At 41.5% G+C, this 63152-nt stretch overlaps 4 protein-coding genes across 7 annotated transcripts; 1 reads left to right on the top strand and 3 right to left on the bottom strand.

Moving 5' to 3' along the window:
• Nucleotides 1-3163: 3163 nt before the first annotated feature.
• asxl2 (ASXL transcriptional regulator 2) lies at nt 3164-17503 on the bottom strand. Of its 2 annotated transcripts, XM_080480372.1 has the most exons (12): nt 17217-17503; nt 15376-15458; nt 14398-14506; nt 13956-14097; nt 11703-11821; nt 9912-10032; nt 9489-9548; nt 8438-8598; nt 8112-8208; nt 7901-8006; nt 6782-7502; nt 3164-6432 (listed from the first exon to the last, which is right to left on the bottom strand). In XM_080480372.1, the coding sequence occupies exons 1-12, from the start codon at nt 17271-17273 to the stop codon at nt 4672-4674; spliced, it is 3537 nt and encodes a 1178-aa protein (XP_080336498.1). In that variant the 5' UTR covers nt 17274-17503; the 3' UTR covers nt 3164-4671. The 2 variants fall into 2 exon arrangements, with proteins under 2 accessions (XP_080336498.1, XP_080336499.1); XM_080480373.1 differs by lacking the exons at nt 13956-14097; nt 14398-14506; nt 15376-15458; nt 17217-17503 and adding an exon at nt 12544-12689.
• A 1310-nt stretch (nt 17504-18813) lies between these two features.
• Nucleotides 18814-26214, bottom strand: LOC308119464 (kinesin-like protein KIF3B). The gene is made up of 8 exons (XM_080479479.1): nt 24561-26214; nt 24372-24473; nt 24070-24192; nt 23654-23772; nt 22984-23100; nt 22250-22370; nt 19849-20027; nt 18814-19627 (listed from the first exon to the last, which is right to left on the bottom strand). Exons 1-8 carry the CDS (start codon nt 25932-25934, stop codon nt 19477-19479), a joined length of 2286 nt encoding a protein of 761 aa, XP_080335605.1. The 5' UTR covers nt 25935-26214; the 3' UTR covers nt 18814-19476.
• A 147-nt stretch (nt 26215-26361) lies between these two features.
• On the bottom strand, nt 26362-34042 carry hadhab (hydroxyacyl-CoA dehydrogenase trifunctional multienzyme complex subunit alpha b). The gene is made up of 20 exons (XM_080480490.1): nt 33900-34042; nt 33172-33213; nt 33006-33076; nt 32788-32921; nt 32502-32640; nt 32288-32407; nt 31781-31883; nt 31522-31644; nt 31319-31437; nt 30769-30825; nt 30568-30677; nt 30345-30479; nt 30022-30193; nt 29782-29868; nt 29158-29298; nt 28912-28980; nt 27901-28096; nt 27696-27810; nt 27437-27582; nt 26362-27230 (listed from the first exon to the last, which is right to left on the bottom strand). The coding sequence occupies exons 1-20, from the start codon at nt 33964-33966 to the stop codon at nt 27085-27087; spliced, it is 2292 nt and encodes a 763-aa protein (XP_080336616.1). The 5' UTR covers nt 33967-34042; the 3' UTR covers nt 26362-27084.
• Nucleotides 34043-36377: 2335 nt separating this feature from the next.
• rps6ka5 (ribosomal protein S6 kinase, polypeptide 5) lies at nt 36378-53531 on the top strand. 3 transcript variants are annotated; one of them, XM_080479767.1, is made up of 17 exons: nt 36378-36656; nt 40789-40860; nt 41048-41266; nt 41424-41539; nt 41627-41728; nt 41925-42008; nt 42159-42262; nt 42358-42508; nt 42738-42899; nt 44184-44309; nt 45533-45666; nt 46927-47020; nt 48037-48207; nt 48530-48721; nt 50840-50999; nt 51656-51819; nt 52460-53531. In XM_080479767.1, the coding sequence occupies exons 1-17, from the start codon at nt 36587-36589 to the stop codon at nt 52763-52765; spliced, it is 2427 nt and encodes an 808-aa protein (XP_080335893.1). In that variant the 5' UTR covers nt 36378-36586; the 3' UTR covers nt 52766-53531. The 3 variants fall into 3 exon arrangements, with proteins under 3 accessions (XP_080335893.1, XP_080335894.1, XP_080335895.1); XM_080479768.1 differs by having other exon boundaries at nt 36381-36656; nt 48647-48721; XM_080479769.1 differs by lacking the exons at nt 50840-50999; nt 51656-51819; nt 52460-53531 and having other exon boundaries at nt 36381-36656; nt 48609-48705.
• Nucleotides 53532-63152: the final 9621 nt, after the last annotated feature.

Genomic DNA, 63152 nt, shown 5'->3' with positions numbered 1-63152 from the left:
TGTTTTTGTTTTTAAGTTCGAAGGACTCAGAGGAGACAGACCCGATGAAGACAAAAGGTCATAGCTGATGTCACGGTTTCATCACTTTTACTGGCTGGAATAAAATAAAATAAAAATCCCAGAAGCCTACATTTCCCACAATGCAAGTGAACAGCCTCACGTGAGAGCCCTGCAGGTATGATGTAGGTTTGTAGGGCAGTCCTAAACTTAGCATCAGGGATTTGGCAGTTTGTTTTCTTCAAAGATGAGCAACGCATTAAAACACCGACAGTACTGTAAATGAGAAGCATTTTTAGTTATTTGCCATTTTATCAGTATTTGTTCCTTGTCTGTAATTTTACTCATTCCTGAGTACAAATTACACCATGTGTGATATACAAGCAACTAAGCAATTTCAACGAATAAAAACCCATCGATCAGCAATTTTGGAGGTTTAAAGCTGTTAAAAAGCGAAACAAAATCCAGCTTTCAATCTGAAATTTTGTTTACTATAGTGTCAGTCCTGTAAATTTTAGTTTGTGTGCAAAGTGGGTTTTGGATTTTTTCATAATATGTTGGTGCATTTTAGGATACCTAAGGCCACCGACTGGTGTAGTAAATAAAGACAACTTAAAGTTAGGTTTTGGTGGACCAGGGAAAGGAAGAGGCTTATGAAGGAAGGGGACAATCATTTGTCATCAATTGACATTCCAAAAATAATCCAATGAGCATGTCTTTTGGATTGTGGGAAGAAGGTGGGAAATCCTGGAGGGTATCTATTCTGCCACAGCAAAAACATGCACATTCCAATAGAAAATGGCCTCGTTGGAAGGGAATCTGGTCCTTGATGCTAAATACTGTTTTCAACTGTGGTTCTGTTGGTAGTATAAGATGATCATCCTTGAAAACCACTGTAGCTTTTGCCTGCAGCAAAAAAAACAAAGGTCCACTGAGCTTGTATTGACCATAGACTTCCTATTCACATGTATTGAAGCTCAGTCCATTCACAAAACCAAGGACAACAGGAGTGCAAAAGCAAACAGGCTTACGTAGTATCAGGGATTCATGACTCATTCTTGCAGTTCCCTTTTGTGTATTCCCTCTCAAACTTTAACCCCTGGAGCACCATTCTGTCATAATTCTCTTTTAGGCCACATGTAAGCTCTTCGGGGATCTGTCTACCTTTAACAACACCAGTCATCAACGAAATATTATGTGATCAAAGGAAATACATGCAAGAATACTTTGCTTCAAGGATGAGAAGTAGACAAATGTTTTGTCCTTAAGGATTAAATACAAATCTTAATGAAGAATCTTAACAAGACCCCTTTAAGCCTTTGAAGGGAGACTCATCAAAATACCTACAAATGGAAGATTTGAAGCCCAGAGCGTGATTGAGGGATATTGCAAAATCTTAAAAGTTGAACAAAATGTGTGACTAAGCACCCGAATGTGCTTTTCATTTTTAATCAAACAGAGTCTGCTAATCAGCATTGAACCACCAGAATTAACATAAAATGTCCCTCATCTGGATAAATTTCTGACTGGATTCCAGTAAAAGGTTAGCTCCACTACTCTGTGATGCATAATTTGCATATAAAAAAACCCCAAGTATGACTACTGAGCGACATTGGCTCTATGTTTGTAAGGGAAAATAGTTTTAAGGGCTCAAACTCGGTTTCCTTTCTTTCATATTTTCAAATTGAATACATCAATCAAGTGCCATGACAGAGAGAAAGCCACACTTTCGTGATAAAGGGTTAATAATGGAACGCAATGCAAAGAGCCTGTAAGATTTTCACTGCTACTTTGACTTTAACACGCAGGCTTAGAAATTGTGCTGCTATTTCTATCCAACTTAAGTATTTATGAAAACCACCCACTAAAGCTGCATAAAGCAGTTCCCCTAACAGTGTAGGTTTCATTGTGCTGCTTCAATAGTGCAATTAAACATACCCCATCTGTGATTGTAAAAAAAAAAAAAAAAAAAAGGCGCATGCTTTCATTCCTTTGCATTATTTATTCATAATAGTCTATAACGTCTGATAAAATACACTTTGTTTACAAGTGTTGATTACTATATTACATTCACTCAGAGTTTAAATGGAGACAGAATGACACAGACATATTAAACAAATACACCCAGTGCCAAATATGACATTTAAAAAAAAAGAAAAAAAAGAAACGGTGGTGACTGCCCATGAGACCCGTCCTCCCTCCCCGAGACAAGCCTCGATGAACTGCTCTTCTAAACACACACACACGAAGAGGCAACTTTAGTATAAAATGAATGGGGACCGCTGACTGTGTTACAGTTGGCTTTAACAAAGACTTCAGCTGCCCTTTGGGTTGTTTGCAATTCAATGTTGTTGTTTTTTTCTTTTTTGCTTGTCTCTTTATTCATTTATTTATAGTGCAATCTAGTCCCCAGCTATACGTGAGTAAATACAGCATCCTAACATCACATTCAAACAAACAAAACCTAAATGTTTAGAGGGGAATAACAATATTTGTGCTAACAAAATCAAGACGCTGGTGAGCGAGTTTCAGTGAAATTTCTATACTAAATATGTGGACACCCGTTTATATTCTATCTCTTCGGTCTTAAAACCCAAAATTTCCCCCCCCAATTCATGAACAAATACACTGAAGAACGAACTTGGAAGAAGCCACCCGTTTAGAAATGGTGCTTTTCAAATCATTAGTTTGTCTGTATAAAGTAATGACACAAAATCCTGACATCTAATGGGATATACAGACAATATCTTCATGGAAAAATATAGGATGACTAGTTGTATGGAGAACCTGGTCCATACAGAATATCAGATACCTGGGCAGCTTCAATTAAAAAGTCAAGTTATTCCGTATGGTGGTCTGCCCAGTCTACCCAAAAATTATAGGAAAAATGGACCGCCAATATATTATTATAGTAAATACCCTGTTGATTTGTCAAAACAATTAGCAAATAGACATTTTATATTAAAATATATTAATTAAAATATATTACTTTGATTAACTAGTCAAGACAATAAAAACAACTTTTGATTATTTTTGTTTTCTTTAAGGTGACTTTGGCATATTTACCTTGGAAATTAATTGCTATAAAACAGGCCTATTCTGCACCTTCAGGAGAATCTAAAATATATTTGCTATATCTTTTTTTTTCATTCATTTTTTTGTAACCAGCAATAAACAATAAGTTAGTTGATGCAACACTCCAAACTGGCCTTCGTCTGCGTAACGTGTGGTAAACGCTCCCATTATAGAATACGTCATAAAAGGTGTAACAAGTGTGCTGTGCATCGTATACATACTGCACATTAATGCACATACCAAGCTATTCTCATACCACAGTAATAAAGAAGCACATCTTTCATTTTGCCGGAGTGAAGTGTTGCACTCATCCTGGTGACATTTGTACCCGCTAATAATTTTTGCGTGCTGTGCTACATCCATCTATGATTAGCTTAGCATTTCTTAAAGTTTCTCTCGAGTTCCTTTCCACAATAAAACATATTTTGTAATAGACCAGATATGCTCAAGCAAGATGTGCTGCACAAATAAGATCACAAAAACGTCTACATCTAGGCAAATACCATAAATGAGCGAATATGTACAGTGAGAAATGAATCATTTTCTCCATCTGCCTCGAGTGTTTTTTTTTTTTTTTTAAAACTGCTTTCCACTGCTGGTCTATCTATACACAGAGAAACACGAAATCCGTCACTTCCCCCGGAGGTCCGATATCTACAAACCAGCTTGTTGAGGACGAAAGCGCAGGTTTACACAGTAGGAAGTGGCAGGATCTTCAATGTCAAAGATCTGCTGAAGAGAACATAAAGGCCTTTTATATAAAGATTCTTCTTTTCTCAAATGTATAAATTTAAGTGCTGTACACAGTCACAACCTCATATCCAGATGGTTTTCAAGTGTTTCCTCTCATAGCGATGTGATGTGCAATCCTCAGGAGTAGATTTTTAAATTTCTTTTTTTTAAATAAAGTTGTCATTCAAAAAAATCGTATATGTTTTACTAAAACTATACAGCTTCTTTCTAGTTAATAAATCTGAGTGTAGTCAGTAATAAATGTACAGTTTTATATAAAATAGTTATGGTAAGTTGTACTTCCCTGCCACGTGAGCATAAAAGCCAAACAGGAGGTACTCTACAACCAATGATTATCATCAGCACCCCCTTCTTTTTTTTTTTTGCCTTGAAACCATAACTGATTAGGCCCAATGATAAAAACTGTCAGTCTAAAGCACAACAGTCATTAGGTTCTAAAAAAAATAACATTCATTTCCCTCCTTTTTTTTTTTTTTTTTTTTTTAAAAACTACACACGCACGCACGCACACACACACACGTTTAAATGTTTAAAAAAATATATCACACTAAATCTAACTGAGTGCAAACTTTGCCAGATTTGAGATTCCTCGCCTATCTGACAGACCACTTGTTTGATTGAAAAAGGATTGGCGTTTCTTTCACACAATTGCACAGAACGGCTTCTCTCGAATGTTGGTAGAAAAACAAGCGCGTCCAGTGAAAAGTCTTGCTTTTCCCAACCTGATAGCGTTTGTTAAGCCTGGAGCACGACTGATAAGTCATCTTGTGCCGAGTCGAAAAAACCTGCGCCTGATTTGTGCCTCGAAGAAACAAGTCAAAAGGAGTTACAGTCATTACTTTCATATCATCGTACCACTAAACATGACACGCACAGTTTTGAGGGACCGATACAGTCATCGTGGCAAAAGGCTCCACACCCTTTGCACATGATCATGGCCTTGAGCCGGCAGTAGCATTTTGACTGGACGTCCTCCATGTTGGAGCCCTCCATGAATGACTGTTCGGGCGAGGGCTCTCCCTGGCCGCTGTGGTCCAACGTGTGACCGGCAGGTATGGTGGTGACGGTCACCGAGAAAGACATGACGCTTCCATGGACGCTGCTGGTATGGGCCTCTGTTGAGGACGTGGAAGAGCCGGTGACGGCAGTGCTGCGGTTCAAAGTCTGAGGTACGGACATGCTGATGGTGCCGCCGTAGCACGGCGCCGCCACGGGCTCCTGATTATCGAGCGTCCTCTGGCTTAGAAAGGCAGCCGACCGCTGCTGACCGGGGTCCGCGTGGCTAAGATATGGCTCGGAGTTTCCTTGATTACTATTGCAGAGTTCGAGGTGCCTGCGGTGTGGCTGGGAAGTAGAGCTGGTGTCTTTTGCTGCATTATCCTCTGATCCAGACTCGGTCTTAATACCAGAGCAATTCTGAAAGCTCGCCGTTTCTTCAGTCTTTGTTATCGAGTGTCCTTGATGCTCCGTTTTCACTGCAGATGAAAAAACTTTCCGGGTTGCGTCTTCTTCGTTAGCCATCTCCTCTCCCTCGGTGCTTTCTGTTTTTAAACTGGATGTGTTCGGGATGAGGGACAGATGCAGTCTTCTGCTCTCCGGTCCTCGACCGTACGTGGAAACATTGAGCAGGTAATGTCCCGTCATGGCAGGCCTGGGCATCCTCTTCCTACCCAAAAAGCCAACGGATATCCTAGATTGGTCCTGACATTCCTCTGAATGCAACAGCTGATGCACTTTGTACTGAGGCGGTTGAGGCCTGACACATCCATAAGGCTGGCTCTGTTGGGCTTTCCTCTGCATGAGGGCCTGAAGGATTTGTTCCTGACTCTCCTTGTCAGGAAGTTCCCTGTGATGTTTTGTGTACTCAGAGAGAGCGGCGAGTCGCCCTGCTGCAGTAACTTGCTGTGGCGTCTGCTTATCGGCTCTGTGCTCGCTAGAATGGGATGTCTTCCCCTTATAACTGGAGGGCACGGTTGACGTCTTGACTTCTACCTTGGAGAGCGGTTTTGGGAGGATCTGCTCCAGCGGGACCTCTTTGCCCTGCAGGAGCTGAGTGACCAGCGGGTTGTTTGCAGGGATGCAGGAGCTAGTTCTGCTGGATGATCCAGCAGTCGATGGGGTTTCCTGTTCATTTGGAGCAGGCGTGGATGAAAGTTGAATTGAACCATTGGGACTCTTTTCAATGCCAAGAAATTCAGCTGGATGACCTCTCTGTTTGTCCTCAGCTTTGCTCATGTTACATGTTTGAGACTGGTTGGGGCTAAGGTGACCAAGAGAACCCACCGAGGATGGAGCAGGCGTACTGCTGTTACTGCTGGTGGCTGGTATCCTACCTAAGGACTGAGGGGATGTCGAGTTGGAACTGGGAGAGGGAGTCTGCTCCCTGCTGCCTCCCCCTGGCCCGGGGCCTGCCACGGCCCCTTTCAATGTGGACGATATTGCCGCCGCTGCAGCTCGCTGTGCCCGAGCAAACTGGGCTTTGGCTTTGATGTCAGCCAGTGTGCGAGCGCCAGTGCGGCCCGGACTGCTGAGAGGGCTCGGGAGGGGAGTCCTCGGTGAGACTTGACTCGGTGATACGGGAATGGGAAGAATTCGTGACACTGGGATCTGCAAAGTGAACAAAAACATGTTGAAAATTATTCCCAGACATGTACATGTCAAAAAATGTATTGAGTATTTTTTTCCAACACAGCTTACCATCTATGTATCATCCTCATAGCTACAACTCATTACTGTATGAAATTCAAGTATTTACTAGGGAAGTTTAGATAAAGAAATAAGCATGGACTGAAGTGCATGACTAAATGCAACTATTTTATTTTTCACATAATTTGTGCCATAACTCTGACTTGCAATCTCTCAAACTGCTGTAGCTTCAACCAGACCAGTTTTCTGCAAAGCTGCAAATGTATAAGATAAATCAAAAGATACATCCAGTGAAAATATGTAGCCTTACCTTGAGCGGTGGAACCCTCTGATTCGCTGTTGGACTTGGTGTTGCAGGGCTGGAGATGGATGAAGGTGAGGGCGATACAGAGGAGACAGACGACACAGAGGACACCGAGGACATGCGGGGTCTTTTCTCTGGGGTGAGTTCGCCCTCGGTCTCACTGAGAGACTTCCTTTTCAGCGGCTCTGAAGGTCCACTGGGCTCAGCGATGACGTCTTCATTCTCCACAGCAGGTTTAGCCACAGACATCGGCTGGTCCTCCTTCGGATCGGAACCAGTCTTTGGTGGAGGGCTGCTTTCCTTCACGGGCAAAGAGGGAAGTTCAGTTTTATCCTCCTTCACCTGCTCTTTTTGCTCCTTTTCAGGCAGGGGACACACTGAAGCTTTATCGGTGCGTCGCTCAACTTCTGGTGTTCTTCCTGCAGGTGTGTGTCCAGACTGGGCCATTATGCTCAACTTGCGATCCTCAGCGTACTGAGCGCGCCGCGTCTTCATGGGCTCTGTGGCGGGGCCAGGCAGTGCCTTCGGAGGCTGCTGTGACGATGTCTGTGTTGTCTTCGTGTCTTTAGCGACCACGTCAGTCTGGCGGCTGTCCTTGTTACACTTGGTTTCCTCTGGCGCTTGAGCGACAGGCCCCATGTGATGACGGGGGGACTGGGGCCGGGCAGACTCCTGATTCACATCAGCCTTTGTCAGCTCCTTGGATTCCTCATAGCTGATCCCCGAACTGTGCAGGAAGAAAGGAGAGCAGGGGCAAAGACAAAGAAATAAGTCCATAAATCAAAGGTTTTCTGATAGTGATTCATTTTTCACTCGCTTTCAGAGTAAAAATATACTGTGTTGGTTAGTTTCATTCATTTTTAATAATTTTTTGGGAAATCATCAACATTCATATTGATATAGGCAATACCTTTTTTTATGAATGAGTTATATTATACATGCATAAAACTCCTGTATTTATTGTCATGTCATCTTATTACTCTCAGTCATGAATCCAAACTCTCCAAATTGCAGTTATAAAATTAAATAATCTATACTGCCGTTTAAAAAAAAATTTCATTTATAACTGAATCACAGTAGTACATGCATACATTATCTGAAATTGAATCAGACGTTAGAACCTACTTTTCCCCATAATAGTTTTCAAAGAAAGCCTCCTTCCAGAGCTCAACTTTCTTTTCCTTTTCGATTTCTTGACGCATTCGAAGCTGCAGCTCAGGAGTAAATTCTCCTGTGGGGTAAGAAGGCACACATTTTTAATAACTGAAAATAAACCCTTGTATTAACTCTTATTAGGGGATGAATGCCGTTATCATGGAGAAACTGTTGAACTGACCCTCAGCCAGTCTCTCCTTCCACGACTGAGCTGCTGATGTGAAGAACTCGTTGTTTAAGGCAGAGCTAGTGACCTTCAGAAGGCCGTCCAAGCAAGCCTGGGGAGGGAAGCCACAATGTTATGACTAACGTCCTGACAATCACCATCACTGCATCAGTGCATTGACGTCTGGTTTGCATTCTTTATGTAAAATGTACAGGAGTACACCGAGAACGAGTAGAGAAAGAAATACTGTCTGCAGAAAATGAGAAATAGCTCATCCTACTAAATGATCAGTGAAATAACATTTTTTTCCCCAAATTATATAACCATAAATTCTATATCACCTGGCGGTCGACCTCAGGCAGAAGTTTGAGCAGCCTCTGTTGGCACTCAGGAGGCAACACAGAGAAGGTGTGCTTGTTGATGAGGGCTCTCAGGTTGGTGTTAACCAGAATAGAGTCCGGTGTCTCCACATCGATTTTACACTTGGTTCTCTTTATCTGCCCTGCAACGCCAAACATTGGAATCGTTGAGGTTTGAGGAACATCAGCTGAATAAATGTAGCAACTTTGTACAAATGAGTAAGATATAAAATCAACAAAAGATGGGGCCATCTAACCTTTTTCTTTAACAACACAATTGTGAACAATTTAAAGTCAGCAATTAACCAATCTTAATAGGTATGTTCAGTGGAAGGAAACAGGCTATTTGTGTGTGGCCACACAGTGTTGGTCAGTGTGTGAAATAATTTTACTTAAAAAAAACAACTACAATACAAGCATCATTGCCATTTGAAACTTTACTTAAGAATAAATTGAAGATTTGTTTGGGATCATTTTGAGCGGGGGCTTTTTAATTTAAACATTAAAAGTTTTGGCTGCGTCCTTCCAGGGTCACCCCAGCAGATTGCAGGTTTTATGCTGGATGACAGAAGCCGAGCCGTTGGGGGTATAAGGGAGGCCTAGTTCAGGGACACACAGGGACCCATAAAAACAGCGATGAACATTTAACAGCCCGTGTGAGTCTGATTTAAAATAAACTGAGACATGTTGTTATATATTCTGTGCACCAATAAAAGTTTACTCCAAAAAAGAACACGCTAAACCAATCTCTTAAACTATCTGCCTTCACACCCACAATGCATGAGTTCTGTGGTCTTTTAAAAGCACTGGAAGACTTGATTTGAACTGTCCCCCTTAAGCCCATGTTTAGTGAAGTTATCGTTTGTGTTCATATCGTTCATTTATCCATCCTTGACCTCATCTTCTCGGTTATCTTTTGCATTTAGTCTTATAAAAACATTTTCTTCTCTTTCTATATGCTGCGTTAATCTTCTCTGTGTAATTTATACTCACTTATATAAATTACATAAACTGAAGTACCTGTCTGACTTACCTGCACTGAGCCGACTTGACCTCTGGGAAACCTTCCTGGGTACGACCGGGTGGCATAAATCTATTCAAACAGACAAAGAAGAGCTGAAGGGAAAACTGGATAAATGCAGGACCGACATCTGACTGCTGCAGTTTCCATGTTAATGCTGCCAATTACATGAGTCACATTTGGCTGGTGAAGATACAAATCCTTTTTTGTTCTCGAGCTACAAGAGCCCAAGAATAACTGAACAATACTGGAGGACCGCATCAATAAGAGTCATTTAGTAATACAATGCAGTGTGTAATGTGATGCGATGAACCCTTGTAGACCATCCAAACAGAACAAAATCAGGTCTCGCTTCTCTGAGCTAAAAACAGATAAACTGTATAAAGCAGCACATAACACCGAGGACTGATTCATCGTGTAATAGTTGCCACCTACCAGTTTTTGTTGTAATGTTATCTGCCATATCTTTGATGGTCTTCAGAAGCAGTCTCGGGCTGGAGGCTGTTGGCATCCCCCCTTGTCTGCGCTGGTTTCTCTGCTGCTGTTGCTTCAAGGCCTTAAAGACAAGCGAAATAAGGAGGGAACAATGCCATGAGAAAAAGAGAGAGTGAATATGCGTAACCCTCTGTTTGCCTGCGACCGCTCCTCTGGGACCACTTGCATGGTTAAATAACAGTGCAGCAATGTAACATAGATTGCATAACACAAGCATAAAATCAACTCTATGTTCACCTCAAACACAATGTCAAAAAAAATGATCTAAGAGAATAGTGCAGGAAATCCCCACAGTGTTATGCTGTGTAAGTAAAATACATAAAAACTCTTTCTAGTTATAATATTTCAACATTTGAGTAAAATCGCTATGCGGTAGTGTTCCTAAATTACAAATTGGTGCTTTGGAGCTGAGAATTCCTCACCAGCACAGATGGAGTGAATAACAATCTGTGCAATCAAATCAAATAAAACACAAAGGAGGCAAAGCAGCCAAATGAAAAATACTAAATTGGTGTATTATGAGAACATTAATACTTTAAAACAAGAAAGAAAGAAAGAAAGAAAGAAAGAAAGAAAAAAAGAAAGAAAAAGAGTGCCTGCTGAAACACCAGCAGAGGTTTGGTAGTTTCCGTAGTGTGCAATGCATTCTGGGTAGTAAACGAACAAAGCGAACCGCGCAAATCAGAAGAAGCAGACGCAGAAAGAAAAGATGGAAAATATCTTGCGAGCAAACATGGAGTAGTGAAGAAGAAGTAATGAAAAAAGGCGCTCTTTAATATCTGGTCTGAAGACTATATATATATATATATATATATCTATTGCAGATGTTTGTGGCTTCCGATTAGCCACAAGCTAACTAGCCAAGCCACGCGGTTTGGTCCTGTCTCAGGCCCTGTTTACACGACAACGTTTCACGTGACAACACCTAATCCGCTAAAAAAAAGGAGTGCATTTACACTGCAGCAGCAGACACAGAGACAACGATGTAGTTAGTATGCCGGGCCACTGGAGGGCGCTGTTGCTTGACTTTGTAATGAAACTACACAAACGTGTGCAGAGAACAATACGCTATAAATGTGAAGAAAATGGAGAGCACCTGACATCCGCATGGACTGATGATGCATCGGATGCTTTCAGGGGTGAGTCTCAACTATTAAACCACTGATCTGGACGATAAAACTAGAATATGGACCTCGAGTCGTACCACTACGCGGCCGCCATGTTTGTTTACAACTGAATGAGCAGGAGGGAGGGGGAGAGATGTGCATGCGCAGTAACAGGCTCTGTAGCCTCCGGCAGTCTCGGCAGGAGGGATTTGCGCCGTGAAAGAATCTTTCCACCTTGGGAGCCGGATTAAAAACTTTGCGGATACTGTGCATCCGCAAACTGGTGCCGTGTAAACAGACCCCCCAAAAGTGAAGAAAGTTTTGCGGATACACTCGAATTCGTTGTCGCGTAAACGGGGCCTCAAAGAGCCACCTGAACCAAAGCAAGGTGTGAAAATTCTCGCCTCCCCTCCCTCCCAAGTGAACCGAGTCCCGGTCTTGCATCCTTATGCTGCAGGTCGAGTAGGACAGGATTTTTACAGCATTATCCAAGCACGAGGGTGTGGCAGGAGCTCGTGTTGCATCCAAGATGAATCCTCGTACAAACAGTGATGCCTCAACTGCGCGTCTAATATAATGCATGGAAATTTAAGACATGAGGAAATAGAGAGATTGTTTCCAGTACCTGTTTCAGTGCTTTCTTGCTGTGTTTCTGTGAGGGAGAGATGATCTTACTGGTGGGGACAGACGGCGACGAGCATCGGGGCTGAGGAGACGACGGCTGTGATTGCAGCTTGGAGGGAACTACGAGATACAGAAGCAAAACAGATGTTTCAATATACATTTCCTGAGGGCGGTGTGCAGAGTTTAGAACACTGAGCTATTGTTTTGATGAAACTGAAACCAATTTCACACACAAAAGAACAGATTACATTACCCGGCTAAAATATTATATTACTGGAAAGCCTGTTCGGAGCCACTCATCTTTTTCTCTCTCTGACACCCATTTCTAATGAAACAGCTTCTCCAGATAATGTAGCCGTTTTATTTGTTTCTCCCTCAGTAACATCTCATTTGCATTTGACTTTGTGCTTCTTTGCATTGATTATTTCAGAAATAAACTACATCCAAGTCCTCCTACTCAGCTGTGCACCAAGGTTATTTCCTTGGCAGTTTCTAACTTGTGCATAATAAGGAAGTAGTCACGGGTCACAATGAGAAAATACAGTTTCCTGTTTAAACAGTCACTTCAAATCTGCAAGTGAGAAAGAGAAATAATTAAGAGTCCGCTTGAGACCAGTCAGAGGAAAAACACGACAATTGGCGCTTGATGAAAAGCTCATTCTTTGAAATTTGCAATCAGGCACAATCAGGTGTGTGTTATTCACAATAAAGCAGAACTTTAACCCCGTGGATAAACACAAAAGAGCGAGGGCTGCTGTGATGTGACCGCGATGTGCCGCCTGCAGCCTTTCTATTGACAGTTACTGGGAGACACAGAATTTTGCTTGACGATAGAAACCCACCTTTTGCTATGACCATGTTTGTCGCTCAGTGCATCCCAGGTAAAAAGGCAATGATGAGATGTTTTAATCTTTACGCTTGTGGTTAAGCCACTCTCTCTGAGCTTCACTTGTTTACAGCTACTTCGACTGGCTTCCTGTGTTTCTGCAGCAACTTGCAACAGCTGAGAAAGGGCGTTTACTCATTTTGACATAATACGACCAATCAGCGTAAGTCGGGCAAAAAATGAACCAAGCATTTTTTTCTTGTTTAATCATTTAACTGAATAATACAGCGAAAAAGGGTCATGTGAGCTGCAAGACTTCCTTTAAAACTTATATATTCTTTTTGGTAATCACTTAATGCAAGCCACAAGAGAATTAACAGAGAAAATGTCCATATTTGTTGTGACCGTTTGATTTCAGTGCAGCATTAGTTCATCTCAGTACATTTGCCGTTTCTGAAGCAACCGTCGGAGGTTTTCTGAGAACACAGATCCTTAATATGTCATAATCATAATCACTCAGGAGATTGCAAAGATAACACTGATCTGTAGCATGTCATTCAACAGACGAGGTGAAAATCATTAAACGTTATGAATCGATTTGCCGCTTTTCATGATTAATGCAGAACTGGCTGTGTGGCAGATTACATGCAAACAGTAAGGAAGTGTGAAGGAGTCCGTGTTTCCAGTCAACTAGTTGTCACGGTAACCGTTGACCGTCTTCAAACAACATTAATGTTTGATATTCATCACAACATGTTAAAAACACAGAAAAGTGTAGCAGTCCTCGGAAATGACAGCCGATGGGTTTATGAAGATTTGATGGCTTGTAGATTCTCGCTGAGTGAACAAAGTGTCACAAAAAAAAAAAAAAACACAGATTGTACGGAAAACGCTTGTACGTAAACGAAGACAGACTTGACTATGTTAAGATCAAAGCTCTGTGGCCACCGCGCCATCAATTCAAGGGCTTCTTGTTCTTCTTTACGTTGAAGGTTGTCCTTATTAACCACCGGCTATATGTTTGGAGTTGTTTTCCTCTGCTCCAGAATAGTTTGGGAGTCAATCAGTTTAACTTACACTTAAAACTTACATGTTTGACAGGAAGCATTAGATTACACCAGCCCAAATGCAAGTAGTGTCACCAAGTTTAGGTTTAAAAGTCACATTGATTGAACATAAGCCACACACGCACAGAACTATGATGAAGCAAAGTAGATGCAGATATTACAAATACTTTCCCGATAGTGACACTTCACAGTGTATGCAGTGACTTGTGCTTTTTGATAGAAACCGAGCAAAAATAATCCAAGAGAACAACACAAGCACATCCGTCTACTGCGATCGATGAACCTTGCCTGAGGAGGCCACATTGAGTTATGTGGTCAACGACTAACTGGTTTTATTAAAGCTGCATTCTGTGCAAAATACCTCTCCGCATCCATCTCCCTCTCCTGCCCTCTGGAGTGATGGCACCACCGTTGTTTTCTGAGCTTCGGGAGTCAGAAAGATTATCACTGCTCTCCTCAGAGTCCTCTTCCGATAGCTCTTTCACCACATCCGAGATGCCCTTCTGCAGGAAAAAGAGCACACAATATATATTACAGAGTAGAAGTAGCCAAACAGAGATAAATCAAAAAAATAACTCCCTGTGCCGTATTCAACCACATCACACACAAACACCTTTTACTCACAGCAGGCATAAGGTGCTGAAACACTTTTCTCTTTTGTGAACCTGGCATATAAACTCTGAGTATCTACCTATTCAATTATGTCCACATGTCAAAAAAACTCACAGCTTTTATTTTCTATTGAAGTTAGTGCATTTCATCTCTTTGATTACAGGCTAGGTAATGCATTCTGTCAAACTAACCTTTAATGTATAGACTCCCATCCTGCCTGGAACTTTATAAAAGATCCCCTCCTCACCACGGGAATTTGTGTGCAGCATCGCATTCAGACATGCCAGCGGCGAGGTTCCACTGGATCACGAGAGAAAAACGTAAATTACACATCTGCTCTCTAATAAATCAGACAGCTGGAGGGAAAATAAACAATAGTAAAAGACACAGGAGGGGCAAAGGCTGGTCCGATAACTGGAGAGACACTGCACACATGCATCAGGAAGACGTACGTGAGTTTAGGTCAGATTCACACCTGCGTGGGGTCAGAAGGAAATATACTTTTTGTTGAATTAGTTGCATAACTTTAACCTAAAACTTCTCTGATCGTCGTCAGTGATTCTCAGACTGCACTAATGGCCTGGTGCATAAAATTCATCGCATGCAAAAACAAAATCCGGCTGTGAGCAAAAATAATTATTTCTTCTGCGTGTGTATTGGACCCAGTTTGCTCACTCTAACATGCACCTGAGGCAAATTGTGAGCAATGAAACTCACCAAGTTAAAGCAATAATCGGGTGACACATGTTCATTCGTTCCACTGGTCTCAGGAGTTCACACCGATGGTGTAATACTAGTAAATTGTAATTTTCTTGTAGATATATATATAGGAGACGACAGGAACTTTTATGCAACTGAAACTAGGACATGTTATTGTTAATAACATGCAAAAGGTGGTTCCAAAATAGCAGTGCAGTGAGTTGGTTAAAATAAAGGGTGGGGAGGCTAGCTTTTCCTTACCTTCTGGATGAGAACAGAGACAATGAAACGAAAAGAAATGAAACAATCATTATCAATTGATTCAAATATTTGTGACTATATAAGCAGAAGCGTACGCGGCGTGAGCAGCTGAGAACTGAGGAGGAAAGGCCGTGTTGTTGCCTCTCTCTCATTAAATGTCTCCTATGGGAAAAGACTTGTAAAACTTACGATGCCACAAACATGCTTACCTTATTTCCTTAAGCCTTTCTCTTTGGATGACCTGCAAGATTTCTTTATGGCTCATCGGTGTATTAGGATACTTCTCCAAAACCTAGAACAATAAAATAAAGGTTATTGAAAAAGTGCTCTGTGAAACTTAACATAAAAGTGTTATCTCCACAACCTCATGCCGAGAGGCAATTTTAGAGTCGCAGATTAACCTTGAATGCATGTTTTTGTACTGTCTACTGTTGCAGGAAACTGTACAAAACCCATGCATGCACAGAACATACAAACTGAACAATAAGGCACTTAACTTGGTAACAGAACTGGGGATTCTTGTTGCATTGTAGACAATGTAGTGAACAATTAACCTAGAAAGCCTGTTAAAGAGTACATGTTTTTTTGACATAACTGGGTGGATTCATGTTGTGTTCAATAGAGCCAGCCAGCATGTGGAGCATTTTATGAGTGGGAAGGTTTCAGTTTGTAACAAAGTGGTAAGGGGAGGAAAACGTTTTGTCTTCAGCTTACACCTTTCCATTGAATCCTGTTGTCTCATTTCACTTGACGCCATATGTTATTTTCTCTTCATTCTTTGGTTATTTTCAAGTGTTTCCCTTTTGCTGATTTGTTTTTCCTCTCTCTGGTTGGCTAAAATAAACAAACCCAGTAAGATTCCATACCCGCCTGAGATGACTGTGCTAACCACTGCTCCACATTGCTGTCCAATGTGACAAATGACTGCGAAATTATACTTTACAGGAGTTCTCAACATGTGTAGCTCCCCCATAACTGCATGAATTAGCTCAAATATCGGCACTGACTGCCTACAATCATGCTGGTAATAAATACCAGGTGGTTCACTCCAGAGGTCTAACTTTCACATGTGGTTGGGGTAATGTCATTCTAAGCAGCCCTGCCATATGTTATGACACGAACAGGGAATGTTGTGAGATCTCACACACTTTACATGCTCATGGCCCCTAAATGAAAAACATATATATACACAAGTATAATAATATAAGAAATAAATAACAGTGTTGTCATAAAAAAAGAGCAGTGTTTTGCTTTCATTTTAATTCGACATTGTATAGATTCCTTTAGCCTCTGTTGCATTTTAACCGGCATCTAAGAGAAATGTAACTTCACAGTTTATAAACTTATAAATTATTATATATGCATCCAGTTAGCCACGTCATGTCAGCAAACTGAGGACAATGAGTGATTTGGTCAAACTAGTGCGTCACTTGACAACAGATGTCCATGCGGGCAACAGATTAAGACCATTATGAGGCTGTTCGTGGGGGTTTTGACATATTGTACACACTAGCATGCTACGACAGACGGCTAGCTCTCGTGCTACATGCTAACTTTCTACTATCCTGTCGCCTCGAGCTGGCACGCCGCGGATTAGCTTTGTCATCTCATTTCTTATCCACGCAACATGAGTGCGCATCAGTTTATCGTGTGCTTGGGACGTTTCGTTGCGTTTCGCTTGCCGCAAAAAAACAAACTTGTTGACGGGCTGAGTTGCGTTTGCCGCGGCGAGCTAATGCTAACCAACATGACCGCTTCTCGGCGACTTCACGGGACTTCAGACCGTCCACGCGCAGCGGGCGTGTTTGGGCTGCAACATAGCTGGCATTGTGTAATTCCTGCATTTATAAGCTGGGGAGAAGGAGAAGGGAGAGCTCCGCGGCTAAAGTGACAGCTTCCAAACCGCGAACGCAAAGGCCTCTGCGCGCTGTACGCAACATCTTCCCCAGCAGGTCATGAACTCATAAACACAGTTGTACAAGTGGGAGCGTTCAAGGAAAACAACCACAACAAACGGCAGGTTGGGGGAAAAAAACACACACTGGAGTACCGTTTTGGCGGCTTCGGCCCACGTCCTCCCCTTCTTCTTCTTCTGTCGCTCCCTCATTGTGGACGTCCTGTCTGAGGAGTAGTGTTAAACGTGTCCGCTGCAGTTGAAATATTGCATTTAGTTACCGCGTAAGATCCACTCCGTCTGCCATGTTGGACTTACTGTAAAGAGTCATGTGACTGGAGGGGGGGTGGGGGGGGGGGGGGGACGTCATCTCACTGTATATAAATACCTGTCAGGTCCCGTCTGCGGCTCTCCGCGCGTGTGTTTACACCACGGTGTCAACTGCGATCACGATCAAGAGTTTTCGAGTGTGTTCGTTTATTTCCATATGTAAGCAAATGGCCTTTGCACAAGTTCACGACTATGAAGAAAATAAGGCAGCTAATCAAGAGAGCACTGCAAGCGTTCTTCACATTGTTTTTTTGGCTCACAATTACAATTGGCAAGAAATCGAAGCAACAATTCATCAAGCATACAGGATAAACCAGTGCAGAACAATCCCCCCCCCCCTCACACACACACACACACACACACACACACACACTGTTTTGGCAAGAAAAGGCATTGTAAAGTCTTTTTGCATGAAAGACATGTTGCCACTGAGTCAAAAGAGTTTAAAATAAAATGCGTTAGGCACGACTTATATAGATATTTTGGCCACATTAAAGGAAAATTATTATGCAGTGGGTCAAACATAAAGTGATAATGTGGAGAATAAAGTTGTAAAAACACTTTAAGAATTTATATTATAGATAATAACAGTCTGCCTTGTGGGAAAATGCTCAGGAATATGTCTCGACTTTCTGATGTTTCTATGCGGAGTTTGCATGTTCTCTCTGTGCATGTCTGCGTTATCTCGTGAAACTCAAGTTTCCACCCACAGTCCAAAAAAAACCCCCATAAGTTTTAGGTTGACTGATGATTCTAAATCAGGGGTGTCAAACACGTTTTAATTCACGGGCCACATACAACCCAATCTCATCTTGAGTGGGACGGACCAGTAAAATAGTGCTATATTCACCTTTAAATTTGAACTTTTCTTTGTCGTGGCACTGGGTATATGTGATAAAAATGGCTATACTTTGGTGAACACCAAACAATTACGACCGAAAATTAATACAATCCCAATATAAATCCAATTTCAATGAAGCCTTCTTGTGCAAACTCCAGTGAAATGTCCAAAAATGTATGTTTTGCGAGCTGGTTTTGGCCTACATGCCTCATATTTGACACTCCTGTTCCAAATTGAATGTAAATTACCCAAATACTGTGTGGTTTCGGTCAGTTGGGTAGCAACTTAGAGTTTGTGACCTCTTTGGATGGATGCAGTTGATCACATTTGGGGGATCGAGGTCTTTCAAAAAAGGAAATTTGCAAATTTCAAAGGAAACAATAATAAAACACTTCGTAGAATCTGATTTGGTATGTTGGAAAGAGTGACTTGGTGAGACAGCATTTGGCTTTGCTGTACTGCTTTGGCAGTTAGGGATATGTGGCGAGTCTACATTGTTTTTTTAAACAGGCAATCTGGAGGCACCTCAGAGAAAACAACTGGTTTAAACTACAGGGATCATTTTTCCATTTTTTTTTTTTTAAATGTATGAACTCAAACAGGAAAAGTACCTATGCAAACAACTCCACTACATTCATTTCCCTTCTTAATGTGACTCTAATACGCAATTATACTAATATTATTAATCATATTTTGGAAACCTGAAAGTTTTGTCTGTGCTTTTCGGGTACGACAGTGCAAGGAGCAACAAATCAAATATCCTCAAATCAAAATGAAAGATCAGTGTAATTACCTTAGAAACACTGAATAAGATTATAAAGGCAGCATGTAAAAGACTTAGCTCTTTTAAATGTTTTTTAATGAATATGATTTTCTATTTCTTTTTTTTAAAGCTGTGTCAGAATAATGGGCGTTTCACTCCAGACTTGACAGGTGAGGTGATTTTGAAGATAGATTTACATTCGCGAGTTCATTAAAATATGACAAAATAAATATTTACATGCTGCATTTACCGCTTTCAGTGTACATTCAATTCTTAACTCTACTTAAAATTTTGTGCAAGTCAGGTAAACACACTTCAAAGTGACCGCTTTTTCGAAAACAAAAATAAAATCTATTAAAGAACAAGTCATACACTTCACTTCCCCGCCCAACTCCAACCCACAGCTCTTAACTAAACAGGAGTCACTGGTGCCACTTTGAACTACAGCCAGCAGCCGGACAGCAGAGGTGCATTAGGACATATCAAGGGCTTGGGTGAACGGGATCTCCCAGTGGAAGGTAGGCAGCTGAGGATGGTCTTTGTCTCTGAGAGGAACAGAGGCTCTGTGGTCCTGATGGCAGAGTGGTGGATGATGCAGATGATGTGACGGATGCAGCTTGTGGCGCTTCATACCTGCATGACATCAGCATGACATCAGCAAAAATGTTTTACAGCTGCATATCACACATTTATTTATCTGATGGATTTTTGCTTATACATGTGTGCAGGCATATTTGTTCATACAGCATTGCAGCGACACGTCACATGCTTATAATTTTACCTAATTTCAAAGGAAATGTTTATGCCAGGACAAGGTGATGCTTCCAAAAGTTTGTCAAAACTGCCTCTCTTACCAGGACTGGGATTTCCTGACCCGTGAAGATCCAGCGGTCCTCTCTCTAAAGGGAACAGTCGCCAGGAGATCGCACAGCACTCGGGGAGAAAAGGCCCTCTCCAGGTGGGAGCCATTAAGGTTCAAGGTAAACATGGTTGGTGGAGACATATCCAACTCCAAAAGCATAATGTTCTCCGCCTGTATGAACAGATGACAGTGGAATCATGGTCATTACAGCATAAAAACATGATAAAATATTAATTTAGTTTTTAATGACATCTTAAAACTCCTCTCACACTTTTACTTATATTACAGTAGTCAGTAAAATACTTGTAAAATTAAAAATTTCAAATTGTAAGCTGTTGAAATTTACCTTGAAACTCGATTAATAAACATGATTATACGCCATTTCTATATGATAGAATCAGTTGGAAATTGCAAAACTCAATAAAATTACACTAGTTTCAGAATTTCTCATTGTAAAATCTGGATCTCTGGTTTGACAAGTCAGTATTACACAAATAAGACTATCCTACAACATGACTTATTGGCACAAAAATGGTCTACCATGAATATGACTTTATATTTCATGGATGGTTCAACTTTTATCGTTGTGAGGGCCACAGGAGTGTCATCCTCAATTCAAGTAGGCCAAATAGTGACTGAGCACTTCTACCACAAGGATGCATCGGAATCATGGTGAGTAATTGTATTTAGTATTGATTACGGTATTTAATGATTATCTAGAATTGGAATGAGAGTAAAATGTGGCTTAAACAACTTTCCTATATTAATGAGCCATGAAACTAATAATGGGATGATTTCTGGAATTTGGCGTGGAGGCTGTGAAAGAGGTTTGTTTGATCAAAGGGCCACGACTTACCCATGTCTACTAGATCCAGTGGGCATAGTTTAAAAAATAAATGAACAGGCTCACTCTTGCACTAGTTTTGTGAAAAATGTATATGGAAAGTTTTGGTATTTTCTCATATTCTTAAGAGAAATGTATCAACTGTGCATTGAAACTAATTAATAGATACTCGACCAAAGTAAACACAACAGTATTTGTGATATTATGAGAGGCGTAATTGTGACGGACAAGTCCACACAGTAAAGGCTGAAGGTGACGCCATTCCCACTCGCCTCACTTGTTTTGCAGACAGCCACACCCCCAAACATTTCATGTCCACGCCACACATTTGATTTATTCATTTTATTTAAAATCTATTTTCCCTAGTCTTACACTGTTTAAATGGAGTGCACACATTGTCACACTGAAGGACTATCATCACCACATTTCAGTTGTACTGATTATGTTTTTCTATTTTGAGTTCCCGTGCTGGTGGGAGGTGTCATCCTGCAGTGGCAAAAGGCGGCGCAACAGATTGGAGACTCTTTTATGCTGGCCTGAGCAATCAGCTAAACCATCTCTTGCCATTACAGAGGTTTTTTTTTTTTTTTTAGTTTAGGTAGTTTCCCCATCATTACTTATGTGTAATTTGTGTTTCCCCTTGTGTGTTTCACCTCAGTTTGTTAGTCATTTAAGTTTTATTTGTTGACCTCCTTTAATTGTCAGAGAAACTTAAGTTTGTACCTTCTTGTATTTTTGGGGGGTAAACAAAACCCCCTTTTTCAAAAATAAGGTTTTCCTCGTTGCTTAACTGCTTGGTCCCTGACAGTAACGTATGAATTGTCACGCTTCATCGTAATGTCAATAACTGCAGAAATCCAACACAAGTAATACTGATCGTTATGATTGGCATGTTCATCCTTTGACTATTATTAGATTGCGATAAACAATAAGAAATACATAAAGTGACCAAACATGGTCACTTAAGAGTTAAAAACATCATGTCAGTTTAATTCATTTAAGGCCTGGGTGGTGTGTGTAAATCGCAAAGAAAACATAATGAAATGATAGCTAACTCTCATAACAGAAGACAATATAAGTCATACAAAATATATCAGATATTTATATCAGATATATTTGGACTCCATGAACATCATCAGGTCATTATGATTTTGATGGTAGCGACACAATTTTAAAAATGACATAATAAACAATCTTCAGAATTGTTCCCCAAACAATGATAAAGTATTAATAGTGTGATTACTGAAAACATTTTTACATTACTGACAATAATGCCTTGTATAATGGAGCATGCAGCTTTGTGTGTAATATTTGAGTTGTGATTTTTATTTGAAAGCAACACACAGAATCTGCACTGTAACTTTACACTGACGATTCAGTGACACATGCTGGTCAAACTTCTGAACCGTTTCTATGGCGACAAGGGGCCTGACATCCTTTCGTGAAGAAGATTGACAGCACTGATGGGCACGGGACAAATTCACCACCACCTCACTTGATTTCTGTCTGCTGTTTCTGCCAACTGGCCTTGTGAAAGTCAACCACTGACCTGGTATCTAAATGAAGTCCCGGTACACGTCGCTGTGGCAACAGCCATCTGCGCATGCTGGCTGATTGGCCTCTTGTATCCCACAGCTGAGAGAGGCCTTCTCTTGCCCTGAGTGGGCACACTGGAGGAAAAAAAAAATAATGCATGGCTACATATTCAGTGAAATAATTCTTCACCTGGTAATAGTGGTTGAAATGCAAACTTCTGGAAGCTCAATATATAACAACTTCACATATTCAGGGAGTAATTCAGGAAAGGTCTCCAGCTTGAGTCTTGGTGGAAATGTAATACCAGACAAATATGACTAAATTGAAATGACAGTGGCTTACAAGAGCTACAATATAGACTTAATTCATTCAATTCAAGTACGCCCTCCTCTTAGTTTTCCCTCAACATGACTCCTATAAGTGACATCATATTTGTATATCTGCTTCCGACTCCCATTTCCAAGAATGCTATAAGTGCTAGCTCATATGTGAATCTGCAGGTGTGGCAGGTGTATGATGATTACATACAGAAACCCACCACTTACACCCTTTATTTCCAGCCCTACAGATGGCATTATCCTCTATTCAGGCAACCGATGGTTAGGAAACAGGTATTTTACTGCGTCGGTGAAGCATTTCATGCAGGCGGCTGTTCATAGGACCTACAGCGTGTGATTCGGTGTGGTTTGTTTCTGAGAAAAGAGGGTGAAGTAACTGAATATGTCTATAATGAGTCCATTGACCGACCTCTCCGATGGAAGGACAGGCTGCAGTCTCCACTGGTCCTCCTCGCCGTCAAACTGGAGTCTGTTCATAATCTTGTTCTTCTCTTCGGGAGGTATGAAATTCTCTATCAAGAGATACCTGCCAATGTGCAACGAAAGGCAACAACATTGATGTGATACATAATCCTGGAATATTTCTATGCTTGTGGAGCCAGTGGCTCCCGACCAGCCTCAGGTTGCCTCCAAGGAAGGCTGTGGATCCTTTCTCTAGAACAATAAGTGAAGCCACCACCTGGCAGGCACACCCAGCCCAAGTGGACACACTCCAAATAAGAAACGATGGACATGTTCAAAGCTCAGACGTCTGCACAAGATCCTAGAAAGTGTGTTGTTGCGATTTTCTCTGATGTGCAAATCGGGATTTTTGAACATACACTAAACAGAAAATTGTTGCTGTAAAACACATTTTGCAGTATATACAAGAGCGAGGTTTTAATCTCTGTGTGGTGTCGTCGCACCAGTGATTTATTGAGTTTTGAGAGCTTTTTTTTTTTAAGTTATATGCCAGGAACAGCAGGTGAACATACAGTGTGAGTGTGAATGAAAGCAAGCCGATTGCACTTTAACGTAATTTGACTGAAACCGAATACTTCAAACAAAGAACAGGATGATAATCTCCATGTTTGACTTACTTGTACTTGAGCTCTCTGGTAAGTTCGTTCTGTGTCTGTTCAAGCTCCTGTCTGGTTGTCACGTGTTCATCGAAGATGTCTTTCATCTCTCCCTTCAGCAGCTGCAGTTTGGCATAAAACTACACGGAGAGGAAGTGGAAATACTTGTTTTATTAGTTGCCAGATGACCGGATAGTTTCACAGAGTTACACCAGTTAAACTTGACTTTGGGAGGCAGAAAAGTCAACAGAATCTGAAAAGTAGCCTCTTAAAACACCACAAAAAATCTAAATTCTGTCCAGAGAAGCCTGAATGCACTGATGGGGCTTCTCCTCACATCTCTCGAGGATGCGGGATTCTTCACTGCAAATGAGATTAAACGATCAAATAATGTGTAATTGCTTTTGCGAAATTCGCACGGATGAGTCATCTCTCACCCGCTTCAGCTTCTTTGTCTTATGTTCGACCTCCTGCTGCATCGAGGAGAAAGTCTCTTTCATTTCTAAGGTTTCCTCCTCTTGCAGCATCATCAGCTGCTGGATCTCTCTCTCTCTTCTTATCTGCAGATCAGAACAAATGGGGTGAAATCAGAAATGTCATTGTTAACTGTGAAGACTTCGCCGTGAGAGTTCAGACCACTCAGAAATATTTCTGCATTTTAGTAAATATCACACAAATGTAGAATTCCATCACAAGCACTATACTGTTAAATATCACTCGAATGTTGTTTGTTAATTACTTGTTCTGCAATTTCTTGTCTCTTCAGTTCCAGCATTTTCTGTTGTTCATTAGTGTGATCAATTATGGTCTTTCCCCCGACTAACAGTTTGCTCTCCATAGCCTGTGAACAAAGACATGATAAATCATTCATGCAAATTTCTTTTGTTCCACACCGCCTCATTTAGCAGACACCATAGTGAGAATGTACCTTATATTTTTCAATGATTTTCTCCAAAGCATCCTGATCCCACTGCATTTCCTCCAAACTTTTTCTGTTTTCATTCACATGCTTTAACTTTGGGATGCCGCCGCTGTCTCTCATGCGAAGCTTCACATCTGGCTCTTCCACAACTGTCTTCCACACATCTGCATCCTTCTCTCTGAGGAGCTCCTCTTCCATACCAGCCATGCATTTACTCAGCCTCTTGCTATTCCTCTTCCTCCTCCTCTCTTTTGCAAGCATCAAGCGCTCCTCAAGCTGAGCTTTCAAGCGTGCAATCTCCTCCTGGAACTCCCTCAGCAGGGCATCTTTGGGGTCTTCATTAATCCGAGGTTTGTTCTTTATTTTCTTGGTCCTGCTGGCATACCTCAGGGTGGCCAAGGACTCCTCAAAGTTCTTGTGAGAAGGCCCCACTGTGGCGATCATGACCGTCTTGGCGTTGCCACCGAGGGAGTCCTGAAGCAGGCGCGTCAGTTTGGAGTCTCTGTAGGGTACATGGGTGCTTTTCCCATTCACCAGAGCTGAAATGACATTTCCCAGCGCTGACAGGGACAGATTGATTTTGGCAGCTTCCTTCAGACGCTTGCCTTTAGCGCCTGTCTTGCTCTGACGCTCACTGCCAGCCAGGTCAACCATGTTAAGCTTCCCAACACGGATGTGGTCCTCACCATCTGGCCCCACTTCGCTGCACTCGACGGTGACGACAAAAATGGCATGAGACCTGGAGCTCTTCTCGTTCATGTTGGTGAACCCCACAGACCTGGACTGGTTGCCTATGTTCATCACATGTTCAATCTCAGTGGTGTTCTTCGTCACCACAGAAGACAGGTCTTTGACGTAGACGCCAAAGTCTGGACTTTCTTTAAGTTCCAGCTTCCTGTTGTTGTCCTTGCACAGAAGATCCCTGATTTCCTCCTGGTAGATCTCCAGGTAGGAGGATCGAACCAGGTACTTTTGATTCTGAGTTCTGGATATTTGTGTGAAAATATGCTGAAAAGAGTGTGGTATCACCCCTCTCCTCTCTGGGTCGCTTGAGCCACCTTGCATGGTGTATGTTTTACCTGTCCCCGTCTGTCCATAGGCGAATATAGTCCCGTTGAAGCCGTGGAGCACGGACTCGACCAGGGGTCTCACGGCATCCTCGTAAATATCGCCTTGTTTCGAGTCCCAGCCGTACACGGAGTCGAACGTGAAGACTTTCATAGGCTCATCAGGTGGTGCCTTCGGGTTCCTGATGGTGATCTGCCCCAGCTTGTCATCAATCTCCAGAATGTTTTGACACTCGGATGTCTCCTCTCTGCTGCTGAAGGGCCGGCAGCGGACCACCACCCTCACCGCCTCGCACGTTTTGCTTTTAGACATTTCGCTTTTAAAAGATCGGCTTAAAAAAATAAAAAAATAAAAATTACCCTCGCCACGTTAAACACCCATCACCTCGGGCTGTGTCCACAATCTTTCTCGAGCGTCAGTTTAAGAAAAGCAGCCGAAATGGGTGGGACGCGCCTCCTCGAGCCTCTGTCGTCATCCCGGTGAGCGCAGCGTCTCCCGCATCCGGAGCATCTCATGTAAAGGAGGCGAGGTCCCAGGATATTGAAAAGAAAAACACACGCCACCATCCAGCCGACCTGACCCAGCCCACACTGTCTCCCCGCTGCACACACCCTGCTCTGCGGACAATGGAAACCAGACATGTGACCCACACGACGAATACGATTGGAGGACATCCTCCCCGGTGCGCCTCTCTGGACCAATTCTGTTACGGTGATTGATTACACTCCACCAAGCATGTCAACACACTTCTGCTTTCATTCAATACCAAAGTTTTATTTAAGCTTCCACATTTACATCGTTTAGATTCAAGCCAGTGGCTTTAATGTACAAAAAAAACAAAAACCGAGAAGACACTGGCTGAACCATAGGTAGACATTCATTAATAATTAACAATCCAATCACCAGCAGGAACATGTTGTCTACACTGATCTCACTAAGGCATTGTTTCAATAATTAACCTCCATGTCTCTTGATCCATACACCAAGTAAGTATAGTTTCAACTTATATTAGATGCCATTTCCAATTTATTAATTACCCCAGCCTGAAATGAAAAGCATCTTGCTTGCATTGTCCCAAGTGTTTTTGAAAAGTTGTACATAAGTGCAGATTGAACTTTATGATTAATTGAAATGCTTTTGTGCACAGTTTTGATAGGTGGCTAGATAGTAAGTACACACAGGTGCACACAATGGAAAAAACATGCACTGCATACTATTTAATAATCATAAAGTTAAATCAAAACCTCTCCGAATCAATGTCAGCAAAGACTGATAATCTCCTGTGATGGCTGGTGTCATCATATAACCTGCATGATAATCATTTTAGGCTGGGTGCACCCAATAAACTGTCTGTGGGGTGTTTCATTCAGCATGTTTGCCCCTATAAATGATATGTTAGGCACATTCTAGTGGCAAACTGGAGTTTTATTATTACGCTCTACTGGCACACGCGGCGAGCCGGTCACTTGTGAAATTTCTTGCTGGAATCTGTAGCGTGATCCAGTAGGAGTTGGCACGGTGTGAACTGATTCCCATAGACTGCCTCATATTGCCTCATCTTCTCCACCAGCTTGTCAGCACCGAAGGTGTCCACAAACCGGAAAGGTCCTAGAAGCAGGAAGAGATTGTTAGGATGGAACAGCTCAAGGTAGGACCTTTTCTGCCAAGACATGGGGAAATATTCAGCTGTTCATAAAATAGCTATACAGGTGAACTTTCCAACATTCCATTGTAAAAGTCTTTGCCACTGCTGTTGATGGGTTGTCAAAGTGAAAGAACAAGTCCTCTACGAAAGATGTCGGTTTGAATCTGACCTCCAAGGCAGGGTGGGAATCCCAGCCCAAACACAGCTCCGATGTCTCCTTCCAACGGGTTGTTCAAAATGCCCTCTTGCAAACACAGCACAGCTTCGTTCACAAATCGAGAAACCAGCCTGTACTGCACATCAGAGTCTGTTGATCTGTGAAATTAAAAATAAAATATTTAAAAAGCAAGAACGTAGTTATCGTCTAAACTTTGAGACTTCTAATGTTAACTGATGGGACTCGAATTCTTGTGCTGTTGCAAACTTACACAGCAGGGTTTGGGGTCATCTTGAATTTTTGCAGAATGTCTCCAATTTCTGGGTTGACGTCCTTGACTTTGGTTCCTGGCCGGTAGACGTAGCAACCCTTGCCTGACTTGCGACCTAGGCGATGACAAAACATTACAAATGAATTACACTTTAATTAATCCAAACGAAGGACTTGATCAAATGAAATTGTGTGAAATTATTGACCCTTGAATCCGGAGTCCACCATGGTCTTCAGGACCTCCACATTTCCACCGCCAAAGCGGGAGCCGAAGGCTTTGCCGAGGTCTTCGGCCACATGAGCCGCAACGTCGATGCCGACTTCATCGGCCAGTGTTGCTGCGCCCACGGGGAAGCCAAAGCTGGTGGTGAGAGAATCCAGCTTCTTGGGGTCAACTCCTTCCTACAAGAGGGCATTAATTAATGAACAAATGCATTGATCAGCCAAAACACTATGGCAACCTGCGTATTATTGCTGAGCTCCACCGTTTGTCTTTAAAACAGATTTTAATCTCAAGATATTCCTCCCAATATTCCATCTTAGAGGACAAACATCTCACTTACTGCATAATATATCTCTCCTACAGACCAATGGCCTGATAAGAAAATGTACATTGTCTGCATCATTTTCTTGCCAACTGCCTGACTGGGAAGGCAGTGATACACTTGTAATATTGACCAATTCAAATGGAAGATTAGTGATCACAGCAATTAGATTTTAATGTGATTTAAAATATGTTTTTTTTTTCTGCCTTAGAAAAGAAAAAAAGATCCAGGGACTTTTGATGCAGGGTTTTGGCTTTAATCAATGATCATTGTCACGGTCATGTGACCAGACAGCCTGAAATAATGTGAAATTAAACGACCAATACAAATACATCAGGAAATGATCCAAGAAAGCGGTCCTGCAACATAATAATAGTTTCCTAAAGAGGTAAAAGTCTGGACAGTGTTCACATTCTCCATCTATACCGACCTTTATCACCCAACAGAAATGCCACTACAACAACCACTCAATCTTTGTTCCATTCATTTACCTACGTAAAGCATTGGCAGCAAACACAGATGTACAGGATAATGTTATTTTTGTGTAATAAGTATATTGTAGTGGTTGTCCCCTTGATAAAACCAGTCTGTATCAGCCTTTACACTCTTTCAGAACAACAGTAATAACAGTGATTTGCAGAAATGTCATTTCTGGATTTTAACGCGACCAACCTGAAGAACTCTGACTGCTTCAGCCAACATGGGAGCCAGACACCTTGTAGTGTAGAAGCCAGGGCCATCCTGCAAAGGAATATACACAGTATGTTTTTATGTTTTAAATGACACATCTCCCATCAGGGGAATGTTGTTGGTTCTCATTAAGTGAATCACTTTCACGTTAAACAACTGCAAATTTATCACTGTCGGTCATTTGCTTTTTTTGTTACACATTTCGCAATGAAAAAATTAAATAGTCACCCCAACAACGATGATGACTTTGCCTTGCTTCAGACCAACGGCCACAGCGGAGGCTGTAGTGTCCTTTGATGTTTGATTGGTGGTTATAATCTCAAGAAGCTGCATCTTGTCCACTGGAGAGAAGTAGTGCATCCCAACCACCTAAAGACACAGGATAATATCATTTAATAAAGACATAAACAAGTATATCCAGGATGCAATCACACTTGTCCTAAATACGAACTCGGGTGGGAGTTCAGGTGAATGTCTCAATCAAGTGTCAAGCAACGTCCAAGCAGGTAAATATAAAGCTGCACACTGGCATGCAAAATATAGATTATATAATTGCACAATAAAAGGTCTGTTGACTCTTTAAGCTGATTTTAAACACCAAACAAATTGTAACGTAACGGTTACAAATCTAACTGCAATTGGAAATAAAGTTCAAGTTTGGCCATTTATTATCAATGTGCGAGTGAAGAGTGAGTTTATTGTGGGAAGTTACAGCATCGACACGTGATTCTAAATTGCATTCATGTTATACAAGTTGCACGCCTATTGTTAAAATTAAAAATGTAGTAAATCCTTTCTACACAAGTAGAAGTGTGTACAGATTCTCGCACTGCTCGTTTCCTGCATACAAACCTTATCAGGTCTCTTGCTGGCAGCAGCAATGTCCTTGATCGGCAGAGCGGATGTGTTGCTGGCAAAAATGCAGTGAGGGGACACCACCTGCAGACAAATGTGAGTAAAAATGCTGCTTTACATTGTAAAATAACCAATTCACATCGATAACGTTCTGAAGTCAGTGCTAGAATAGATAAAGGCTGATGATTGCAACAAAATTACTGCAATTCACAAAAGAAAATAAGAAATCTCACTTACAGCCTCCACCTCCTTCAGGACGGCGTGTTTGATGTTAATATCTTCAAACACGGCTTCAATAACCATGTCTGCCTTCTCAAAACCGCTGTAATCCAGCTGAGTGGTCAGGTTGGACATAATGGAGTCCCTCTCAAAGGATGTGATACTCCTCTTCTTCGTCTTGTCATTGAGTCTTCAGAAAATACACAAAAAAAAATGACACCAACATAGCTTCAAAATGAAAAATATAATTTTACCAGGGTTTTTAATTTTACAAAGTTAATGTATTAAAACACATGTACAGCAACAACCTTAATTGAATGCTTTCAGACTCATCAACCCACCCTTTGAAAACCTGCTGATGTCCCCTGGCTAGTCCTGGCTCTGTGGTGTCCTTCAAGATTGTGTTCACGCCTTTGTCCACAGACACTTGTGCAATACCGGCTCCCATCAGACCTGCTCCCAAGATGGCAAGAGTCCTGGCGAAGAAAAACAAAAGCCATTTACCTACCGACAAAAATGATGGCTTTAGAAAGGCAGACTCTCCAGAACATCCTTTATGCTTACTTTACGTCTCTCTGAGGAGTTCCAAAGCGGTTTTTCTTGCATACTACTTGACCGTGGTAAAGACCGGTGAGGGCTCCAGACTCTGGGGTTTTTGCCAATTGGCCAAAATTCTGAGAGAAAAACAAAAGTCGATGATCACGACAAGTTTGTTCCTCTCCGTACATATCTAATGTGGTAATGACATTAGATTATAAGCCTTACCTGAGACTCGGCCAAGTATCCAGCAACAGGCCCCTGCTCAACCCCGGTTTTGACGCACTGAGAAGACAAAACCATGGAAAGGAAATTATTCCTCCTTCAACACAAGTTTAACAAAGTGCTTCAAATATCAAAGGCGAAACTTGAATTACAGTTAATATAATTTAAATATAGAAGGCTGCAGAGTAACAAAGTGGTCAGCAGTTTTGCCTCACAGCAAGAATGTCAACAGTTCAAATCAGAGGGTCTTTCTGTGTGCAATATACGTGATCGCCCTGCTGTACAGGCATGCATTGTCATTGAAAAATAAGAAATTAAAGAAATCGTGCATTTGAGATTTATTACTTGATAAATTTACTGTAGGTTTGAATAAGTGCGACTATTTTTGCTGTGTGATGGACTGGCCACTTGCTATGGGTGTAATCTGCTTTAATTGGCTCAAGCACCCTGCAAACATGAGTTTGGTGTGGGAGATGTGAATTTATCCTGCCCAAACACATCAACAGTAAAGTAGACAATCTACTTAAATGCCAAGAAGAAACTTTGAACTTACTTCGATAATTTTCAGGGGTGCTGGGTAAAGTCCCTTGCTCTGCTTCATGACTTTACCATGGACGGTTTTGTATATTTGATTCCGCACCAGCTCGAAGCTCATAATATAGTCTTGAATTTCTGTGGAATGGACACCATTATTTTGACTTAGAATAAATAGAAGCGACTGTGATGAAACAGACGTGCTGAGATATTCCAGCTTACGCTGCATCATGCCCTTCTCCTTGTGAAGGGGAATCTTCTTACTGGCGATCCCTCTGGCACAGTCAACGGCAATTTCCTCGAGGTATTCGATTGTTCTCTCCTCTGGACTCTTCAGTCCAGGTCCTAAAAAGCAATTTTCCCCCTAATTATGTTAATTCTGATATGTACTAAAGCACAGAACAAAGTCCACCGATTATAGCTCATGTCAAGACATATCTGAAGATCAGTTGACTTAACAAGACTTAATATAAGGTTTTACCAAGAGGGTCTACGAGTTGGTGGACAAGCCCCATCTTTTTGGCTTTGTCTGCTCGGATATTTCTTCCTGTCAACATCATGTCAAAGGCACTGGGTAGACCAACCTGCCAATGAAAGTACATGAACCAATTAGTTAGTGCAGTTAAAAGCATATTATAAAAATCATAAAAAAAAAAAAAAAAAAAAGGTGTACTACAGCTAAATTTGATGAGGTCATAAAGTAATCTTGAACCTTGTACAGCGTAAACGAGACACAGTGGGTGGGGCCGGCACTGATGACTGACAGGGTCTCAGAGGACCACGTAAACATTGTAAACCAATTATGAGCATTAACCAGATTATTTAGCATTGCACTGCTGCCATTTCTGGTCTTGTCCAGCCACGACTATAATGGGATTCTTTCACATGCTGTTCTCTTCCTTCCTACACATTTAACTATATATATATATATATATTCTTCTGTACTTAATAAAATATGTTTGATTCACTTTTGATTAACAGTACTTACCATTTTAGGGAGTCTCTGAGTTCCACCAGCTCCAGGTAAAAGACCAAGCATTACCTCAGGAGTACCAAGAACTGTCTTCTTGCTCTTTGTTGCTATTCTGTACTGACACGCAATGGCAAACTGAAGAAAAAAAGGAAAAAAGAAAAGCCGATTACACGTTGGCGTTATTTCAAATCAAATGTGGGTTTCCTTAGTAAAATACACATTTGCTTACCTCCAAGCCTCCTCCCAAGCAGGATCCATTGATGGCAGCAACAATAGGCTTGGGAGATTTTTCAATGAGCTCAAACATTTTCTGGCCTCCTTGAGAAAGTGCACTGACCTCTTCTGCAGATTTACATGCCTGGATCATACTGTAGCAGAGGACAAAAGAGGAATCCCACAAGATCCAAGATAAGAGATCACAATTTAGACATTCAGAGATAACCGACACACAATCCCTTAGAATAGTGATTTTTGCCACATTTAAATAACTCATGATTGTGTGAGGTCTTTCTTACTTAATATCAGCTCCTGCAATGAAGCATCCCGGCTTTGAAGAGATGAGGACAGCACTCTGAACTGCATTGTTTTCCCAGACTTCATTCATCACCTCTGACATCTCCTTTTGCATCTGAACCGACAGTGTGTTAACCTAGAGGGGGTGGGGGGCACTGCCATTAGATTCATATTCCATTCAGACAATTCATCATAAAAATCAGTTTTGCTGAGCTCTCACCTTTGAGTTTGGGTCATTGATTCGTACAACAGCGACATCGCCCTTGATTTCATAGTTCACATGGGTTCGGGCTAAAAATAGAAAGATAAGAGAGTGTGATTGTGTCTGGGAACAGTATAAACTATTTGTGAAAATATTCCAGATTTAGAATGATTTATGTATTTACCCAACATAGCAGGAGCTACTGAGAAGGTGCGAGAAGTTCTACCTGTAGAATGAGAGATAATATGAAATTAAGCTGGGTAGAGTCTTGCAAGTCATCCAGCCTGCTACCTAAGCAATGCAGTTCATTAGAATTCGAAACTAAATCTACACTTTGACTGCAGTAGCACAATCAACGAATTAAAATGTGTATGCGACGTTCCCATAGACTGTTGACCTCAGACTGGGACGAGCTGCGCAACTCAGTAGAAAACGACCCTTCACCTACATTCTCCGCCGGCCAGTGACACAGAAATAGTGGCCATCACAATAGCGAATGAATGGCAACATATATCAAAACTTACTTTCCGTTGCCTGAACCTAAAGACTTTTAGCAGGAACACAACGTCAGTAACAATGTAATTCAAAACTTTTCCTGGACGGCAGCGACTCCATAGCAGCACTGCTAGCCTAGCACCAGCAGCGTCATAAGTTTGCTCGCGAAGACAGAAAAGAATTATACAGGCTGTACTTGGTAATGACGTCTTCTCACACTTTCACAATTCCATTTGTATGTATTATTGGGGAAAAAAACACGAAATGACCGTGTCGCAAAGAGCACAACCCACCGAGCTAACAAGCTAATCAAAGAGCTAATTAGCTCTGTGCTGCAGTTAGCCGCATAGTTTGGCATTGCCATCCACGAGTCTTCATTTTCAGTACAAATTCCAAATCACACGTCGCTAAACTTACCGGTGAGGAGAGCGTATCTCCTTGCTGACAGTCTGGAAAGAACACCAAGGGCTCGAACACCAGCCATCTTGGGAGGGGAGGTCAGTGAGCGGTGGAGGAATGAAGCTAGCTACCTATCTCGCTGTCAGTACTTTCATCCAACTGCTGCTACTTCCTGAAAAAGGGCGCTCTGCTAGAAGCTGATTGGCTAGTATATAAAAGCTAACATATGATTGGATGTCAGAAAAGAACTCTGAGCTGATTGGATGTTCAATGACTACAAAACGCCTCTTTTATTCCTGACAAGTTACAGACATTAAATGAACAATAATTCATTTGTTTTGAATTCAATAATAAAGTGATTTTATAATTGTAATTATATTATCCAGAAAACTTGAACATAGTGTGTTTTATTTTCTTTAATTAGGTGTATACGTCAAATATAGATGGTCTGATTTGAATTAACGCAATGGCAACATGTTACCACAGGGCGGAGGCAGAAAACTGTTTACTCCAAAGTGGATACGAACATGACCTCCCCATCAAATTATCTGCCTTTCACAGGTATTACAATACCAGAAAATGATCTTTAAACACAATTTTAGTTCCCATTCCACTTGGTCTTGGATGCATCTTTCGATAATACTTGTAAGATTATGCCCTTTTATGATTTCTGTTCCAAATTTAACAGAGATATACAGAGACAATACAGTATTGTTTCAAGATATCCCCCGAGGACCAATGTATGTTATAATTTACTTCAAAATACACTCACTCCCGCTTGTTTTGGAGACATTTTATATACCTGTTATATTATTGTGATGCACAATTAATTAATTATAATGTAATAGTAATATTGCTAAGTGCAATACTCTGTGGACTATTAACTGAACTACATTACATTGGCATCTTTCCAAGAAAATTTAGCTTATTAGACACGTCAGGCAGAAATAACAAAAGCCTGGCAATCTCTTCACAAATTGCACTTCATGAGAATTCTGACAGGTTTTTTTTTGTTTATTAATGGGAGTCTTTTTAGGTCAGGTGACAGGAACTGAGCTCTCTCTTGATAGGTTGCCAGTGTTGCTCAATCCTTTTTTCCACACTACCTCACTATGGCAAATTAACTTCAAGTCAGCTGTGAGGTGTTGCGTGAAATAGATAATACTGCATTGGTTAAAAGTAAGAAAGGCAAAACATTTCAAGTTCAAACATGACTGAATTGATGGGAAAACTGTTATTACTGTTAGTAACTGTTTTATTGGATTTCTATAATAAAGTTTAATGCATCAAAATAAACTGAGGTTTATCAACATCTGAAAAATATAGCAACAATTAAAGGATTTCTAACTGGACAAGATTCACAGAAACTTGTTTAATCATTTATTTCATTATGACTGGATTATTGAAAAAATGTGTTTACAGTTCTCCTTTTAAAAACCCAGAACACTTCAACCAGAGTCCTCTCAAACACCAAATGTTTAACTTCGAACCTGAGCTAAAATCTCCCCACTTGCTGCCTTTGCCTCAAATTGAGTTCTAAATCTTCTGGTGTTGCTTATAAAGCTTTGAATCGTCTTGGGTGTATATACATCTTAGATTTAATTGTAGAATATAAAACATCTAGATCCCTCAGGTCCTCAGGAAGAAGTAAACTAAGTGTTAGAGTGAGAAGAAACAAGGTGAAGCAGATTTTAGTTCCTGCACTCCTCACAAACATAGACCTGAGCACTGCTGACACACACCTGGCCTCAAAACAGTATTATTTGCTCAGGCTTTTCATTAAACAATGTTTTTTTTATTTTTATTACCTTTATCTTAAAAAGGTTTTTCCTTAATTTATTCTCTTTTTATGCTGTTCTCAATCACTTTGTTTCAATGTATTTCCTGATAAAGGATTGTGAATTGCCTTGTCTGTCTTAATGGTGCTACATAAAATAAAAGTGCCTTGCCTTGCCTTGTCTACTTCAGTGGTATTGATTAATAATATGATGGGAAATTTGTTATTACTCCTTGACACTGAACAATGGGAGTTTCAAAACCTGTTTCTGATACTGACTACTATTTTTTATAATATGCTCTGGGAACCACTACCAAGGTCTCTGACAGGAAAATGCTAAAATAAAACAATTATTGAAGGTTTATGTTAGTGATTCTTAAAAAACAAAGTTACAGTATATAGTTTTTTGTAATTGTTTTTTTTTTCTTTACATAGTTCATGTGTAATAACAGTTGAACAACTGCACGGATGTGCAGTTTTGTTATATTTCAAAAATATCTCTTGACGTGCATCAGATTTAAAGTCCTGACCTTTGACACAAGACTGTTCGAGGGACAATTGAAGGCACCACCAGCCATTCGAGGGAGGCGGGATCTCGTGTCGCTGCCCTGAAAGCGTCCAATCAGTGAGCAGATCCCCACATAGCAACTCCAATCAGAGGAGAGGGACTGCCTGGTTGCGAAGGTAGAGGTCTTGGTGGTGTGCGGGAAGAAACAAGCGTTTCCTATGGGCTTGCTGGCTGTCAGGCTCAGTAACAACACTCTGCCCTGCCTTTCTTGTCCAGTTTGAACGCCGAACTCAGCGGCGTTTCGTCGTTTTCTTATACACGCTAGTCTAGTGCATGTCGCTGCTGCAAATAGGCTTGGGAGGTCAGCCCAACCCGGGTCTTGAAAAGCATCTTTCAGCAAAATAGGGGCACGAAATTACGATGCCATCCCCGATGGAGGGATCTTCCAGAGAGGGTGACCTGTTTACTGTGAAACATGAGCTGAAAAATGGTAAGTTAGCTGTGAGCCTGTGGAACTTCATCTTGTGTGCTATTTGTCTTTTGAGGGGGACACGTGTAAATGAGGGGGGGTGGGAGATCATGTTAGCGGACTAGCTTAGATCGAGCAACTGTCACTGTTTGTAGTCGGCGCTAACGTCAACGTTGCTCAAGTTTAAAAATGGCAGAGGGAGACCAACATTACCCGGCTGTCAATAATAGTTATAGCGTTGCGTTGCTCGCCTTATTGCCAAGAGCTAACCGCTAACGCTACTTACTAACCCGCATTCAAGCCAGGTAATAACATTAGCGCGAGCTAGTTGTTATCGTGTAACCAGGTTAGATCGGACCGCACACGAAGATTTCTTTCTTTTTTTACCAAGTTTATGCTTTTGCCAACGCTGCAACTTAGATGGAATCATCGGCTACGTTTCATCCCCCCCCCCGTTATTATCCGCATTTGTTAGCGGTCACAGCTAACTTATCCTTAGTCAACGATGAGCAGCTGCAATGATGCCAAGTCAGAACCGCTAGCGTGAGCCTGCTTTCTGCATTTTACACAAAAAGCTTCCCATCCAGTGTAACCAGAGGCAACCTTGGTTTGTGTAACAGAGGAAGCCTGTTAAATACACTCGTCTCCTCGCTCACCCTGTTAACTCCACACATTCTCCAACCAGCCTCAAGCGCACACGATCTGTACGACGAAGTGATATAAAGTTTTCTATAGCACATCCAAACCACACTGCTCATCAGATAGGATGCAATGTAACAGACTGCAGAACAGGAAAGCCAGGGTAGAGGTTTGACTGAAGTTAGGAAGTACGACGGAAATGCTGAAAATAAAATGAACACAAACAAACCAACCACCCCCCATCAATATGCTTACACAGGTGCTCATGAAAATAACCTGAAATAAATATAGATGTTTGCACATCACCACAAGAACACGTCAACAATTCCATGTAACAAGTTAACTGGCTCACAATTGATTGCACAATAATTCCATGCCGCTTCATATTATATTACTCTGTTGTTTTATATATAGACATTTCTTTACTTTTTTTTTTTTTTTGCACTACGTTTGTTAAAGTATTGTCCACAGGTAATGCACTGCTACTTGCTATTTTACGGCTGGCATTCTCTGTGGCCAGCAGAGAAAGAATGTTATTATTCAACATGATCTGCATGTTTTTCTGATTTGCATGTGTGACAGTAAACATTGAAACTTCATTTAGAAGACAGCACAGATGTATTTCACAAGCCAATCCCTTCTGAAGTTTAGATAGAAGCCATCAAAGCAAATGACTGCCCCTTTTAGAGTGTTGACCGCACATGAGGACACGCAGGGGTTTGGCTGTCCCTGACAGCCCCCAGCGATCAATGGGAAACTATGAATCAAATTAAAACGAATATGCATGTTGCATATAATACGGCTGCTTTGCTTTTAGCTTAGTGGAAGCTTTAAGTTTCCCTCAGTGCTTTTTGCACCTTCTATTTTTACCGTATTTGCTCGCAGTTAAAAACTGTACCTATATCGAAAAAAGCAGCTAGAATGGTGCCGAGCGGTAACAGTATATCTTCTCAAAATCTTGCTGCCTCCTCTTCTTGTTTGGAAATGTGTCCGTATTGGGGAGAATTGTGTTCAACCCAGGGCTCGGCCTTTCACAATCGTCCTAGTTTCGCATGGGGCTTTCCTCTGTAAAATAATTGTCCAGCCATGGTTTGGAGTGTACTGTGAAACAACCCTCTGCTTAATTCATAGAACAACAACATTTCTGTAATAATAAAGGGGTAGAGTCAGGTGAATTGTAATAGTGTTTAAAGTCATCCTCAGATAAATTATAAATAGAACCTAAAGCCAGGGGAGAGTAATGCAGGATTGGGATAGTGTGACAAGTCTGTTAAAAAAACTAGAGCGATGTATCGAATGATATTTTAAGCTGAAGCAATGTTGACACAGTCCAATGCATGAGAATCAACAGGAAATACTGATTGAACGCCCAAATGTTTATAACTGAGACTTCACCAATGGTGCTGTGTGGAGTGTTTCGGAGCAGAGGGCTGCTGAATGAAGCTGCACTCTTCTTTAGTTGCAACTGGTTTCTAATGACATAGTGCTGCTGTTCAGGCTGCAACATGACTGTGCTAAACCCTGATTTACTGCCCAGCCCTAACTATGCAGTCTGTCTACTTGTCACTCGCACTGAGGGTTGTTTTTTTTTTTTTGGGTGAAAAACTGTACACAGCATTTTAACAGCCATTTAAACCTATTGCTACTTTGGCCCTCGCTGAAGCATTGACCCAGTGTAGACGGTCATGTTGAATCACAGGTATAAACATTGTTCTTCTGTTCTTCCATCACCAAGCCAATTAATGGAAAAAAGACAGTGTTTAATCCACAACTGATTATCATCAAGTTAGACAGAAATTATTTTGCCGGCATTATTCTTGAAAGGATACAGAGACAACAGATTTGTTAAATGAGCTGTAATCACATGACATACTACACAACAATGCTTGTTAGTGGACAGTGTGAGTTTAGAAATCTATTAGATTACGGTTCGATCACTCATGCTATCCATTATGGAGAACATTTTTTTAAAGCACATTTCCCTCCTGTACATTGAAGAGCTTCCTCTTGTCCCGCAGTACGACATCATTTGGTTAGACACCCCTATCAGTCTATTAATAAACACCCAACTCAAACTTGGCCATGACAGGAGGGTGAGCCTGGCAGGAGTGTTACGTAACACCAATCTCTGACCTCAAATTTGAAGGACAGCATTCGTTGTTTTGAAATGATAAGGTATGGACTCAAACGGCCAAATAGTTGGAAGCATTTCATCTTCTGCGTTATAGGAGAAGATTAAATCAGCCGCTTTAATTGCTCAGTAGCCCATTTCCAGAGTGCGAGACAGAAGGAATGTCTTCACTACAATGGATGCATGCCCGTCTAAAAGTGTGCCATGCTCAGTCAGCTGGACTGGCCAGGATTTAAAAAGACACGGGGAGTCATCGGGCAGGGTGTGCTGAATTCATTGAGGAGATTGTACAGAAGATACCGACCTTTTGCTGGTTAATTGCAGGGAGGATTATGCTGTACTGTTGCATATTTCAGAGAGTGGTATATCTTTAGACCAGACTTGTTTTTCATTGTTTACATTAGAAAATGTACATAAATTGCACGTGTCGTCTTTGCCCAAGGTGTTTTTATTTGGTACAAACAAACTTCCAGCTTGCAATCAGCCTACATTGTTTATCCTCAAGCGTGAATGTCACCCTATTAAACTTTGAGCTGAACAATACGATGCTATTGGAGAACAGTTTGCGGGGGAAAAAAAACGTTTAGCAAACGTGCCTTCTGGTTGCTGTGAAGGATGCAAAAGCTTTAGATACAATAATTCAAGATTATAGGGCAGTATCAGATCGTTACAAATTACGATTGTCAACGGTATTGTGAGGATCTTCTCCCCTTTACTTTGTACAATTTGTATTTATCTGCTCTTTTGTCTTTCAGCCTTAATACACAGTATTTAGCTTACATTAGCGGCGTGGAGGAGATGTAGAATTTCAAGTGAACTGCCTAAATTCGAGATGAATCACAGTCAATGGCGGAGTATCATTTGCAGACACTGACAGTAATATTTTCCACTCCGTTTCATCCTTTTCTGGGTCGTGGGGCACGAGAGCCCATCCCAGGTGACTGTGGTTTATTGAGTGCATCACAGGACGAACACAGAGAGTCCAACACACTCAAATCCTCGTCTCCAGGTAATTTAGAGCAACCACTTTATTTGTGGTAGGAAACCAGACATGCAGAGCTCTCAATGAAAAACCCCAAACCAGAGCTGAGAGCAGTAACCACTGTGCTGCCATTGAGGTTGACAGTGGAGCAAATATAAACATAAGATTTCAATTGCAGTGAGCCTCAAGCGCTCTGTCAGATGAAATATATCTACTGTGCCTTTTTGTGGACAGACACACTTTCAAAAATAGCTTTTTCACATGAAATGCCCTGTAATGGTTGATCTTTCTGAGTATATGTGTGTTGTATAATCTAGCTTTACTTTAAAAAAAACAAACAAACAAAAAAAAAACAACCCATAATCTTATCTATCCATTTTTTTATTCCCCTCTACTTTCAGCCAACCTGACGGGCCATGTGGAGAGGGTGGGCATTGAAAACTTTGAGCTTTTAAAAGTGCTGGGCACAGGAGGTGAGTAAATGACAAGCGTCCGTTGGTGAGAAACAGATTCTTCCACTGGACTGGAGAGATGCTTTGCATGCCTGTCTGACATGTGTTTTTTTGGAACGCTAAGCATGCCGCACCAGGCATTTCTCTTCAAGGCTGTGCCGTCTGCGCTGAACCTTGCCCCCTTGCCTCTGTTTATTTTAACCACCAGCGTATGGCAAGGTGTTCCTGGTGAGGAAAGTGAGTGGCCACGATGCGGGGAAGCTCTACGCCATGAAGGTTTTGAAGAAAGCCACCATCGTACAGAAAGCGAAGACCGCGGAACACACGCGGACGGAGCGGCAAGTTCTGGAGCACATCCGCCAGTCCCCGTTTCTAGTCACACTTCACTATGCCTTCCAGACGGACACCAAGCTGCACCTCATTCTCGGTTAGGATATTTAATTAAAAGCCTTTTCTTGCGCTGCAAGATTTTTTACTTCAGTCTCATGTTGAGTTAATCAAAGGAGAGTGGAATGTGTTTAGCTTCTCCTGTTGCAAAATCAACCCCTTTACACGATTTATTGACATGATATCATCCGTTCTAGATTACGTGAATGGTGGGGAGCTCTTCACACACTTGGTGCAAAGGGTTCGGTTTAAGGAGCGAGAAGTAGCCTTGTACAGTGGAGAGATTGTGTCGGCACTGGAACATCTGCACAAGGTATCCTTCAGATTCAGCTCAGCCACGCCTGTGTCCTCAATCTTAATTACTCGCTGCTTAACCTGTCGTTCGTTTTTCTTGTTGCAGCTTGGGATCGTCTATCGGGACCTGAAACTTGAGAATATCTTACTGGATTCCAGTGGTCATATAGTTCTCACAGACTTTGGCCTCAGTAAAGAATTTGATCAGGTACAGTTTGTTTTAGACTTTCAATCCTAAACCCAACACAGGAAGTTCAAGTGGCGATTGTAATTTTAAACATAAACTAAGATGTTTTATTGATGTTTTTCCAAGGAGAGATATTGGCATGCTAAAATTCAAATTTCCTTTATTCCAATTCATGTTGAGTGTTTAATTGTCGCAATCTTGTGTCACTATTAAACAGGTTGAAAGAGCTTTTTCTGTCTGCGGCACCATTGAATATATGGCTCCAGAAATAGTAGAAGGAGGAGAGTCTGGACATGACAAGGTAAGGCGTTTTATTGTGTAACTTGTTTGAAGTTATCATGCAGTCCAATCTACTTTTTCTGTTCAATGACTGCACTCTGCAGTAGTTTTTAAACATTTTCTATTAGTCTTTTAAGCTAAAGTCACGGGTGGGTGCCTTTCTGCGTTACAGGCAGTGGACTGGTGGAGCCTCGGAGTGCTGATGTACGAGCTTTTGACTGGCGGCTCCCCCTTCACTGTCGATGGAGATGAGAACTCACACACCGACATTGCAAAGTATACGTTCTCTCTGATCATCAGCTACGGTTTTCAGCTCATTCCCTGTCGTATTCACTGCAGAACACTGACCATATCTGAGTTTTCCCTCACAGGCGGATTTCCAAAAAGGATCCTCCTTTCCCCAAAGACATGGGACCACTGGCCAAAGACCTAATCCAGCGACTCCTCATTAAAGATCCAAAGAAGAGGTTAGGCTCAGGTCCTAATGGAGCCGAGAATGTGAAGAAACACGGATTCTACCAGGTCTAATAGTCCACTTGACTATTGAACACTATTCAGAACTGATTGAATAGCTCACATTATACACATTATATCATAGGACACCAATACTTATTAAAATAAGGAATAAATGTTTATGTATAGATTTCTTTGCACATTATTAAGGATAATTTTTCAATTTCTAAATATCTCAGTGAGTGCAGGTCATTTCAGTGTGTTAATCCAGATTGTGGATCATTTTTTTCCCCTGCAGAAAATAAATTGGGAGGACTTGGCAGCGAAGAAGGTGCCTGCGCCGTTCAAGCCAGTGATTCGGGACGAGCTGGACGTCAGCAACTTTGCAGACGAGTTCACGGAGATGGACCCCACCTACTCCCCGGCAGCTCTGCCTCAGAACTGTGACCGTATCTTCCAGGTGAGAGATGGCGAAGGGATGTTAGACAACCGCGCAGTGTTTTGTTGCGACTCGTGGGTTTTTGTTGTTTGCAGACAGCAATGCTCCCGTGTGTTTCTCGCAGGTCATTGCACAGAACGGCATTTAGATCAGTATCTGTTTCGTGCTCATGTTTGTCCGAGCTTTGGTTGCAGGCAGTGTGAAATGTTGACACGGATGAAAAATCGCATTATACATTACCCACTTTTTGTCTGTGACTATATTTGACATACTCCACAGCAATTGAAGTAATCAAGTGAAGTTTTGAATGTCCTCAAAAGGTTGCTGTAAGTCAACATGAGTCTGTCTGTGTGCATTGGTATTCAAATTGACTAAAGGGCCTTTTATTGAAGTAATTGCTGCCATATGCAGCTCTTATTGAAGTAACAGATGTGAATGACTATTTTTGATGTAGCTTTGAACCATAATATGGCCCACAACTCCATGCCAGCTGATGGCTGTCTGATGTATTGCATGAAATTTCAACTCTGATTGCCTTCTGGATCCTTGAGCTCAGTAGATCAATAGATCCATTAACGGGCTTCTCTCATGGAATAAAAGGTTACACTCTGAGAGCATCACCACGTCTGTCTCGGTTACGCCTTCAGTCTTTGATTGCCAACTTCATCTTGGCTTTTTTCGCTCTCAGCTGCCATTCACATAGTCTGAAATTTTGTGGTCTTTATAATTTGCAAGCCTAGCAATCTCTGAGATAACGACAGCAATCCCAGTTTTTAACCGTGCACTTGCTCCCCCGCAGTGCCTCACAAAACAAAATTAAAATTGCATTAAGAGCGCCAAGATGTAATTTCACAGCAGAGCAATCAAATATTCAAGCCCGGCAATTTAGGGCATCTCATTCATTCAACATCCATCCTTCCGTCCATCCATTGCTGTCACTACATACCACACAGCTGTGTGTGTGTCTGAGAAAAAAGAGAGCGATAGTGATTGATGCCAGCTCAAAGCTCTGGGCTTCCCACAGCTGGAATTATGCAGGCAGAGCTTCACAATGACAGGTCGAACAATAGGAACAGCTGGACGGCCACTGTTGATCGCAAATGCACAGAATTGGCCCCATTGTGAAGCGGACAGGATTGTGCGACATTGTCGCGTCTGGAGAAAACGTCAACAGTTTTCATAATAACTCCCTTTTCCTAGAGCTTTTAAAAGGAAGTCTCCATTCCGTCTGTCCATACCGTCCTCCTCGTAGGTTCTGTTTGAGTCACATGTAAACAAGGGGATCTTGTCTGTTTCTGCGAGCAGGGGTATTCTTTCATGGCCCCCTCCATCCTGTTTAAGAGGAATGTGGTGATGGACGACCCCGTCCAGCTGTGTGGGGGCTCTGAGAGGCCAGGCTCTGCCGCGGTGGCCCGCAGCGCCATGATGAAGGTAAGATGAATGGACTTGGATCCCCCAGCACAAACACACTTAAGCTAATGGCTGCTGTCACAGATATTTTTTTTCCCCCTCCTTCTCTATTTTGCCACAACATCTTCTTTTTTTTTTTTTTTCCTGCTGCGGTTGTTTTATTGAACTCAGATTCAGTTTTCAGGCATGACTTTGTTTATCCAGTGACATTTGTTCATGAATTTGACTCTTTTTAAGACAGAGGCAGAAGCTTTTTGTTTTCTTACTTAGCTTTAGTTTTTCTTGTCATCTGTACCTGGATACTTTCTGTTGTTTGTTTGTTGTTTTTGAATATAGCTATTCTACAATATACACTGCCTTTTACATTCTAACATATTTCTTATTTAGAAGCAATGGGTGCTGTTATGAGTCTTGTCGTTGAAGCGGAATTCACCCACTAATAAGGAGCACTTAAACTGTGAACTAAAAAAAACATTCATAAAGTTATGTAACATTTCATTTGGAGATATTTGTGAATCCTTGTTGTCACCAGTTGTTCATCGTTGCATAAATTTGTCCTGCGATCTTCAGTATGTCGAATCAGACGTGTTCCCCAGTGCCTCGTTCTCATGTTTCACATTTCTCATTTTATCTTCACCATTACACAACAGGGGAAGTCTCCTGGCTTCCTCCTTTAAACGTTTTCTATTGACTGCAGCAGATAACTGTGAGATAAGGGTCGAAAACATTGAAAGTTACAAGACAAGTGAAACATAGTGGGATGTGATTACTGATAAAAAGTAAAAGGGGGCCGAGCCATATTTGGTTTTTGTTAGTACTTGTAATAAGAAGCATGCCTGTTATCAAAGCAGATTTCTGAATTTAAGGACAATTCGAAAATACAAACTTTAATTGTGCCTTTGTGTCTTTGTATAGAGATTAACAAGGATGAGGAATGTAAGAAAGAAAAAAATAATATATCTTGGCCAAGAACATAATCAGTGTTTACCGTAACTACAGATGTGATGTCATTTTTATATAAACAGCCAAAAAAATGTGGCCTGCAAAATGTACAAGGAATGCAGGAAGTGACACAGCTTTCATTTCTAACATCTGCTACATTTAAGAAAAATACGGTCTTCAGTTTATTCGGTATATTAAATGACAGAGGATCATTTAAAAAAAAAGAAGAGCAGACGCAGGTAGCGCAGAACTTCTTTGAATCAAAGTTCAAAGTTTCCACACAGGCCTTGTTTCTATTGCAGGACTCTCCTTTCTATATTGGCTACGAGATGGACCTGAAGGACAGCGTCCTGGGAGAGGGAAGCTTCTCCATCTGTAGACGGTGCACACACAAGAAGACGGGACAGAAATACGCTGTCAAGATTGTCAGCAAGAGGTACACGCTAACAGGCTTTTTAATGTGTTTATAGTTCAAATGGCTTTGTCAGACGGGCTCTCTAATCTGCTACCTGGCAGAAGCTGGGCCGATGTGAGCCAACTGAACAAAACCCGGGGGAAAAAAATACTGATATCCGAAATGCTCTATTGAAATTAAAAAGTAGATAAAAGACTTTAATTGATAAAGTTGCACAATTCTGATGGTTGTTTTTGCTGGTGACTTCTGCCCTGCTCACTACCTCAGGCTACACCCCTCCGCTGACAGCGTAGCACCAAACGCTACGACTGTTAATATCAGTGATCTGCACTCAGGCACATTTAGACTGACAGACACCACATATGTCAATGATGTAAAGGTAAATCACGCAGAATCACTTTTTTATTTATTTTTTTGTCCACTTCTAAAAGTCTACAGAAAAACTACACTGTTGATGATGCACAATTTATCTGCATCGTCATTTCCTGTTCTGTCCGAGATAACAACATTAATCAGATTTTTGTAGAGGAAATGGCCTCATACCGGGTTTTACACCTTTACAACCAAAGGAGCTTTTTTGAAAATTTGTATGGAGCCAGAAAACATATGAAGAATGCACAACTGTAGTTTTGCTTTATATACTGAAAGAGTAGTTGATGTTGTATTTGGAAATTTAATAACCACACGCAGAAAATACTGAAAGTTCATTGTTGCTTTTAGCGGTTGAGTTCTGGGCAAGGCAGGTGACACAACAGGATGTAATGGATATTTCAGTTAACAGAATAGAGTGTTCCTATGGAAGATAGTTTGCAGTACAATCCATTTAAAAATGTCATAAACAAAACTGTTAGTGTCCATGTCCATTTGTGAAAGCCACAACAGAGGGGCTGAAGAGCTGCATGAGGCTCCAAAGCCGTGGGTAGCACACCCTTTGCCTTGTGTAAGAAATGCTACCCACACACAATCAAACTGAATTGTCAAAATGATATAGGGCGTGTTCTGATATTGCACAAAAAGTAATAAGTCGCTGCTTGCTTGGTGCACTTTCTGGGAATGCTCCGTCCTCCGTTCTAAAGCCTGTTATTGCTTCTGGAAAATCTTTGTATGTTGTTCTGACATTTAATTCAAAGGCACTTTTATATATTTCGGTAAAGTCATACCAAAAAAAAAAAAAAAGCCTCCATAGATATCTGTATCAGACTCTATCGTATAAGAGTCAATTTTTCATTTTCCTGTTTGTGTAATTATTTTGTGTTTTGTATCTGCTTGTGTTTGCTGTAGAATGGAGGCACAGACTCAGCGGGAAATAGCAGCCCTGAAGTTGTGCGACGGCCACCCCAATATTGTCAAGTTGCATGAAATTTACCACGATCAGGTAAACTTAATTGTGGAGGGTGTCATTTACCCCCCCCCCCCCCCCCCCCCCCCCACACACACACACACACACACACACACACACACACACCCTCTTCCAAGCATGAATTCTGTTTTCTGTCGCTCTCCATTGTGCCTTTGCGAACTGCAGCCTCATTTAGTCCGGGAACTGGAACAAGGCAAATTAATGGGGATGCTAGTAGCCCTGCAGCTGTCTCTGTCTCTTCACATATTCCACCTTGAACATTTGTGTGCGCTCGATATTTCACAGCAGATTTATTTCTCAACTGCAGCTGTGCAAACAGCCATTTTCTACCACTGAATAGAAACACTGGATTCACTTGTGTTGCTAATCGAGCCGCACACTTAACCCAAAGTGAGTGTGCATAATCCAAATGCGTTTTACCCCGGTTATTGGAAAGGTGTGTCCGCTTTCCTGACTGTGCGCAGGTTCATTAGCCGCGGTCCTTCATGCCCAGGAGCACCACTTTAGTCCTGATGAGCTCAGTGGGGTTATTACTGTACCTCACAGGCCTGTGACCCAGATCAAAGCAGCGCTGCCTCACCTCGCCTCAGCCGCGTCCTGCCTTTGTTCCCCACATTTAGCCCTAATGAGAAACCCTACCCTGCTACCCAGACATATTATTCTCTTCCCAATTTGTTTGGCCCCTTTTACTTTTACTCAATGTCGTTACAGTTTGATCTCAGCATTATAACATCAAGGATGAGGTGTTTAGTTTTTTTTTTTTTCCTCAATATTTACTTTTCACTCGAGAAATTTCTCAGCCGCCAATTCGCACATCAGCACTCCTCTGTTTTCAGGTTGTGAAAGCAAGATTGATAATATCTTACAAAACACAATGAGTGTCAATATTTGTCAATTGCAAAACATTTTAGAATGTTTTCACGATCCGCGCTCCTTCAAAAAGCACGCCAAAGAATACATGTTGGGAATGGGTGTACCCAGGCTGGGAAAAATGTAACTATATCCTGGGTGTGTTTGTGTGTTTGCTGTAGCTCCACACGTACCTGGTCCTTGAGCTGCTTGGCGGAGGGGAGTTGCTGGAGAGGATCCGCAGGAAGCAACATTTCAGCGAGACGGAGGCCAGCCGCATCATGCGCAAACTGGTGTCAGCTGTCAGTCACATGCATGACGTAGGAGTGGTACACAGGGACCTTAAACCGGAGGTATTGGACATGTACTCAGCAGGGCTGCTGTTAAAGAATCTCCACTGTCACATACAGTCTTTGCTGCAAATGTAGACCGACTCGGGCCGTTTGCTTCTGAAGCAGAATTACTGTGTTTTTCTGAACTTTCTACGATCTGTCGTATTCTCCTTGTGACTGCAATTTTCTCAAAAAACAAGAGTAAAATTGTTTGACATGGGTCAGAAGTACCTGGTCAGTCTTGATGTACAATTTAGCTGGCTCTTGAGTATACCCGTTCTGTTGAGAAAGAAAGAAAGAAAAAAAAAAAAGATTACTGTCTGTGTCTCGAATTGTTTTGTAGAACCTGCTCTTCACTGACGAGAGTGAGAACTCCGAGATAAAAATCATAGACTTTGGCTTTGCTCGCCTCAAACCACCAGACAATCAGCTCCTGAAGACTCCCTGCTTCACCCTGCAGTATGCCGCACCAGAGATACTCAAATATGATGGCTACGATGAGTCCTGCGACCTGTGGAGTCTTGGTGTCATTCTGGTGAGTGGGTGAGCCGTGTTCAGCTTCAAACAAAATACTGCCAGTTGGACCAATGTGAGTTTTACATTCATGTGTGTGTGTGTGTAAGGAAATCTTATTACTTTAAAAGTTAGGTAGTAAATTATGTGACATGTGATTTTGGTCTGTGGGAATTTGAGCTTGAGATGGCCTGAAATGTAATGGAACATTTTCTCCCTGTTGCTTTTAAGAATTTCATTTGATTATGAAAGTTTGGAGCCTCACAGTCGGGGTAGTGGTTAGCACCGTCGTCTCAGAGCAAGAATTCGATTCAGTTTGAGGGCTTGAGGTCCTTTCTGTGTGTTTCTGAGATTTTAAAGATCTTCCCGTGCCCCTCGGTGTGAATGTGTGTTTAGCTGGAGACCAGTTCAGGTTCAATTGTGGGCTTGTGTAGAGTTTGCATGTTCTCCCTGGGTACGGCCTGTATAGAAGTGAGTTGGATGGTTCAATGAACTACTTTCGATTTTACTCCTGAATTTCAATTTGGACTCATGCAGATTGATTCGGAGCATCTTCGTCATATGTAGTTGGTTTGCTTGAAAACACCAGAACATATCATTTTCAAATGGTGATATGTTGATTTGGAGGACAATATCAGTTTATCTATTTAAAGCAAGATAAGAAACAAAAAGCACAATATATTTAAAAGCTGTAGCTTATCTTCAGTCCTGCGTTGTCATGTCTAAAATAAGTAGTGAAACTTGTGCTTCAGCCTGATGACACCGACCCCCCCCTCAGTCTCTATTAGTAGTAAATAACATGTCATTAATTAGCTCTATTCACGATTGCCTGTCTTTGTGCCTGTAGTCTTAGCAAGTGTAGGCTGACTTTAGACTGTGACTCTCCACAATGCCTCGGGAAAGTGACCTGATTATTTAAATTATAATTTATGCAGACCTTTTCAAAAAATCCACACACTTTAAATCTGACTACCCCCCAAAAAAAAAAAAAAAAAAAAAAAATGCTGTTGAGAGAAGTGTTTCTGAAACCAAATTAATGTTTAATCAGAAGCTCCATACACTGTTGATTTGTTTGTGTTATCCATTTTATGGATTAAACATTTTCTGCAGGCCGTTCTGATTAAGCAATCAGCTGTTATTTGAACAGATTCGGTCTCTCGTTTCAGGCTTCCCGTATGTGTGAATGCATGCCCACATGCATATACAGTATGTAAGAGGGTGTGCACTTGATGGGATATTCATCTCCTTCCTTCATTCAGAACGGCAACCTTGAGCCTCCCGTGTCAAAGCTGACACAGTTTTAGCGCTCGCCTCTAAATGAGGACCGAGCTGGTGAAAGCTGCGCTGGTATGAGACACTGCTCCCCGAGCAGAGGAAACACCATCGCCATTCAACCTTTTCCCCGAGTGGAGAAGAAATTATTAAGAGGAGAGGTAGTGAAGATAAGGAGGGGGCACACGGGGGAGCAGTTAGTTGATAGAGATTTCTCTCCATGGCCAGTCATCCGTACGGGAGCCCGGGCTCTGTGTACAAGTGCCGCTTCGCACCGTCGCCCCCTTGGGGGATGTGGTAGTAGTGGGCCTCGTGGAGCTCTGATGAAATGGCTACTGACAAGCTATGTGCACAATGGCCTTGAAGCCAAGTGAGCTGAGACTGAGAGGCAGGCAGAGAGAGAGCGAGAGAGAGAGAGAGAGAGAGAGAGAGAGAGAGAGAGAGATGTGAACACGGCAGATCCTCCGCTGGCAAAACGCCTGTTCCTAACTACTGTCATTTTAATGAGAAATTGGAGGGCAGGAATCAGCAGGTCAAGGTGAGTGTATCCTGTTCATTCAGCTGAGCATAGACTGCTCTCCTCTTTAATGCTGGTTCAACCACAGTCAGAAAACATGCGGCAGAACAATGAAAAAAATGTTGCAGTCACGGTGGGTCAAGAGCGCTTTTAAAAGCACGTTGTTATTTTAACAATGGGACGTGTTGAAACATTAATGCCCAGTTACGTTTTTTAGCTCATTGCAGGCTCTATGCAGGGAAACAAAAGATACAGGCAAGATTTTCCGGACCACGCATTAACAGAACGGTTAGCTCGGATTCATTATTTGTACTTTTCTAAGTTCAAGTGGCCTTTTTTTTTCATTTGCAGTACACCATGCTGTCTGGCCAGGTGCCTTTTCAATGCCAGGAGAAGAGCTTGACCCACACCAGTGCTGAGGAAATTATGAAGAAAATCAAACAGGGAGACTTCTCTTTTGAAGGGGAAGCCTGGAGAAACGTGTCGCAGCAGGCGAAGGACCTGATACAAGGTGAGGACTGAACTCTATACAGTGACTTTTCCTACGCATAGAATTGCATTTAGAAGACACCATAGAGCATTTTAAAGCTCTGTGCTCTGACTATCTTGAATGCCAGCCATGAAGGTCTGATGAGTAAATTCAGACCGATAAGACAGTAAAAGATTGTAAACAAGCAGCAGACATTGACAAACAGCTCCGTTGGAATTACATGCAATCTCAGATTTAATAGTGTGTACACACAGAGGTAAGAGTGGTTCGGCATATTGCAGATGTCAAGAGAGTTTGTATAGTCAGTTAATTGTGATCAATCTTTCCAGGATTAAAAAGCTTTATTCTGTGTTTGAAAATGTTTCTTAGTTTTGCACCATCAGGAGACTGCATGGTGATCTAGTTCAAGAGCTGCCACTTTGTTTATTTTAGGGACTGAAGCATTAACCTACAAAGCAGCTCACAGAGGCTGAGCTACCTCAGGATCAAATCACTTCCTCCTTGCACCTTTCTCACTCGCAGCTCACTTTTTATTTTACCCTCACACACGCAAATGCATGCACACACACACACACACACACACACACACACACACACACACACACACACACACACACACACACACACACACACTTATTCGAAGCGCAAGGGTAATTATCTGCACCTTATTCCTGCAGAGCTGCTGACGGTGGACCCGAATAAGAGGATTAAAATGTCCGGCCTGCGTTACAATGCCTGGCTTCAGGACGACAGCCAGCTGTCCTCCAACCCACTCATGACCCCGGACATTCTCGGCTCCTCCACTGCCTCCGTCCACACTTACGTCAAGGCTACCTTTCATGTAAGAAAGCAACAGAAGCTTGCTGTGTGGTGGGCCAGAACAAACCAACTGGTGATTCAATTTGGGTTGTTTTGAACAACTGCTGTTCACACCATCAACCTGCTGCTACATTCCTCCGAAGCTGAAAGACAAAAGAGTGCTTTCACCAAGAGAGGGAGAAACTATTTATTGTTTAAATCATCATAAACGTACACAGTAGACTGAAAGTTTTGTTTTGCCTTCATATGTTGGGGAAAAAAAAAATAGAAAGATTATTCGACACTGAATAGTTGTTTCTGTGATTTACTGACTGAATCGTGAAATAAATTTATTTGCTCTAAATATACAGCGAGAAATACGAACTGCTAAGTGTTATGTCAAATTCATTTGCGTAAGCATGCCCGATCATTAAAATGATTACAGATGTACTGCATTTTGTGAATAGGTTAGTTTACCAACGAGCCCAGAAATCTGCTTCTCTTGTGTTTTCCTTGTTTCATCCCTCAGAATACAGGCGGCTTGTAGGTCAGTGCCGAAGCAGCCTGTCATGTGATAGATTGAGACGTGACGAATGAGTATTTTAGAACATGATCTATGCACAGAAGTCTTACTAACGAACTCGCCACTCATTTTGTTTTGTTTTGTTCTGTCCGTGTCCCAGGCATTTAACAAGTGTAAGCGGGAAGGTTTCCGCCTGCAGACAGTGGACAAAGCGCCACTAGCGAAGAGGAGGAAGATGAAAAAGACGAGTACCAGCACAGAGACCCGCAGCAGCTCCAGCGAGAGCACCCATTCTTCGTCGTCCTCCTCTCAGTCTCAGGAGAAGACTTTTGCAGAGGGCGATGCCAATCCCCAGCCCTCCAGCAACACTCCTCTCACCACCCCCGTCAACACACCGCTGTCACTGGGAACAGACTCGAGCCACCAAGCACCTCCTCCAGCCTTTCACTTTTCAGAAGGACAGTGAAACGAAAGCAAAATGCGGATTGAGACGGAATCGGCGAACCCGAAGGATGGCTCGAGCGACAGCTCTCTTCTTTTCCTCCTCTGTCCCTGGCAGCTCTCTGCCTCTGGCTCAAATTGCATGGACGTCGGCACGTCTCCAAAACCAAGCATGCAGCAGCAGGAGCAGCAGCCGTCACCTCAATATCAATCAGTTAATGTGTCATCACTAGCAATAGCCAATCCCTTTCTTTCTCTCTGACGTTCACACACAGACTGTAACAATCAGGGACCTGGACCAGGAAGAAGCCGCCACCGGGGACCGAAATGAAAAAGGGCTGCTCTACTACTGCCCCCCCCCCCCCCCACCCCCCCCCCACCCCCACCCCCACCCCCACCCCTACCCCCACCCCGAGACAGACAATGGAGGGACCCTTTACTCTCATCATGAATCCGCATTCTGTCCTCTCCATTAACCTGTCTTTGTCCTTGTCTCCAGAGGTTTTTTAAAGGGAAAGTCGTAGTGTTTACACCTCGGATGCTTTGTATTTTTAGTCTTGGGGGGGGGGGGGGGGGGGGGGGACAAAAATGGCGTAACATAATGTGGGTCCACTTCTCTATTCTGGGAAGTATCTATAAGATGGGACTGGTTATTTATATGTGAATTTGCAGATGGAAATGTATTTATGATAAGCTATATTGTTAACTTATTTATGGTTCAGAGGGATCTGAAAAGAAATAACTGATACAGTAGTCTTAAAAAAAAAAAAAAAAAAAAAACACAAAGAAAATATTTTGTTTATGTGAATGTGCGTGTTCCCCTATTAGCTCAAATGACTGTTTCATTGCAGACAGACGGTCATTCAGGCCGTTCTGTAGTTACGTTCCACATCAATGCCTCTAGTGGGGCACTAAGACGGAGATATACATTTTAAGATTATTGTCGGCACAAAGAGATTATATCCATTAGCTGTTAACGGTGCATTAGATTCGTGGAACCTGAGTCCTCTGTTGGATTTTGAAATGATTTATGGAGGCTGGTGTGTAAACATCTTTTTTTTTTGTTTTGTTTTGTTTTAGGAACAAGCAAATGCAGCTGTATGATGTTCAGCCAAATCTGTTGTGTGATTATTTAGGGAATACTTGCTGCCTGGAGGGATGTGACCCTTCAAGAACAGCTATATTTAGACTTGTTTTGGCTCTGATGTGGGCAGTACGACTACTACAAGACTCGGCACCGCTGCTGTTCCACATGGCCTGCTCTTGAGTCAGTATTTAGCCCAGCAGTGGATTTGCCTCGTGCCATATGAGACTTTAATTGTCTCATTAACACTCCGACCAATTGGATTGAATAGAAAGTCCCAAACGGAAAATTGTGCTGAGCTTAGTGCGCGGAGACGGCCTGAGTTTTCTCTGATCCAAGATGCCAAAAGGTTGCCGGCTAAAAGTGACCTCCTTTTTAATGATAAAACTAAATATTTGAACATGGGAGGCTTATGTGCCAAAAAAAAAACCAGAATACACCTAAATCAGGTAAAGCTGAGCTTGAATCAATATTAGGACATTGCAAGGCAATATAGCACAAAACATTGCTTGTGTCATTTACCGAGTTAAAACTACAGCAAAAGATTCCTCCTCAATGAAAGTTTCTCTTCGATGCCGTCCTTGCTCTACTACCCGCGTGTTACTGCATGACTGAAATGGTGATCTTCGCACTGTGTGACACTTTGAGGCAGATATCTGGTTAGTATTAAGTCCCCAGTGCATGACGTGAACTGAAACATCAACCACTTTCTTCTTGGTTTTTATTTATGTTTATTTTTGTGGACTTAAAAATTTGGATATCTCCTGAAATTTTACAAACGGAAGTCGATGTACCAAAACTCCCTTTATAATAGCCCGGGGTTTTTTTTTTTTGGAAAGTATATGTTTGCCTGTTTTAATGGTATTGATATCTGGGTACTGGTGAACAGTGTGTAAAGCTGCCTACAAACAGTTGATCTTGCTAATTCAGGATGTAATTTCTTAGTCGAGTTGTCGTGTGCATTTGAACACACTCCCACATTCTCTTCCATTTAAATGCACTCTGATTCAGAACCAAAGCATTGACTTCAAGGTAGCCGCTTTAAGCTGCATGGGATTTATTTTCCTTTCATGCAAATATGCAAAGAAATGCTTCATATATCACACTTTGTTTTGTCCAGTCGGTAAAATATGTCGTATGTGTTCAGCTCAGATGTACCTTTTTTCTTTGTAATAGTCTGTGGTGTGTGTGTGTGTGTGCGTGTGTGTGTGTGTGTGTTTTTTTCTTTTGTAAAGAATCTGTATCCATGTCTGGTACATTATCATGCTTAAAACTATGCATCTATTTTGCTGTTGTGTCGATGCTGTGTCTCATCCAATGCATTTAAACACAATGGTTAGAAGGGCGTACATACGTACATATGCTGTACGCCCGCTCCCCGAGAACACAGCAAAGTAAGATCCATTGCCCATATGAAAGAGCTGGAATCCTTGAAGCTAAACACTACAAAGCTCTTGTCTAACTTAGTTCGCATGAGTTCCCCGTTGCTGCCTCATTAAGCCTCTTTTCTTTTGTTTGGGTGTATTAATAGCTCAAGTGGAGGAAGAGGAAGAGTGTCCTATATTGAGCTCCCCTCTGGGAGCCAGGCTCTATTAGTTGATGCGCTGCAGTGCTGTTTGTTCTAAAGAAAATACCATTCTCCACTCACTGCCTCTGTGGGACCCAGCTCACTTTCTTTGTTGGGAAAATAACCGCGCATCACAGGAAAGGGTTGGTTTTGTACCAGCGTCTCTCGGGGCTGATTCTCAGAACTCCCCCCCAGCACCCCCCCACCCTCTCCTTTGATAAGCAGTGTGTTTCTGGAGCCGCTGAGGAAGAGGGAGTGAAAGGGAGGGAGGCTGGTTTTGATTTGAGGTCCTGTTGTCTTTGATGCTGGGATTTTTTTGTGGGTTTTTTTCAGGAATTTTAATCAAAGTTCCTTTTCTGCCTACAGTGCTTCCTCTTTTTCAAGTAAAACATCACACCTAACGAGCTGAGCCTTTATATAGTTTACAGACAATAATATGTAACCATCTCCTGCCCAATGAAATTGGATTGAGGATTTTGTGCCACGTATGGGATTAGAAGACATACTGGCAGAGAGGCATCCTGCTCTGAACGCACGGCTTCTCAATCGGCTGATCTTTGCGGCTCATATTTTTTTCCTGCTTGTCTTTATTCCTGCTTCGGGTGAATCCACCTGGAGCTGTCCAGGGTGCTGATGGTCCCTACCTTCTGTTGATAATAAGACCGTAATAACGTACAATGGCATGATCGTTTGAAGGGGCGCTATGTGAAATTGAAGTCACGCCTTAGTTGTACATTCGTTGGCGGCGTTGATGCTATTTCAGTGCCAGGCTTTTCTTAACCTGGCTCCAAGAGGTTTGCCCTATTAACTGTTATTTTTCAGTTGGTGGGTGCATTCAACCAGATTGAGTTCAACGGATAAACTTTATCGAACTTATGTAGATGATATCACTTTGCAGTCGTAAAATCTTCAGACATTTTGGTTTTAAATGTTCCTCTGCTCATTTTGTGAATGACTCTATACACCATCTTGTGGTGAGAACTTGTATAACCAGACTAAACAGGCTGTGGGAAGTTGGAAAACTTGCTGGCCTCAGATAAATATACCAGCAACAATGAAAAAATTTTTCCTTAAGGGGACTGCTTCGGATATATTATTGGACATAATACAAAAGTTCAGACGACCAGAAGTCAGCTGTGTGGGATTTAAAAAAACAAACAAACAAACATAAAAAAGTGTTTAAAAAATACAAATAAATTGTGAATAATATTTGTCATTGTCATTAAAAAACTAAATGTTTAGCAGCAGAAGGAGATGGCTCAAAATTAAGATGAATTTAAAGTTAAAACAAAAATCAAAGTAAAAAAGGGGATTGTTGCATCTCAATTCTTTGAGTTGTGTCCATGTGTTGGCAGAGCGGTGGCAATTTGACTACTTTGGGGTGGAAGTCTATTTTTTCGCAGTCTATTTGTTGGTCATAGATTGTACGATATAAGAAATAATATTTGTCTAGTAATAATTTAGGGGGGAAAAAAAAACAAGATTTATATGAAATTGTTGGAGATTTTTGTCACTAGAAAAAATGTTTGAAGCAACAACTTTAAAGAGTCAATTAACCCGAATTACAATTGGAATAATCCCAAAATAGCAAGATGGTCCCCGATTTGCATGTTATTCCTGTGTGTGAGACTTAACATGGATATTCTGGTTGTCTTTCTCTCTGTGTTCACACTGTGATCTGACGTCACCCTCTGCCTGGATCGGTTGCAATGACCTGCAACCCTGAGTGGAATAAAGTGAAATAAAAGAGGGATGACAATAAACTAAGGAGTAAAAAAAAAAAAAAAACTGGCACAATGAAAGTTAAAACAACAACAAAATCCTTTCGCCTGTCTCATCAGGCAAGCATGAGGACTCAAACGGGTACTCCTGGGTTCATCAGGTTGACTCAGCCCCTTTACTTTTCCGTGTGAATTTAACATATTAAGCAACAAATGTTTTTCTTTTAGTAGACCGGGGAAATGTTGTGCTGTGAGGGGATGTACGGCATCATTATCATCACCATCATTGCTGTCTTCATGCATGTGCAGCCGCTTGATTCCTGTCAGTATCTGTCTTATTGTTACGAAAGCGTGTCAACAAGTACTGTAGCAGCAATCCCTTTGAGATTGGTCATTGCTAAACTGTTTGAGAAATCAATCAAGCTTTAAAAAACAAAAGGGCAAAACCTTTGCACTCGTATGTTGTTTTTAATTATGCAGGTGAGTTTTGTTTTTCTCGTAGAGCGTCTTCTTTGTGCAGGGTCAGATGTTGAACTTAATAACGTGTCTGTTTCTGTTGACTGGTCGTCGTCCAAACATTTCTAAGTGATACTATGATATGAACCTCAACACCTGTACTTTTCCTTCCTGCAAGGAAACACAGACACACACCATGTGCATACCTGCTTCTTAGGGCACTGTGAAAAATCATTGTTCAGGTCTTTAGGCACACCATTGATACCACAGGATAAAACAACAACAACAACAACAACAACAACAACAACAACAACAACAAAAACAACCATGATCTGCTTCAATAAATGCTTTACCTGCTGGCTAAGACCATCTGTACATTTAATAACTGATACCCAGTCATGATGAGTCTTTTAATAGATCTTCAGCTTTGTTGTATTTTCAAGTGTATTTCCATCATTACTGACGTTATTTTGTGATATCGAGATTTGTTTGTGTGTGTGTGTGTGTGTGTGTGTGTGTGTGTGTGTGTGTGTGTGTGTGTGTGTGTGTGTGTGTGTGTGTGTGTGTGTGTGTGTGTGTGTGTGTGTGTGTGTGTGTATGAATTGTCAGAAGGACAATAAACGTAAGTTTTCCTGTTCATTTATTGATTTTGACCAATAAATTATGTGCAAACCTTTGCATATTGAAAGGGGTCTTATAATTTGAGAGCGGATTGTACAGAGGAATAATGAGAAAATCCCCAGTTCGAGTATTTTCTTAGAGGCTTTTCTGAGTTTGCACACAGAAATCCTGAGTTTGATAAAGCTGTTGTAGATGGATAAATGGGCGAAGGAATGCGAACCCAACCATGGCCTCCAGGTGGCAGTGTTTACTAATTGGTCATTTGTACAGCAGGTCACTGTTGTAAAAAATCTATTCATTAATTATTTCAATTGTGGCGAAAACAAGACTGTTGAATATTTTTTTACTATTGTCTAGTAGGACTAGAGACCCATACTAGTATACCTGGTCAATTGAGTTTTACTTATCCAAATTAGAATCCTTTGTGTTTGAGAAAATGAGCTTTAACCACTATAAATGTTCAGTTGTTACACCTTTATGCTCTTACTGAATATATATAGAAGTTTGCCTGAGGCAGGATTTCTTGATTAAAAGGTGATTATCAAAAGAAAGCATACAAATGTAAGATTAATCCAATAGTGTAGTCCCGGAAAGTTGTGTGATTCAACTCTTTGTATGATAGTTATTATTAATGAATATAGCGAGTTGGAAATAGTTATAATAATAAGCTTCATAGAATTAGAATAGCTGTTTCTTTGTTCAGTTGCAATAAGTCATTGGGATTTGTTGAGTTACTTTCTATATTTTTCTTTCCTTTTTAATAAATTTAAACAAATACAACACCGCTAGAAAAAGTCTATAACTGTTGTGTACTACCATGTACCAACAGGAGAGGATGCTCTTTGCTTCTCATTCTGCAGGATGATGTCCAGCTCAACTACTTCCTATTAATTGACCTGAGGATTCCAAGACGATGCAAACACACACCCAAAGGAAGGGGTCAGGATCAAGGACAAATATCCTGCATGCAATTGTGATGTTATTGAACTTTTTATTTTGTTTTGAGGAGAATAAATCCAAAATATGTATATTCTTAACTTTATTAATGCTTTTTTTTCTGGAGGAATTATTTAATAACATTACCTTTGCCCATTTGACTCAACGGCATTTAAAGACCTGCGACCAGGCAGTTTGTCTGTTTCTACTGTAAGATGTCTCCAGAAAGGACACAGACTGATACGGCTCTGCTGCACAGTGCTTAAGAAAGAAAGAAAAAAAAAAACCCCTAGATTTTTCTACTCCTGGCTTTCAATCCACTTACTGTGGTTTCACCCCACTTGCTACCGTAGGCATCAATACAGATGGTGCACTCAGAGCACTTTTCTTCTGGCTAATTTTACAATATGGACATTCAGCCGAGGGGATCTCATTACACGGCCTGTCCTCTATGTTTTGTGAGCATGCATATCCGTCTTCTTTGAAATCTTTCTACACTAACATGCTATCCATTAACAAACAATGTGTTGTATATGGTGGGTAAGTATCCGGATGGGAGGTCTCGAATCTAAGCATCGTCACCGAGATTTTCTTTCAATAAAAACTATTGGCTAATACCTGTAGAACGACAATAATATACTCAGGAATACGTCCTCACCAATAGAATAAAAAAGAAAAAAGAAAAAGAAAAGAAGGATACATCAGGTCCAAACATGTATTTTTTTTTTTATGTGCATAAACACCAGAATTACACTGGTTGAGTTTTGAAAGGTAATGAATAGGGAATGCAACCACTCATAGTAAAGTAAAAACACAGTGAACCTTTGATGAAGCACAATTTAGGCAAGGCCTTTTTTGTTCACCTTCAAAGCACCAATAATCCCAAACAATGTTACTTTTGTTCTCATCCATGTCAACATGTCAACATGTCGTCCCTCAACCCTCACAAAAAAAAACAACCAAACTCTAAAATATTCACGCAAAGTAAAATTCTCTCTCTCTCTCGCTCTCTCTGTGCTCTTTTTCTCGAAAGTCATGACGAACATATTTGCATTCTATACGTAGATGGTGTTTCAGAAAGGCGAGGGAAGTTGCACAGGTTTTCAGCGTTGTTTTGGATAAACTCAGCATCGAGTATTGCTTTCATTTATGTTAGTGTATCGTGTGCAATGTACACATAACAATCTAGAAATATATTGGCAAAAATCATAAATGTCTCACTATTTCTAGTTTGAAAATGATATAAATAGCATAAATGGTCCCTTGCAATTCGTTTTAGCACCATTGAACATCTTCTATAATTGTACTATTCGCAAAAAAAAAAAAAAAAGTACCCGCTATCCGCCTTCCTCACAATCATGTCCTTCTTCACTGTTTCCATGAACCTCTTGCTTCTCTATCCTCAACATCCTTTGCCCTAAATATCTATCACCCCTGCTACAACTTAGCCCAGTCATCTTCCTCTCTCACTTTCCCTGCAAACTGTCCGTGGTGTTTGATCGTACTCACTACTTAAACTTAACTTAAAGCAACATTGTGGCAATTTCTTTCAGTTTTTCTTTCTTTTTGCAGAACTTCAACAACATCGTCATTGTCGCCTTTTAAAAACAGTGTTTTAAAAAGTGCTTCGACGGTCGAGCAATCAAATAACATTATGTATATAATGGGATTATCAGGTTGGGTAGAGGGGGAAATTACGAGCAGTTATTTAAAACATGCCAAACCTCGAAAGGAAAGTCTGAATTTGAGTTTTGAATGACGGTCAGGTTGTTTTCAAACTTGAGCACATAATTATATTTGATGTCACAGCTTCCCTGTCCCTACAAATAAAAATAGTTTTGGGGGTTTTTTGTCTTTGAGGAGTTGTCTGTTGTTAGAACAAGCACTGGATGTTAGACGCCCTGATGGTCCAACTCTTGACTGATGCTGTGTGAATATTTTGCTCAGGTCTCATTATGATGTTGGCTCTGCAGCAGGGTTTATAAGAAGCCCACAGGAAGTGGATGTAAGCCAGTGCTCTCTCAAGTATCCCCAAACTCTTGTGTGTGTGTGTGTGTGTGTGTGTGTGTGTGTGTGTGTGTGTGTGTGTGTGTGTGTGTGTGTGTGTGTGTGTGTGTGTGTGTGTGTGTGTGTGTGTGTGTGTGTGTGTGTGTGTGTGTGTGTGTGTGTGTGTGTGTGTGTGTCGTCTTCCTGGGGTTTAAGCTGGACTGTAGAGGGGTGAAGTGCCTCCGATCCTTGGGAGTGGAACACATTTACTTTTGTTGCCCTCCAATTTTTGACTGGCTTGCCCCAGCACATGAGCATGATGGGGCTGTTTCTATTATCCAGCTCCCAAACTACCCCCCACAACCCCTACCTCCGCCGCCACTCCTCCGCTCCTCCTCACCCCCGTCCTTCCCAGTTCTGCCTGTTCCCAAAGCGATTGGCATTCCTGGGGGCCACCAGTGAAGAAGCTTTAGAGGGAAGGCCCGCTGGCTCCTGGGTGGCCTCTTGTGCACAGCCTCCAAGGGGAGGAGACAATGTCTTATTAATTGACTGGGCGTCTTGGGCAGAGTGCAGGAATTTGTAGGGGGGGGGGCTTCAGAAAAAATGGGGATGAATGATGAGCTGAGAGGGAGGAATAGATGGATGGATGGATGGATGGATGGATGGACGGACGGATGGAAAGACTGAGGAAGACTCAGTTCAACAGTGGACATGATAAGAACTTGTGTGTTATTCACAAATTTTCGAACTTTCTAATTGTGGATGTATTAGTGGAAAAAAACACATTTTCATTCACCATCAAACATTAACTTATATAATCGAATAAATGCAACTAACTTATCTTGGTAGTATTAACCATCTTTAACTAAAAGATTATCTAATCAACGTTCATTCAGTTATCCATTTCAGAAGAACACATTGTACACTTAAACACAGCTGCTTAATTTTGTAGTTAAGGTTATACATACCTTAACTAGAGAAACATTAAAAAATAAAAAAATTTTGTCCACTCTGCATTGTTCCTCGCATTCTTTATGATGCATTCGAAAATACTTTGCATGTATTTTCAAATGCATCCCAGAGAGTATTCTTTTGAAGTGACGTATCTTAAGTGCAGTGTTACCTCTTGTCAATATTTCCAGTGTTTGATTAATTTCAATAGGTCTTCAGTTTTTCAAGCTCCTTCATGACTCGTCAGTGGGGGAAAAAAAATCTGATTTAAAATGCAGAAATCAGAAAATGCTGTGATTTAGTTGAAGCAGAGTTTGTGTGTTGTTGTCTGCGAGTTAAAAAAAAAAGACGTCCCTCGTCCCTCGTCCCTGTCGCCGTCCCTCCACAGCCGACTCGTGGTTTTGTGTGAGTTTGATGGAGTGCAACAAGACAGGGAGAGGTTCGGGGTCTGGGGGTGGGAAGGGGTGCACTATCTCCCCATGTGGTCTCCCCCCAGGTGTCCTCACCCTAATCCTGTTACGTGTCCCTCGACATTAGCGCTAATGGAGCGGCCATTGTCCCCCCGTTGTGTGCTGTTGTGCCCTCGGCCCAGTCACCTTGAGTCAGTAAACTCAGCCCTGTCATGTTTGGGCTGCTTCCCACACCCAAGGGTCTCCATGACAACGTTGGACCCCTTCCACACACACACACACACACACACACACACACACACACACACACACACACACACACACACACACACACACACACACACAGGCTTTTTCATTTTTCATGCATGAAGAAATTATTAATGAAAAATGTGTTTGAGTAAAATGATTCTATTTTAGAGTGTTCATTCGAGCAGGAACCTTTAAACTTATCCAATTCAAACTAGATAAGCAATACATTTAAAAAAATAAAAATAGATAATAAATATATATATATATATATATATATATATATATATATATATATATATATATATATATATATATATACAATAATCACAGGTGATAATTCATTTTGTGGTTGTTTATTCAGTACTGAATGACTGAATTCAGCTCATTTTGTTTATATACTGGGGAAGGATTTTCACATATTAACTAGTGTT

The sequence above is a fragment of the Lipophrys pholis genome, assembly GCF_963383615.2.
Source record: "Lipophrys pholis genome assembly, chromosome: 14".
NCBI classification, from domain to species: Eukaryota; Metazoa; Chordata; class Actinopteri; order Blenniiformes; family Blenniidae; genus Lipophrys; species Lipophrys pholis.
This window is presented reverse-complemented; position numbering and strand designations above follow the sequence as displayed.

What these genes read in the sequence shown, in the direction of transcription:
- hadhab (XM_080480490.1), bottom strand. Translation starts at nt 33,966, where the DNA reads ATGGCTGGTGTTCGAGCCCTTGGTGTTCTTTCCAGACTGTCAGCAAGG. An exon ending in GCTTGGGAGGAGGCTTGGAG is followed by an intron (nt 32,408 to 32,501) that starts GTAAGCAAATGT and finishes TTTTTTCTTCAG; the next exon opens with TTTGCCATTGCGTGTCAGTA. An exon ending in CACCCCTGAAAATTATCGAA is followed by an intron (nt 30,826 to 31,318) that starts GTAAGTTCAAAG and finishes TTGTCTTCTCAG; the next exon opens with TGCGTCAAAACCGGGGTTGA.
- asxl2 (XM_080480372.1), bottom strand. Translation starts at nt 17,273, where the DNA reads ATGAGGGAGCGACAGAAGAAGAAGAAGGGGAGGACGTGGGCCGAAGCC. An exon ending in TGCCTGAGGTCGACCGCCAG is followed by an intron (nt 8,209 to 8,437) that starts GTGATATAGAAT and finishes TTCCCTCCCCAG; the next exon opens with GCTTGCTTGGACGGCCTTCT. An exon ending in GAAAACTATTATGGGGAAAA is followed by an intron (nt 7,503 to 7,900) that starts GTAGGTTCTAAC and finishes CTTCCTGCACAG; the next exon opens with TTCGGGGATCAGCTATGAGG.
- rps6ka5 (XM_080479767.1), top strand. Translation starts at nt 36,587, where the DNA reads ATGCCATCCCCGATGGAGGGATCTTCCAGAGAGGGTGACCTGTTTACT. An exon ending in ATGAAATTTACCACGATCAG is followed by an intron (nt 47,021 to 48,036) that starts GTAAACTTAATT and finishes TGTTTGCTGTAG; the next exon opens with CTCCACACGTACCTGGTCCT. An exon ending in GGCGAAGGACCTGATACAAG is followed by an intron (nt 51,000 to 51,655) that starts GTGAGGACTGAA and finishes TTATTCCTGCAG; the next exon opens with AGCTGCTGACGGTGGACCCG.
- LOC308119464 (XM_080479479.1), bottom strand. Translation starts at nt 25,934, where the DNA reads ATGTCTAAAAGCAAAACGTGCGAGGCGGTGAGGGTGGTGGTCCGCTGC. An exon ending in AAATCATTGAAAAATATAAG is followed by an intron (nt 24,474 to 24,560) that starts GTACATTCTCAC and finishes CTTTGTTCACAG; the next exon opens with GCTATGGAGAGCAAACTGTT. An exon ending in GTCAGGAAATCCCAGTCCTG is followed by an intron (nt 19,628 to 19,848) that starts GTAAGAGAGGCA and finishes GATGTCATGCAG; the next exon opens with GTATGAAGCGCCACAAGCTG.